The sequence below is a fragment of the Balaenoptera borealis genome, assembly GCF_965194805.1.
Source record: "Balaenoptera borealis genome assembly, chromosome: 14".
Classification (NCBI taxonomy): domain Eukaryota; kingdom Metazoa; phylum Chordata; class Mammalia; order Artiodactyla; family Balaenopteridae; genus Balaenoptera; species Balaenoptera borealis.
The window spans coordinates 89,684,040-89,744,987 of record NC_138875.1 but is presented as its reverse complement, the minus strand read 5'-3'; the positions used below and the strand labels follow the sequence as shown (position 1 = coordinate 89,744,987).

The 60,948-nt window shown below is 42.0% G+C and overlaps 1 long non-coding RNA gene across 2 annotated transcripts; it reads right to left on the bottom strand.

The window, feature by feature from the left end:
* Window positions 1-10,656: 10,656 nt before the first annotated feature.
* On the bottom strand, window positions 10,657-27,089 carry LOC309610414. 2 transcript variants are annotated; one of them, XR_014233920.1, is made up of 2 exons: window positions 23,902-27,089; window positions 10,657-10,856 (listed from the first exon to the last, which is right to left on the bottom strand). It is a non-coding gene; the product is annotated as an uncharacterized lncRNA (long non-coding RNA). The 2 variants fall into 2 exon arrangements; XR_014233921.1 differs by having other exon boundaries at window positions 24,251-27,089.
* Window positions 27,090-60,948: the final 33,859 nt, after the last annotated feature.

Here is a 60,948-nt window from a genome sequence, read left to right as displayed (position 1 = left end):
CCAGACAGGAGGCCTGGGTGATGCCACCTAGCGGATCAAGTAATATCCCTCCCCCCCCAAATTCGTATCCACACACAATCTCAGAATGTGACCTTATTTGGAAATAGAGTCTTTGCAGATCTACTCACTTGAGGATCTTGAGATGAAATCATCCTAGATTTGGGGGTGGTGGTGGAGCAAAATCCAATGACTGGTGTCCTTATCAGAGGAAGAGAGAACAGAGAGACACACAGAAAGAAAAGCCGTGGGAAGAGAGAGGCAGAGATTGGAGGGATACAGTCATGAGCCAAGGAACACAGGATGCTGGTGGCCACCAGCACCTGGAAAAGGCAAGGAAGGGTCCTCCCCTAGAGCCTCCGGAGGGACCCTGGTCCTGCCGACACCTTGATTTCAGACTTCTGGACTCCTGAACTGTGAGAGGATACATTCTGAAAGAGAATTGAAAATTTATGTTCACTTAAAAACTTGTACCAAATAGCCCAAAAGTGGAAACAACCCAAATGTTCATCAATGGACAAATGAATAAACAAAAGGTGGTATATCTATAAAATGGAGTATTACTCAGTCATAAACAGGAAAGGAGATCCACCAGAGGGCAGACAGCAGAAGCAAGAAGAACTACAATCCTGCAGCCTGTGGAACAAAAACCACATTCACAGAAAGATAGGCAAAATGAAAAGGCAGAGGACTAGGTACCAGATGAAGGAACAAGATAAAACCCCAGAAAAACAACTAAATGAAGTGGAGATAGACAACCTTCCAGAAAATGAATTCAGCATAATGGTAGTGAAGATGATCCAGGATCTTGGAAAAAGAATGGAGGCAAAGATCGAGAAGATGCAAGAAATGTTTAACAAAGACCTAGAAGAATTAAAGAACAAACACCTAGAAGAATTAAAGAACAAACAGAGATGAACAATACAGTAACTGAAATGAAAAATGCACTAGAAGGAATCAATAGCAGAATAACTGAGGCAGAAGAACAGATAAGTGACCTGGAAGACAGAATGGTGGAATTCACTGTCATGGAATAGAAAAAAGAAAAAAGAATGAAAAGAAATGGAGACAGCCTAAGAGACCTCTGGGACAACATTAAACACACCAACATTCACTTTATAGGGGTCCCAGAAGGAGAAGAGAGAGAGAAAGGACCCAAGAAAATATTTGAAGAGATTATAGTCAAAAAATTCCCTAACATGGGAAAGGAAATAGCCACCCAAGTCCAGGAAGCACAGAGAGTCCCAGGCAGGATAAACCCAAGGAGAAACACGCCGAGACACATAGTAATCAAACTGACAAAAATTAAAGACAAAGAAAAATTATTAAAAGCAACAAGGGAAAAATGAAAATAACATACAAGGGAACTCCCATAAGGTTAACAGCTGATTTCTCAGCAGAAATTCTACAAGCCAGAAGGGAGTGGCACGATATATTTAAAGTAATGAAAGGGAAGAACCTACCACCAAGATTACTCTACCCACCAAGGATCTCCTTCAGATTCGACAGAGAAATCAAAAGCTTTACAGATAAGCAAAAACTAAGAGAATTCAGCATCACCAAACCAGCTCTACAACAAATGTTAAAGGAACTTATCTAAGTGGGAAACACAAGAGAAGAAAAGGACCTACAAAAACAAACCCAAAACAATTAAGAAAATGGTAATAAGAACACACATATCAATAACTACCTTAAATGTAAATGGATTAAATGCTCCAACCAAAAGACACACGCTGGCTGAATGGATAAAAAAACAAGACCCATATATATGCTGTCTACAAGAGACTCATTTCAGACCTAGGGACACATACAGACTGAAAATGAGGGGATGGAAAAAGTTTTTCCATGCAAATGGAAATCAAAAGTAAGCTGGAGTAGCAAAACTCATATCAGATAAAATAGACTTTAAAATAAAGAATGTTACAAGAGACAAGGAAGGACACTACATAATGATCAAGGGATCAATCCAAGAAGAAGGTATAACAATTATAAATATATATGCACCCAACATAGGAGCACCTCAATACATAAGGCAAATGCTAACAGCTATAAAAGAGGAAATCGACAGTAACAAAATAATAGTGGGGGACTTTAACACCTCACTTACACCAATGGACAGATCATCCAGACAGAAAATGAATAAGGAAACACAAGCTTTAAATGACACAACAGACCAGATAGATTTAATTGATATTTATAGGACATTCCATCCGAAAACAGCAGATTACACTTTCTTCTCAAGTGGACACAGAACTTTCTCCAGGATAGATCACGTCTTGGGTCCCAAATCAAGCCTTGGTAAATTTAAGAAAATTGAAAGCATATCAAGCATCTTTTCCGACCACAACACTATGAGATTAGAAATCAGTTACAGGGAAAAAAACTGTAAAAAACACAAACACATGGAAGCTAAACAATACGTTACTAAATAACCAAGAGATCACTGAAGAAATCAAAGAGGAAATCATAAAATACCTAGAGACAAATGACAACGAAAACACGATGATCCAAAACCTATGCAATACAGCAAAAGCCATTCTAAGAGGTAAGTTTATAGCAATACAATCCTACCTGAAGAAACAAGAAAAATCTCAAACAATCTAACCTTACACCTAAAGGAGCTAGAGAAAGAACAAAGAAAACCCAAAGCTAGTAGAAGGAAAGAAATCATTAAGATCAGAGCAGAAATAAATGAAATAGAAACAAAGAAAACAATAGCAAAGATCAATAAAACTAAAAGCTGGTTCTTTGAGAAGATAAACAAAATTGACAAACCTTTAGCCAGACTCACCAAGAAAAAGAGGGAGAGAGGACTCAAATCAATAAAATTAGAAATGAAAAAGAAGTTACAATGGACACCACAGAAATACAAAGCATCATAAGAGACTACTACAAACAACTCTATGCCAATAAAATGGACAACCTGGAAGAAATGGACAAATTCTTAGAAAGGTATAACCTTCCAAGACTGAACCAGGAAGAAATAGAAGATATGAGCAGACGAATCACAAGTAATGAAATTGAAACTGATTAAAAATCTTCCAACAAACAAAAGTCCAGGACCAGATGGCTTCACAGGTGAATTCTATCAAACATTTACAGAAGAGCTAACACCTATCCTTCTCAAACTCTTCCAAAAAATTGCAGAGGAAGGAACACTCCCAAACTCATTCTATGAGGCCACTATCACCCCGATACCAAAACCAGACAAAGATACTACAAAAAAAGAAAATTACAGGCCAATATCACTGATGAATATAGATACAAAAACCCTCAACAGGGCTTCCCTGGTGGCGCAGTGGTTGAGAGTCTGCCTGCCAATGCAGGGGACACGGGTTCGAGCCCTGGTCTGGGAAGATCCCACATGCCGTGGAGCGGCTGGGCCCGTGAGCCACAATTACTGAGCCTGCGCGTCTGGAGCCCGTGCTCTGCAACAAGAGAGGCCGCGATAGCGAGAGGCCCGCGCACCGTGATGAAGAGTGGCCCCCACTTGCCGCAACTGGAGAGAGCCCTCTCGCAGAAATGAGGACTCAATGCAGCCAAAAATAAATAAATAAAACTATTAAAAAAAAAAAAAACCCTCAACAAAATACTAGCAAACAGAATCCAACAACACATTAAAAGGATCATGCACCATGATCAAGTGGGATTTATCCCAGGGAATGCAAGGTTTCTTCAATATATGCAAATCAATCAATGTGGTACACCATATTAACAAACTGAAGAATAAAAACCATATAATCATCTCAATAGATGCAGAAAAATCTTTTGACAAAATTCAACACCCATTTATTATAAAAGCTCTCCAGAAAGTGGGCATAGAGGGAAGCTACCTCACCATAATGGCATCACCAGAAAATCTATAAACAAAGGGAACCCTCTTGCACTGTGGGTGGGAATGTAAATTGATACAGCCACTATGGAGAACAGTATGGAGGTTCCTTAAAAAACTAAAAATAGAACTGCCATATGACCCAGCAATCCCACTACTGGGCATATACCCAGAGAAAACCATAATTGAAAAAGACACATGCACCCCAATGTTCATTGCAGCACTATTTACAATAGCCAGGTCATGGAAACAACCTAAATGCCCATCAACAGACGAATGGATAAAGAAGATGTGGCACATATATACAATGGAATATTACTCAGCCATAAAAAGGAACGAAACTGGGTCATTTGTAGAGATGTGGATGGACCTAGAGACTGTCCTACAGAGTGAAGTAACTCAGAAAGAGAAAAACAAATATCGTATATTAATGCATATATGTGGAATCTAGAAGAATGGTACAGATGAACCGGTTTGCAAGGCAGAAATAGAGACACAGATGTAGAGAACAAACATATGGACACCAAGGGGGGAAACCGGGGGTGGGGAGGGGAGATGAATTGGGAGATTGGGATTGACATGTATACACTAATATATATAAAATAGATAACTAGTAAGAACCTGCTGTATAAAAAATAAAATAAAATTCAAAAATATAATTAAATCAAAAAAAGAATATTCTTTAAAGTATTGTCTCTTTAAGTTTTGAAAGTTAAGACATGATATATAAGCAATAAACTACACAAAACAAAACAAAACAAAAAAAGAAGGAAGGGAATACTGATACCTGTTACAATATAGATGAACCTTGAAAATATTCGATGAAGTGAAAGAAGCCAGGAGTAAAAGACCACATAGTATATGATTCCACTTATATGAAATGTCTTGAATAGGCAAAACCATAAAGACAGAAAGTAGGTTAATGGATGCCTAGGCCTGGGGAGACATAGAAGGACGTGTGGCTGTTAATGGTTATATGAATTCTCGCGGTGCTGATGAAAATGTTCTGAAATTAGATAGTGGTGATGGTTGCACAACTCTGTGAATATACTAAACCCCACTGAATCGTAAACTTAAAAAGGCTGAATTTTATTGCCTGTGAGTGATAGCTCAATAAATTTATTTTTAAGATTCTAGATCCTTGAAAATAGTTTATTTTCTTCAGATCTTGCCAAGATCTTTGTAAAAAAAAAAATCTATATTTTAATAAAATCATTTGGCCATCTTGGAATTTCCCTTGAGAATCAACCCATTTTACTGTCACTTTTCCACACAATTTATATCTTTCTAAGTTGGGTCAGTTGTGTTTATTTTCCAGTGGGGTGTCCTCAGCAGGGGTGGGGGGGTCTCCTTTTTTTGCACAATGGTCAAATTTCTTTAAAAAATGTGACAAATTCTTTTTAAATGAATAATGCTGTCACCCTCATCTTCGTTTTCTCTCCTCTTTTAAACATGTGCTAGTATCTCAACTTTAAAAAAAATTACCTCTCAGCAATGAAATAAAGTATTTTTGTTTGTAAACATCAAAGGCTCTTTTTAAACAATTTTATGCTTCTCACATACTATAAATCTGTTTTAATACCTCTGGTTGAGAATTAATCAATCAGTGTAAAATGATCTATAACATCGTATCCTGTGAAAAGGATTTGATCTCTGAGGCTCTGGAGAAAGGGATAGAATATTTGTCAACATAGATAGCTATTTATCGAAGGAATATAAATTAAAAATAAAAACTCTGCATGCTCCATAAATGCGTGACTCATTTATGAGTGGAAAGAAATCCATGATAGGATATTTTTTCTTCAAGGCTAGACTATTTAAAGCTGCATTTCACAATGGAATTTCATTTACAAGGCTATTTAAATGTGAAAATATCTGTAGGTGGTTTTAGGCTAAAAAATGTCATCTGTTTTTAAAACCTTGACATTGGATTTCATTTGGCAGTCAAATTTACTGGTTGCGTGAATAACTGGGAATGTCTCCTTTGGGAGCCTGACTTTGATACTCTTGGTCCTGAAGCAGGCTCTCTATGGGATCCTCCTGTTGGGGTTTATTTTGTAGTTCATCTAAGCTGTGCTATCCCTGTGCTGCTAATGGGCCACATCATAGGTGGGGTGAACATATCATTTACAGGCCAAATGGGGATCTTTGGAGAATGAAGAGGGTACTGTTCCCAATGACACCAGGACCGCAGGTGTCAGCCAGGACCATTCCGGGCAAACTGGGATGAATAGCCACACTTGTCCTAGGGAACATCCCATCAGAAGAACCATCTCCATGTAAGATCATCTGATATGTGCCACACATGATCTTAACCCTTAGCGTATGTCATGTTTCATTTACTTCCCGAGACAACCTTAGGAAGTGGGCACTGTTCATCTCCACCTAAGATGAGGAAGCTTATGAAGCAGGTCTGCTGGTTCCCTCCCCCACTGGCCACGTCCTCCTTTATCCACCCTCCACTCTGATTCACCCCCCCGCCCTCCTTGGCCTCTCTCCCACTCTCCTTTGTAAGCTCATCCTTCTCTTCAAGGTCACTCACTGTTGCAGTTCTTCCAGGCTGGTCCTTGGCCACCTCACTACACTCTTTCCCATCTCATCCACCCAGCTGGCTTCACTTCACACCCACATGTAGGTAACGTAAGTAAATAGATGTGAATTCACATCTCTCCTCCAGACCGCTCCTCTGATTGTCCGGTCATTGAATATCTGTCTGCCTCCTTGCTGTCTCTTTTTGGATGACTCACAGGTATCTCAACTTCAACATGTTCAGAACTGAAGTCACGGTCTTACCCACCCAACCTGGGCCTCGTCCAGTGGTGCCACTGCAGAAAAAGGCCCTGCACCCTCCACCCCATGCATGGGGAGGAGCAGCTTTTCACTCTCACCTCATAGCCAAGTCCTAGCTACATAACCTCCTTAAATAGCTCTCAAATCCAACCATGTGGTTGCCAGAGGGCAGAGCAAATGCAAAACACTCCAGGCAGAAGTGGGTTTGGAGCCCCCCAGAAGGCACTGGGGGTGAGCGGAGGGGGCAGGGGAGTGTGGGTGCTGCCCTCACTAGGGGAAGACAGAGCCGGCAGGGCCTTGTGGCTGAGTGGGGACTTGGGCTTCGATGCTGAGTGAAAGCAAGAACACAGAGGCCCACTGTATTGAGAAGAGAGTGAGTGAGGGTGGGGGGGAGGGGCAGGGAGGCAGGGAGGCCAGTCAGGAGGGGAGGCCATTGTTATTACCCAGGTGGGGATTGCGGGTGGCTTGGACCAGTATCCGCTGAGTTCACAAAACCTCTCATGCTAACTCCAGGCCGTAGTCAGCCATCCTCGCAGAAGTCTTTTTTTTTTAATTAATACATTTTTTTAAGTTAACTTTTTTTGGAGTATCCATTCACATCAGTGATATTCGTGATGTAGCATTTAACACACACCGGTTACGCAACTCTTGGACAGTATTTCTTTTTTTTAATTTCTTTTTTTTTTTTCGAAAATTTTTTTTTTTTTTTTTTGATGTGGACCATTTTTAAAGCCTCTGTTGAATTTGTTACAATACTGCTTCTGTTTTCTGTTTCGGTTTTTTGGCCGCGAGGGATCTTAGTTCCCCGACCAGGGATCGAACCCGCAACCCCTGCACTGGAAGGCAAGGTCTTAACCACTGGACCACCAGGGAAGTCCCTATTATTTTTTACTGAAGTAGAGTTGATTTACAATGTTGTGTTAATTAGTGCTGTACGGCAAAGTGATTCAGTGATACATGTATATACATTCTTTTTTGTATATTCTTTTCCATTATGGTTTATCATAGCATATTGAATAGGATACAGACCTTCCTCCAAAAAATAAGAAAAATATCAAATAAACAACCTAAACTACCACTTAAAAGAATGAGAAAAAGAACAAACAAAACCTAAAGTCGGCAGAAGGAAGGAAATAATAAAAATCAGAGAGCAAGTTAGATGGTATTTCTTGAATGTTTTCTCTGTGCCAGATGCTCTGGAAGTCACCAGACTGAACGGTGTCTCAGGCTGTGCTGGCACTGGGGTAGGCGCTGGCTCAGTCTAGCTGCTGATTCTCTTGGGAGCAATGACCTGGGAATTGTCCCCTGTCCTCTGTCCTCCTCCTTCACCCAGACACGCAGTTTACAGTGGACAGGGACACACAGAACTTGCTCTAAGTGACCCAGAAAAAAGGGACCAAAGTCTCAGTCTGTTGATGTCCCCTGCCTCTTATGATAGGAAGATCAGCGAATGAAAGGGGCGTGGAGTGGAAGTCCCTGTGAAGGGACTTCCACGTGGGTCTCTCCTAATAAATGATGGAAAAAGTAGGCACCATCTCTGCTTTAACAGAGACTATTGTCTAAGTGGGGAGTATAGACATCCATGAAATAATCACACACACATGTATAAACACACACATGCGTGCACACAAGCACACACATACCTGCATTGGCACACACACACATGCATATACATACACGCATGCACACACACATGCATGCATAGACATACACACATGGACACACAGACATGCACAAGTACACACACACACACACACACACACACACACACATACGTACTCACATGTAACCAGGCCCTGTGACAGGCGATATAAAGGGAAACTTTCCAGAGGAATAAGAATCAACGTGACAGAAGCCCAGCCAAGCCTGAGGAACCGGGCAGGGCTTCGCTGGGAAGTGTCGCCTGGGCTGTGAGACACACCGTCTGCGGCTGCCCCTTGTGACTCACAGTGACTCAGGAAATGAATTTCGTGGGTTGCAACCCGCACTTTTTATCAAGATAAATAAAGCAGAATAAAAAATATCATAATATCAGAGGGCATGTCAGAGTGATATATGTATAGGTCAAATGCTCTACAGTTATGACATCAAGTGCTTTTCTGACCAAAACCTGTGGTCAGAAATGTTTGAAAAACACTGATCTCGAGGATGAATAAGCATGGCCCCAGGGGGAGGGGGAGAAGCAGCGCAGGTCCCCCGGCCGAGGGCACCGCACGTGCGGGAGAGGACGGGCCACGGTCCACGGAGGAGCTGGAGGGAGGCAGGTGGGCAGGGCCCAGCGCAGGGGCGCCAGGATACAGTGGGAGCGCTGGGCAGGGTCGCACTGCTCGTCCCACGCGGGTGTGGAGGGGTGGTGCTGGGAGCAGCCGACAGAGCCACGCGGGGTGTGTGATTCAGGGAAGACGACGTGGACAGCGGAAGACCTGGGCAGCAGCGCAAAGGCGGCGGGCAGGAGGCAAAGCCTGGACAGACAGTCAGGGTCTCAGCGGAGGGACCTCAGAGCTGGTCGCTGAGCACACGGGGGCAGAAGTGAACAAGAGATGAGTGACAAGGTCATAGGATGGAGATGCCTGTGGCCCTGTCCTCAAAACCAAATTCCGCAGAATCCATGTAACCAGCTGAAATGTTTTCTTCATGCGTTTAGTAATTTCAGTGATTGGTTTACCCATGGTTAGATTGTTTACCCTACTCAAATACCCACCCCAGCGCCCAATTTTGGGGGTATGAATGTTAATTAAAAACGAATTAGACCCACAGACATAGAAAACAAACTTATGAGGACCTACTGTAGAGCACAGGGAACTCTACTCAATACTCTGTAATAGCCTATATGGGAAAAGAATCTAAAAAAGAGTGGATATATGTGTATGTATAACTGATTCACTTTGCTGGACAGGAGAAACTAACACAACATTGTAAATCAACGGTACTCCAATAAAAAAATAATTTTATATAAAAAAGGAAAACAAACTTATGGTTACCAAAGGGGAAAGGGAGGGAGGGATAAATTAGGAGTTTGGGATCAACATACACACACTACTATCTATAAAATAGATAAATAACAAAGACCTACTGTATAGCACAGGGAACTCTACTCAATATTGTGTAATAACCTATAAGGGAAAAGAATCTGAAAAAGAATACATGTATAACTGATTCACTTTGCTGTACACCTGAAACTAACACAACGTTGTAAATCAACTATACTTCAGTTTTAAAAAATAATAAAGTACCTCTACAAAGAAAAAAACAAATTAATCTAAAAGTTAGATTTTTAAAGACTCACTCTTGGTTTTTCCTTTTCAAGCATATCTCAAATTCAGTCATGAAATAGTCACACAACTGCCCTCAGTGGTGGTAAAATAACAATTTCAATGATTACAGCAACCTTTATTAAGGACTTGGCCTGTATTTCATTGATTCTAAGACACATTTGTCATCCATGAAATCTACACTTGCTCTGTTCTCAAGGGTGTCTTGGAATTGAGGGGAGGGGAGAGGGGGCAGATGGCAGTTGTGACATAGTTGTCATGATTCCTGCCTGGGCTCAAACTTGGTTGCAGCTGTTCATCATTTTAGTACTTCATTGACTAACGCACGTTGCCAGCACTCTCCCTGTGCTGAGTTTAGTGGTGGTAGAAATGTTACCAGCAAAGCTACACTACGATTTGGTTTTGGAAAGTGAGACTAGATATGATATCGCAAATATTTGTCTTAGAGGAAGGGCTCCAGTTCCACATTTTTCTTCCCAAGCAACATCCAAGTGCTTTCAGGGATCCAAGTAAAGAAGACACCCACACAGAGATGAAGCGGAGATAAGAGCAAAAGGATTGGCTACCACATGCCAAGCAGTGCAGCTCACGGCAAAAGGGACTGCAAATCTGTCTGAAGAGATGACAGGAGTTTCACAGCCAAGAGAAGATGATACAACCATTTCATGTGTCACACGAGATTATCATTAAGACTTTGTGCCTTACTTTATCTGGCAGTACTTTTCTTTCTTAGTTGCTAACAAACCAGTTTCAAACTTTACTAAGTTAAAATATCAACAATCATTTATTTGGTCAGATAGCAAGAAGTCAAGAGAGAGGAAAGCTAAGTTGATGCTTCAACTCCATGATTATACTTGTTCCTGAGCCTTTGTTCATCTTCCTGCTCCTTCATCCTTAGAGAGTGACTTTCATCTCCATGGTTACCTCATGGTTGCAAGATGGCTGCCACTGGTCTGGACTTGCATCTGTACCAGGCAGGAGGGAAAAAGAAGATCCCAGATGAGAGGTAAATTAGAAACTGAGCGCTTATGGCAGTATCAGTCTCTATGACTTTTTGACATTAAAGAAAAATAATAACCCACACCTAGTGTTTAGCATCTTCAGGAGGGGCATAAAATGTAGGTGACTAGTATAATAATTGCTTAATGACAGGTTCTAAGAAACTCTTTAGAGTATCAGACAAGAGCGGGACTCAGTTAATTTACTTGGGGAATATAGAAGGAAATATGACTCTTTGCATTTCTAGCTGGCAAACGTAACCCATCTTATAAGGAAAATAGAGAAGTAACCCCTGGTCATGCCACACGAGCTGTTCCTTGAATGTACCAGGGGTACTCCCCTCTCTGGGTCTTACACTGTCTGAAATATTTTATCCCCAGGCATTAACATGGCCCATTCTCTCATTTCATCTAGATCTCTGCCCATGCTGGTTACGGAGCCATCCTCAATCAGCTGCAAACACTCCTTCCACGTTCTGCCCAGTGATGCCAGGGCTGGGACTCTGTCGAGCGTGTTTCTCCTTTGCCGGCTGGTTCAGCCAGTAAAGGGGAGGGGGTCAGCACTAGACAGAGGTGGCCAGGAGGAAGATGAGCCTTCCCCTCCCTGCTGGCTTGCTGTCATGGCCAGACTCCCCCAGCCATGGCACTTCATCCAGCTGGGGACCCTTCATCCCAACAGCAGCAGTCGGTTTACCCCAAATTCTTCAGTACTCCCAGAGGCAGCCCCACGTGTTCCAGCAGCAGAGTCCCTCCTGCAAGCTCCTGAGATACCTGCGCCAACTGGGCAGTGCCCCCTCTTCTGAGTTTCTGGGTGCTGATAACCCCAACCTTGCCCTCTTGGTCCCCAGTCCTAGAATGGCAGTGGCTTCTGCAGTTGCAACTGCTAGGTTACTCCATGTGCCTTTGAGTTTTGTCAGCCCCCAACACCTGCTATGTTACCCATTTCCTGTATCGAATCCCACCTGTGGAAGTGCCTGCTGCAGTTTCTGTGGCTTGACTGGACCTACACGGATATATCACTCGAGTGATGCTTCCATAGAGTGGCCTCCCTGACGGCCCAGTTAAAATAATGTCCTTCTGTCCTTCTCTTTCCCCTCGCAGCTTAATTTTTTCATAGCACGTATCTCGACTTTCCACTTGGGTTGGCCAAAAGGTTCACTCGGTTTTTTCCATAATATGGCTCTAATAGCACTTAGTTGTCTTTAACTTCATTGGAAACAATTTTTATTTATTTATTTATTTATTTTTGGCTGCGTTGGGTCTTCGTTGCTGCACGCAGGCTTTCCCTAGCTGCGGCCAAGTGGGGACTACTCTTTGTTGCGGAGCACGGGCTCTAGGCGCTCGGCTTCAGTAGTTGTGGCTCGCGGGCTCTAGAGCGCAGGCTCAGTAGTTGTGGCACACTGGCTTAGTTGCTCCGCAGCATGTGGGATCTTCCCAGACCAGGGATCGAACCCATGTCCCCTGCATTGGCAGGCAGATTCTTAACCACTGCGCCACCAGGGAAGTCCAATTCGAAACAATTTTTTTAGATTGTATGTGACAGCTGTCATGTCAGCGTGCATTTAATAAAAGACTTATCAAAATTGCTGAAATTTTGTGTAGCCATTTTAATATTGAAGATAGAAGAAAAAAAGCAACATTTTTGGCATATTATGCTTTGTTATTTCAAGAAAGGTAAAAACACAACCGAATTGCAAAAAAAGATTTGTGCAGTATATGGAGAAGGTGCTGTGACTGATTGAATGTGTCAAAAGTGGTTTGCGAAGTTTCAGGCTGGAGATTTCTCACTGGACGATGCTCCATGGTCGGGTAGACCAGTTGAAGTTGATAGCGATCAAATTGAGACATTAATTGAGAACAATCAACGTTATACCACGCGGGAGATAGCTGACATACTCAAAATATCCAAATCAAGCATCGAAAATCATTTGCATCAGCTTGGTTATGTTCATCGCTTTGATGTTTGGGTTCCACATAATTTAAGCGAAAAAAACCTTCTTGACCGTATTTCTGCATGTGATTATCTACTTAAATGTAATGAAAACATTCCATTTTAAAACAAATGGTGACGGGCAATGAAACATGGATACTGTACAATAATGTGGAACGGAAGAGATCGTGGGGCAAGTGAAACGAACCACCGCCAACCACACCAAAGGCTGGTCTTCATCCAAAGAAGGTCCTGTTGTGTATATGGTGGGATTGGAAGGGAGTCCTCTATTATGAGCTCCTTCCAGAAAACCAAACGATTAATTCCAACAAGTACTGCTTCCAATTAGACCAACTGAAAGCAGCACTCGACGGAAAGCGTCCGGAATTAATCAACAGAAAACGCATAATCTTCCATCAGGATAACACAAGACCGCATGTTTCTTTGATGACCAGGTAAAAACAGTTACAGCTTGGCTGGGAAGTTCTGATTCATCTGCTCTATTCACCAGCCATTGCACCTTCGGATTTCCATCTATGTAGGTCTTTATAAAATTCTCTTAATGGAAAAATTTTCAATTCACTGGAAGACTGTAAAAGGTACCTGGAACAGTTCTTTGCTCAAAAAGATAAAAAGTTTTGGGAAGATGGAGTTATGAAGTTGCCTGAAAAATGTCAGAAGGTAGTGGAACAAAAGGATGAATGTGTTTTTTAATACAGTTCTTGGTTAAAATGAAAAACGTGTCTTTTATTTTTACTTAAAAACCGAAGGCACTTTTTGGGCAACCCAAATACATATGTGCAAGCTTCCTGAGTAGGAACCTGCTTTGATTTGTTCGCTGCTACATCCCTAGCCCTTAGGGCAATACTTGGCACAACAAATGTATCTTGAATGGACAAATAATTTCCACCTATGAGAAAGATGCTACATGCTCAGGTGATCAGGAAGGAAAGAAATCCTCCAACAGCTACATTGTTCTGGAGACACTCCCTGGACAAAAGCTAGTCTGCATGTTGGGTTGACTCTCGTCCACGGCCACCAACTGTCCTGCCCAAGGTGTCAACAGACCAAGGTATAGAACTCCATCAATGTCATGCATGGCCCCCATGGTTAGGCTTCTGATTCATTATCAGAAAATATATATATAAATGTTCTTAGTCAGCTCAAGCTGCCATAACAAAATACAAGAGGCTGGGGGATGTAAACAATAGTTCTGGAAGCTGGAAGTCCAAGACCAAGGTGCCAGCATGGTCAGTTTCCGGTGAGAACTCTCTTCCTAGCTTGCAGATGGCCAGCTTCTTGCTGATTTTTCACATGGTGGAGAGAGAGAGTGAGCAAGTTCTCTGGTGTTTCTTCTTCTTCTAAGGGCATTAATCCCATCATGAGGGCCCCACCCTCATGACCTAATCCAACCCTAATTACTTCCCAAAGACCCCAACTCTAAATACCATCACGTTGGGAAGTAGGGCTTCAACATATGAATTTGGGGGGACATATTTCAATCTACAGCAGATTCTTTCTCTCTCCCTCTTTCTTCTTAGGGATTTCTGTTGAATGGCACATTCAGTATTCCTTCCCATTTTTTCTTTAGTTGTTGGATTGATTCTATTGGATGCTTGAACCTCTTTAAAAAAGAATGCATCTCAGATCAAATGACATTTCCCTGCAGATTCAATAGTTGTGAAGCCAGTGTGGAATCTGACAGCAATAGCTCAAATGAGGCAATACACCAGCTGTTCATACCCACATTGCTGATTATTCTGCCAAATAGGTTTATTTTGAAGTCCCTTAAAAGCATCAATACATCACAAGGACATACATTCTCCATTTCTCATGTATCATCTCTTCAGAAAACCAAATGCTTATTAATTGTTCACTTTGCCTTTCTTGATTAAAAAAAAAAAAAGGATTTTTCTTTTTAATCCTACAGGCAGAACATAAAAGCTATGTGTTCAGCATTGAAGTGGATTATTCAGCATCCTGTTTGAGCAGCCTCATTTTGAAATGATGGGCTTCTAATCATTTCAACTGTTCAGCTCAACAATTGTCTACCAGGCAGTGAGGAAACAAACAGGACAGGGATATAACCACTGCCCTCTGGGCACTGACAGTCAATACCACTCAAGTTCTTCACTCTAAGCACCAGAAGCCACTTGGGATAATTTAAGCAGAAAAGGGGTTTACTAAAAGGATATTGGCAAATCCACAGAGACAGAAAGGAGAATGGTGGTTGCCAGGGGCTGGAGGAGTGGAGAATGGAGAGTCATTGCTTAATAGGTATAGAGTTTTGCAAGATGAAAAGAGTTCTGGAGATGGATGGTGGTGATAGTTGCATGACAATGTGAATGTACTTAATGCCACTGAGTGGTTTAGATGGTATATGTTATTTGTATCTTACCCCAGTTTTTAAAAAAGGATATTGACAGCAACTAGAATTTCTAGGACAGCCAAAGCATGAGGCTTAGAGGTCCATGGGCAGGGGCACAGTGAAGTTTCCACTGCAGAGCTGAAGCCATCACTAGGCATGGATGCTGCAGTTTGTCCTGATGATATCATCACCAGTACTGCCTCTGGAGGCTGGATCCTACTGCTGCCCCGTCCCTATCTGTCAGTGTGGATTGCATGCGATCTCTCCTTCTCTGCAACACTAGCAGCAGATCCCAAATCTCTGGTGGATGTCCCTGATTGTCAGAGCCTGGGTCACCTGCCTGCAGGAGAGTCTGGGGACACGTGTATCTGCCATTGTTGGCATCCATGGTGGGGGGTGGGCTCTTGCTGCATCAAGTGGGGTATTCCTCAGACCTCAGCCAGGGGTTCTGATGATGCAGGGTAACTATGTGATAATCCGTGCTATTCACCCCATGCTTTCACGTTCCTTCTTCTGCATGTGGTAGGAGGTACTTCTTCACTCCTTAGAGATCGAGAGCAGCCATGTGACAGGCTTTCATCAATGAAGTGTGGAAGAGACATGTGAAACTTCCCGCAGAGAGCATTCAAATCAGGCTTGGTCCCCTGTGTTTTTCCTCTTTCTCTCTGCTTTAGAGACCCCTCTCCAACGCAGATGAGGGCTGCTCTACCAGGTTCTGGTATGGCTGTAGCCAACTCCCAATGGACTCGCAACAAGAATAAGACATAAACTCTTGTTCTTTTATGGCACTGAGAATTGGGGCCTATTTGTTACTGCAGCATAACCTAGACCATCCTGACTGATACAGGAGCCCAAGGGAATCACAAATGAATAGTGTAAGCTTCCAGTGGTACAGAAAACTGCTAAAAATAAGCTTTTCCTGGTAAAGAAATGTTAGTTGAGCAATGAGTCATTTCTACTTATTCCAAATGATTAATTCGGTGTCCAACATGAGTGTTAGCAGGAGCAGTAATAATAGCATTTTAATGACCCTCCTCCCCAATTTAGAATGCAGAAGATTTTGAAATTGTCAAACTGTTTTCAGTAAGAACTTGCTCCTAGTTCATGGAACGCAACTTGCCTGTCTGAACTGGGTGATAGTGTTGTCGGCTAGTCTGCTGGCAGTGACCTGGCTCTTACAGGTCAGGCCTTGTTTGCTCTTAGGGGAACCCTTTTACAAGCAGATTATTGGTTTTAGGATTCATCATTAGGGTCCTGGGAAGGTTTACAGCATTTCCTCATTTACCCTCGAATGTGGCATGTTTCCTATGCCCCCAGAGTCCTTATCTCAAGAGAGAAGGAGAAAAAGAAACAATGAGAGGATGGCAGGAGGGGTCCTTGACTGTCCGCTGGCTGTGGTCTGGCAGTGTGAGCTTGGAGGTGAAAGGGCAGCCTGCACCTGGACAGGAAACCTCTGTCTCACTTCCCATGGTCCTGCTTCCAGGGTTGAATAAACTGGACGAAGGCACATTCCCACGAAGCCAGGCATACCGCTGTAGTCAGTTCTCCAAAACTGGCTGAGGTGCAGACGTCAAAGCCATGGAGAAAACGCTGTGTGATTATTATAACAACGATCTAGATACATGTACTAGTCCAATTTCACAGATGAGAAAACTGAGGCATAGAAATACTGTATAGATAACTCAAGAACATGTGGGTTCACATTAGAGCAGAATTTGGACCCAGACTCTCTCTTTTAGGAATCTGCAGAAAATTGTGTGTGTGTGCACGTGTGTGTGTGTGTGTGTGTGTGTGTGTTACACAATACTTTTAGTTACCCAGACATGGTTGTCGCCCAGGCGTGTCTGTAACTCATCTACAACAACACTGCCATGAATATACTTTTGAATTCAAGGGACAAATTGATTGATGTTCAGACACATTGAGGTGAGAGATTCTAAAGTCTAATATGTCATTTTGTCATCCAATTTTTCTTTCCACTATATTCACATTACATGACATTTACATTCATATATGTCTGGGTGAATGTAACAGCTTGACAAAAACAGCACAGAACAATGTAATGTGAAGCTCATTAAAATAACGACCTGAAGACGCAGGGTTTTTTTTGTTGCTGTTGTGCTTTTGTTATGTTTTTTTTAATTGAAGTATAGTTGATTTACAATGTTGTGTATATATATATTTTTTCATATTCTTTTCCATTGTGGTTTATCACAGGATATTGAATATAGTTCCCTGTGCTATACGGTAGGACCTTGTTGTTTATCCATCCTAAATGTAATAGTTTGCATCTGCTAATCCCAAACTCCCACTCCATCCCTCCCCAAACCCCCTCCGCCTTGGCAACCACCAGTCTGTTCTCTATGTCTGTGAGTCTGTTTCTCTTTCATAGATAGGTTCGTTTGTGTCATATTTTAGATTCTACATATAAGTGATATCATATGATATTTGTCTTTCTCTGTCTTAGTATGACAATCTCTAGTTGCATCTATGTTGCTGCAAATAGCATTATTTCATTCTTTTTTATGGCTGAGTAGTATTCCATTGTATATATGTACCACATCTTCTTTATCCATTCATCTGTCGATGGACATTTCGGTTGTTTCCATGTCTTGGCCATTGTCAATAGTGCTGCTATGGACATAGGGGTGCATGTATCTTCTTGAATTATAGTTTTGTCCAGATATATGCCCAGGAGTGGGATTGCTGGGTCATATGGTAATTCTATGTTTTTTGTGCTTTTTGTTTTTTTGGTTTTTTTACAGATAACAATATATGTAAAGTGCTGGGCAGTGTGGTATAGTGGTTAAGACCATGTAGCCTGGAACTGGCCGCCTGGGTTCACACCCCAGCCTTACCACTCATCAGCCGTGTGTCCTCAGGCAAATAACTTACCCTCTCACTGCCTCAATTTCTTTATCCACTGAGTGGAAATGGTATCTACTGCAGAGGGCTGTTCTAAGAGTTAAATGAGTTAATCCAAACCCACAATTCTTTCTTTGCCTAAATCCAAATAGAAACCCTACGTTTGGCAACAAGGACTGAGGCTCTCTATAGCCTTATTGATATTACACAGTGTGAACACACACAATGCCACAGTAGAGATGTTACTGTTATTGCAATATGCTACCCCAGTTTCAAAACACATCTAAGGAGTTTGGATAAGGGTCAAGGTACCATCAATGTCAAGCACAACCACATAGTGAATGCCACAGAAATGCTAGCTAGAGTGGGCTAGTGCAAAAATACAGAAATATAGGGAGCATCAAACTAGGTAGATTTTTTTTTATAAAACGTAACGCATGCATGTCAGCGTTCACCTTCCTGGCAGTGTGCTTCCTACCTCAGCCAAACACCGTGCAAGAATCAAAGCTATTCCGTTTCAGTTTTCTCCAGGACAACGGAAAGGATAACAGGTGATGCTGGCTTTCACACTACTGCTAATCTGAGCGTTTGATTCTCTGACAGAGAATTTCCGGAAATGAAGTCCGAGCTCCCATGACTGACATACTGGGGTGGAGGCTTTGGACGCTGGGCGGAAATTCAAGGCACGGGGTCGAGCATAAGTCTCTGTTCCAATTATTCTAGGAAAATGGGCAGCCACGCTGGGTGGTGGTGTTTGGGAAACACTAGTGACCGAGTTACACCAAGTCCTGCAAGCTGACATCTTGCTGATGCAAAAAGTTTATCACTGGAAGAATATTATTTGGGCTTTTTTCAAAATAAAACTTTTAGACCATCTCATTGCCAAAAACGATGGCCTTACCTTGGTGGCTATAAACATCGGTAATTAGAAATCCTAAGTCTGAATATTTTAGGTTATTTTTTGGCTTGATAATGTTAGTAACATCACAAATCATCTTTATTGTTACCTTGGAATTCTTAAAGAATACAGCCAAAATTCAACCAGAAAATTATAGACACACACATACACATAGATAGCATATGTTATTGACCTATACTATATATAATAATAGATTATTTAATAATATAATAATACTCTATTATATATAGTATAGATTAATGTTACATACTATACCATGTAAAATCTATATTATATAGACTGTATAAACTGTACATATGATTTAAAATATTATAAATGAAAATAAGATTTAAATATACTTAAATTATGAAAAATTTAACTGATTAACAAAATGTAAGCGAGTAAAGACCAGTTAAATTGAAAACCTATCAGGCATCATCTCTACCCCTTTGTAAGACTCAGGACCCTGAGGATGAATCATGAACAAGAGGTATTTTTCATGCCAAAACCTAATTTAAATGCTTTCCATTACATTGAGACTTCGCTGGTGGTGCAGTGGTTAAGAATCTGCCAGCCAATGCAGGGGACACAGACAGGTTTGAGCCCTGGTCCAGGAAGATTCCACATGCCACGGAGCAACTAAGCCCATGTGCCGCAACTACTGAGCCCGAGTGCCACAACTACTGAAGCCTGCGCACCTAGAGCCTGTGCTCTGCAACGAGAGAAGCCACCACAAGGAGAAGCCTGCGCACCTCAACGAAGAGTAGCCCCCGCTCGCTGCAACTAGAGAAAAGCCCGCACGCAGCAACGAAGACCCAAAGCAGCCAAAAATAAATAAAATTTTAAAAATGCTTTCCATTACACTAGCCCTATAAACATTTCTTTTAAAATAGTCATATGCACATGCATAAAATCCAATTTAGCTAATTTCTCTTCCTGCACATCCTAAAATATTCACACCCAACCGCTATCTCCAGAGAAAGAGACAGAAAGGAGAAAAGATCAGGAGTGGGGGAAATCTTACTTTTTACCTTAAAAATGTTTGATTTGATTTCTTTTAATAGAGATGTGTGTACTGCTTTACACGCCACACACACCCATTGAAAAAGAAACAAACCTGTTTTATAATTTACCTTCTCTGTCACCTTCCAGAGGTGTGTGAGTTTAAGCAGATGCAACATCCTTTTATAATAAAGATGCTGTGCGCCGGCTTGGGATAAGGCGGAAGTAAGACGTGTCACATTTTAGAAGAGAATGCACGCAAGTAGGGCATTAGTAAAAATCTTTTGTACTGAGCATTTCAAAGTTGAGACCCCAGTGGGTGGGGCAAAAATAAATCAAGCCCTCCTACGGTGGGAATGTACTGGGATTCTCGTCTCTCAAATCTGACCCTATTTTTTTCTCTCTGAATTGTCAGCTGCTTCAGGGGTCGTCTGATAGATGCCTCCTTTTCTTACTTCTAAGAATTTTGAGCTGGGAATGTGTTTGAAAACACTTCAGAAAAAGAGTGGAAAACACAGTGTCTCCTTTGAAATGTATTCCTTTGTTAAATCCCCCTCCCAAGAGGACAGAGTCCCCCAACACCTGAGGGCAGCCAGATTCTTTTCACTCTCACCAATGACCTCACAGGCTCCCAGCGGCTACAGCAAAGGGGTCTCATCCCTACTCAGCTATTTATAACAAAGTTGTGCGAGGAAAGAAAACAGCAATTCATTTCATCCTTAATTGGGCATCTTTAGGAAGGAGACGCTGGGCATTTTTTTCTAGACAACTGAATTTCAAAGAATTATATATATTGCCCCCAAGTAGATAGAAAATGTCTTTTCTTGAGAAAGCATCTCCACATGAAAAAAAATGTATTTCCAGAAATGTATCTGGATATTTTGTTTTAGATTACGTCCCTAAATAACCTCATTGCTAATGATTTTAACAATGGTTTAAAAACAATAATGGAGCCTTAAAATGATATTTGCTCCATTATATAAGCTCTCAGGCTGTTTTAGCTTGGCAGAAACAGAAAGACAAGGGGCCTGATTTTTTTCCCCCAAGATTTCGTTATGAAATGTTTCAAACAGGTAGAATAATGGGAAGAATTGTAGAGCGGACACCCAGTGCCTACATCCTAGATGCTACAATTAACATTAAGGCTCGATGTGCAAAATCCACAATCTCCCTGTCTTTCCATGTCTCTATTTATCCATCGATCCATCTCTATTTTTTGATGCCAAGAACCTAATCTGAGCTGTCAGCTGCTCTCTGCCAGGGAGAGGATTTGAGGACATATCTCCTTCGAGCCTGTTTGGGGCAAGACATCCCAGTGGCTGGAAGAGTGCGTTGCATTTCCCCAGCAGAAGTCCAGCCGCCCTCATGGGTTGGATAGTGTTCCCTGTCTTGACACTTGCCTTTTCATCGTAAGGTTCCTCCACCAAGCTCTGCACCCAGCTAACAACCGTATGGCATAGCTCTTTTCATCCAGCCAGAAATAAACCAGGCATCCCCTGGGTCAGACTGGGAAATACCTTGAGGAGCTCTAAGCTCAGTAAAAAGGAGGTCTTCTATGTACATATAACATACATCACGGGCACAAATCTCAAGGATTCAACTCAGTGAATTTTACATCTGTATGCTTTCATATAACCTCCACCCAGTTCCAGACAGCAAATACTTCCAGCACCCAGAAGACACCCTTGGGCCCCATCCCAGGCAGTAACCCCAACCCAACAAGGGGAATCACAAATCTGACTTCAAAAACCCTAGATTGCTTTTGCCTGTTCTCCAACTTCACATACGTGGATTCAAACATGATTTACTTCTGTGTCTGGCCTCAACATTGTTGAATGTACCCATGTTGTTGCGTGTAGCTCATTCTTTCAAATAAGGAAATATTAAAGCATAAAATCAGTATAAGGAAGACTAGCAGAATTCTGATTCTCCCCATGTTGTCTACTTGGGTGCATTTTTTCCTTTTTCAATGTCAATTTTTTTTCTTTAAAAAATTTTTGCTTTTGCTGATGCCCTAAGCATGTGTTTCATCTGCCTTCAGAGAGGGGGACTTACTCCCAAAGCTCACTGCTTTCCAGAACAATTAACCACAAATATTTATTGAACATCAGTCAGATAATGGGTGTATCTTTGACTTTCCTGGCTCTTCATCTTTGTTCATGCCAGTCTCAACTGGTGTCTATCTCCCCACCAGGGGACTTTTGGCAATGTCTGGAGACATTTCTAGTTATTTCTGGACTAGAGGGGACGTTCTACTAGCATCTAGTAGGTAGAGGTCAGGGATGCTGAGAACATCCTACCATACAAAGATAGCCCCCAAAGCAAAGCATCATGTGGTCCAAAATGTTAATAATGCATAAGTTGCGAAACCTGGGTTATACATTTTATCCATTTCAAATGCACATCTTTGAACATGATACCTGTCATGGTCTAGCTCAAGCTAGACTTCTGGTCCACCACTGAAAGCCTTCTCTGGAGGCCAGTCGGTGGCTCTTAGCCCTTCCAATGGCAGAGACAATACAACCCTCACCCTTAGCCCAGCTGGGATGCTCATTACAGTCACCTGTGGGTTGTGAAAGCTCTCTCTCCAGGTGGAAGACCAAGGCTCTGGTCCTTGCTACTCTGAGTGTGGTTGGAGGGGTAACATCACATCACTTTGTCAGAAATGCAGAATCTCACCCTCCCTGAAACACACGTCTCCTGAATCAGGATCCGCATTTTGCCAAGATCTCCAAGCGATTCATATGCACACCAAAGCATGCAGAACTCATCCCGAGATGATCCAGCCCCTGCCTCTCTCCAACCTCCTTGCCTCTTCTTTTCTTCTAGCTTGTTCCCAGCTTTACCTTCCTCACCTGGCTGGCTGACTTTCCTACCTTGCTGGCTCTACTTCCTCATCTGGCTGACCCCAGCTTCAGTGTTACCTTCCCGGAAGTGGTGGCAGTATCACCTACCACCCCCCAGCGCATTACACCGCTCTATTTCTTTCATCACTTGTATCCTTATCTGAAATTATTGTTTTATTTATTTACATGTTTACTGTCTATCCTCACTCTCCTTCCCAGTTAGTGTGTAGCTTGCATGACACCAGAAATGTTGCATGTCTTATTTATTGTTATATTCCCAGAACCAAGAATAACATTGTGCATTATTTTCCGAATAAATGCTCCTGAACCTCTTTTTGACATTGATCAAATAATATCCTGAATTAGGGCTTGTACTTTTTCTTTTTACAGACCTCCTCTCTCCAACTAGATTTGGAGTCTTTTTTCATTGAAGTATAGTTGATTTACAACGTTTTAGGTGTACAGCAAAGTGATTCAGTTATATATGCATTCTTTTTCAGATTCTTTTCCATTATAGGTGATTACAAGATATTGAATATAGTTCCCTGTGCTTTACAGTAGGTCCTTGTTGTTAGATTTGGAGTCTTCAGAAACCATCTCTCTCTTGATTTGCATTTCTCCTGAGTGCCTAGCCTAGAGGTTTCTTGTATATAGTAGGTGCACAATAAATAGCTATTTATGGTGAGCAAGGTTTTTTGACTCAGTTCATTTTCTAAATAGTGTATAAATTTAACATCCGACATCCTATGATGAAGCAAAGTAAGTGCTATGAGCGGAAGCCACACGTTACTACCAGTCGCGTTCAAATACTGGTCATCAGAGCTGCTCACCTAGCAGAACTAATAATTTTAGATTTCATTTCTATTTTTGACCCTTTCCACCAAGATAAGGATGGAAAGACCCTGACATTGTACGGGAGGAGGAAAACATCAAGTGCCATAGAATTTCTCTAAATGGGACCAACATCTCCTGCCTTACGTGGTTAAGGAGCCAGGAAACTTCCAAGTCAATGCTGTGGACGTGAATATTGCGACGCGATCCAGGGCTTCCAGGACGGAGGTGTTTGGGCTTGCTAAGTGGGTGGGCAAGAAGGACTCAATTACCTCTTATTTCCTCTTGTTTTATCTTCAGCCTCTCAACAGAGCACGCAGGAAAACATTCTGGCTGTTCAGGAATCCCTTGCTTTGGATGATAAGACAGTTATGAGACTGTTGGATGTATTATAATGTCATTAGCCTCACTTGACAGGGAGGAAACCCGAGAATTTCACTGTGCCTCTTGCAGAGAGTCATCAAACTGAAGCCGAGAAGTGGGTCAGCCACAGAACAGACACCTATAGGATGCCCCATCTCTTCTTTAATTGCCTGACTCATGTCCTGTCCTATTTCCCACCGGGCACTCCAACCTCTCCTTGAATCACTGCTTAGAGGAAGCAAGGAAAAGAATTGGTACCTGAAGTCCAGAGGAGGAATCTCAAGGTTTTGGATCCAACTCTCTGCTCCATCGCTGATTATGTCTGAGCCTTAAACCCCAGTTTAAAAGCAGAAAGCCATATGGCCAATAAACCCCTGTCTATTATGTGCTATTCAAAACAAAAATGCTGGGGGTGGGAGGCTGAGGTATTAAACAGTGACCCAGCGTCCTGTCCATTCAAGGAACCCCTCCGGAGGGAGGGAAAGGGTGAGAAACTTTGTAAAAAACGGTTTTGGGTGGACGAAGGGAGGAATAAAGAGGCTTATAAAGGGAAGCTGAACTTTGGCGGCTAAGCGCTGGCGTGAGAAGCGCTCCCCCCTGCCGGGGAGTTGATGAATAAGCCTGGGTCTGGCTGGGGGACCGAGCCAACAGCCATCAAGGCGGGACTCAGCCATTCTAAACGCAAATGAGGGGGCCCTTTCCACCCAGGCCTAAAGGGGAAGGTTTAGAAGAGGGAGTTCAAAGCTCTAAAATGGCTCGTTCGTGCTTTCTTTTTTTCCTGCCCCCCCTCCAGCCCTTTATTTTGTAAAAGGACCAGAAATATGGTTGGTTATTTTCTCAAGTTATTGCTACAAAGAATTTCAAAATTAAAAGATAAGCACACTGAGGAAGCTTAGTAATTTTCATAAAAGAGGACTTAAAACAGATGTGCCCTCTTTCACGGAAGCACGCTTGAAAAAATAGAAAAGCATTTTTAACATAGCAGGGGGAAATCACATGGCTTCGCGTCTGTCTCCAGAGTGTCACTGTGTGAATATCGGGCGGGTATGGAGAGATAGGAGTAATGTGCTAACTCCACTGCAAATGGCTGGGAAAAGCGCTTTCATCTTCCTAGCCCTGGGGTAGATTGACCCGTGTCTGTACACCAGACCTTTTGCTAACTAGATAATTTAATATTTTTTTGAAATTGTTGAATAATCTGCCATTCAGAAGGTGTTGATGTCATACAAACCGCAGTCCAATCTGGAAGGAAAGCCAAGATCTTGTCAACAGCTTAACCCTTTCCCTCCCCTTATCGTGAGATAGATGTTTCCGTGTTTGCTCTTGGGCTGTTGGCACACAAGTTTGCTTCTAAAGGATCTCAGACTGTTGAAATGTGAATCATTTGGTGTTCGCCCCGATTCCTTCATTCACCAGCACCACTGTAGTTTTGTGTCAATTCTTACCAAACCATAGTTTTTCTTCTCCTTGTCTCTTACATAGCTGCTCTCAGTAATGCTGAAGGGAAACGGGAGGATTCATCTGTGATTTCATAAGAGAAACCAAATGCAAGTAGACCGACGGTAGTGCTTCTAACCAGTCAAAGAGGAAAACATTTAAACATATTCAGAAATTACAAGCCCACCAAGTGATAGCGATTACTAGATCCTCTGCTGTCCTTTTGTAGGCAAAGAGTTGTATCCTGAACAACACAAACTGTTTCCCAAGTTAAGGAAACCATTGGTGTTTTTGTTGTCACTGTTGTTACTTGAAGTGTTTTCTTTCTATTTTCGACCAAAATAACTTAGTGTTATATCTTTCCCCTTGGAAAGCAAGCAAATGCCTAACTCAGCGCCATAGCTCAATAAATATCTACTGATCTTTGTTGATTGGATGCTTTTCGAATTAGTCCATTTCCTCTTTTAATTTAGGAATTGAGCTATCCAAATCAATTTCTACCATGCCTTAAAATGAGAGATTATAGAATCTCTTAGGTTCATGGAAACTTTCCCCAACTACCTATTCTATTGACCTTTTCACTCAGACTTCACCTAAAACCAATCTGAAGAAATGATAGTGACCACAGGAACTTAACCTGTCTTGGGATGGTTTCATTTTTGTTTTATGTGTGTTAATTTATTACTTGGGCGTATACATTTTTCTATCTTTTATTTTAACATTTAAGTAATTAACTTTAAATAGCTAATATGTGCACATTCAAATGGTACAAAGTATAAGGAAGTTTTCATTTCACCCCAGACCTGTAACTTTCCGCTTCCCCTGCCTTGAGGCTGCCCTCTTACCAGTTTCTTCTGGGCTTTTCCAGAGATCATCTCTGTCCACATACCTGTCTGTCTCTGCAGATGTGTCCTTTAAAAAAGTACTCCAATAGCATCATAGTATAAAGCTCGTCTTCACCCTAGTATTGCTCTCGATTTTTTTATTATGCATACTCTGAAATTTTAATTTCTGGAAATTGTCTCAAACATTTTAAAACATTACGTAGGTAGTAGAGGAATTAATGTTTGTAGCAAAAAATGTGAGCAAAATATACCCTGTAAAAACTCTAAGTCCTTCATCTCCCTCCCTCCTCCCACACCCACTTCCAAGTTTTCTTCCCAAGGGTAATGGCAGTTATCGCTCTGTTATCTGCCTCCATATTTGTTTCTATCTATTTGCCTAGATCTGTGTAAACACATCCATATAGAGGTGCTGTCTGGGACTTTTGTTTTCTCATGTAACAATCTGCCCTGCGGGTCTTTCCTTAGGGGCCCGGGTGGACCTAGCTCCATCTCGGAATCCTACTCAATGCCTCCCCCATACAACCCACATCCAACCATCAGAAAATTCTCTCAGTTTTGTCTTCAAAATATCTCTAGAGGGAATTCCCTGGTGGTCCAGTGGTTAAGACTCCACGCTTCCACTGCAGGGGGCGCGGGTTCCATCCCTGGTCGGGGAACTAAGATCCCACATGCTGTGCGGTATGGTCAAAAAAAAAATTTCTAGAATTTGACTACTTCTTCACTGCTCCCACTCTGGCCTGAGCACCAACGATCTTTCACCTAAACTGTTGCTATAGGCTGCTGGTCATGACAACCAGACGCCATGCTTTCCCCCGGACCCCTTGATCTGCTTTTGGATCTCTGGCAGCCATCTTGGGACCCCGATGAGAGTCAGTTTAAAAGGATAAACCAACATATAAAGGATGGCAGAGGGAGAGGTGGGAAAAATTGGGGTTCCAATAGATATCTGATACCATTTTTTCCTTCAAATGTCTTGTTAAGTCTTCTTGAATAGTCTTCTGTTACTTGTAGCTGAAGGCATCCTAATTGATACAAATTTTAAAAGTCATTATAAATTGTTGTATATTCCATATGCTAGAAAACTTGAATCTACACCCTCATAAGGAAATATGTGAAAGGAACTAAAAATCTGACCTAAAAATGTTTGACCTAAAAATCCCGCTCTGTGGAATATAACCCAGGAAACCACTCATCTTAAAATATTTTATCCAGCGTATTTATAGCCTGAGTATTTATAATGGTGATAAATTGGAAAAGAACTGGGGAAAGTTCAGGGAAATTATGGCTTATCAATATGATTGAATATGAACAACAAGGTCTTACTGTATAGCACAGGGAACTATATTCAATATCCTGTGATAAACCGTAATGGAAAGGAACATGAAAAAGAATATATATGTATAACTGAATCACTTTGCTGTACAGCAGTAATTAACACATTGTAAATAAACTATACTTCAAAAAAATATTTTAAAAAGATTGAATATGATATAAATATTCAAATTTTCTTGTAGAGCAGCTATATTATTATAGGAGAACACTGCATAAAAATAACATTCAGGAGTAAAAAGCAGGAAAAATTATGTCTATATTGCTATAAGTCTAACAAGATAGTACAAAAAGAGAACACACATAAAGTTGGTATTTATTAAAATAATATTTTCTACAAAATCTTCTGCATATAATTATATTTTAAAATTCTCATTAAAGTGAAAAATTCTTGATCATAACCCAATGACTGAAGTATTTTCCTTGTTTATTTTTGCATGCAATCTCTTTCTGTTAAATATTCACACTTTACAGTAGGAAGATATTAATAATAAGTCTACTTTGGCTGCTTCTACCAAGTAGTATGCGTGTGAGAGGTGGTGTGGCAGAGGGGTTCAAAGTGTGAACTCTGCAGTCACGTGGCCTGTGCTTAAACCCCCTCACTGCCACTGATTAGTGTGTGACCCTGGACAAGTCACTCTACCTCCCTGTAAAATGGAGGTGACGATAGAAATGAAGATGATGGTGATGGTGATGATGATGATGATGGTGGTGATGATGGTGATGATGGTGATGGTGGTGATGCTGATGGTGATGATGGTGATGGTGGTGATGCTGATGGTGAAGATGATGATGGTGGTGATGATGATGGTGATGATGATGATAATGATGATGATGGTGGAGATGGTGACGATCGCCGAGGTGGTGATGGTGATGGTGGAGATGGTGGCAGTGGTGATGCTGGTGGTGGTGATGGCGATCATGATGCCGATGGCAACCACCTCATAACGAAGCTCCAACCGTTAAAAGACTTTGCAAATATAAAAGCACTTGGAAAAATGCCTGGCACCGAGTAAGCTCTAGAAAAGCATTTATTTTATTACATGTGGGTAATGAATACCTCAGGTCTTTAACTATTAAACATTCTAATTCTGGAGGGCTATTACTTTCAGTGACAATGTTTACTGTCTAATATTTAAGGGCCAGATACAGAGTGGACTGAGCCATTATGTACAGTAGGCACAAGACCCCTGACTCCTTTAGGAGCCCACAGAAATATTTTAATTTCTTTTAAAATCAGAAGAAAAAAATGAATATAATCTGACCTGGATTACATTAGTCTTTGAAGCAATACAATCATAAATATTATCAGTTTTTTAATGGAAGAAAGAGGCCATGAAGGCAAAGTGCCTAGCACCCATGAGTCATAATGCAGCTCTGACCAAATGTAGGACACTGGGCTGGATATGTTGTAAACCATATATATTAGTCAGGTTTTTCCAGAGAAACAGAACTAATAGGAGGTATATATAAAATAAGAAATGGCTTATGTGGTTATGGAGCCTGAGAAGTCCCACAGTTAGCTGTCTGCAAGCTGGAGACCCAGGAGATCTGGTGGTATTATTCAGCCTGAGTCCAAAGACCTGGAAATAAGAGGAGCCTATGGTGTCTCTTCCAGTCTGAGAATGAAGACCTGAGAACCCGGTTGGGGGCGGGTGGAGGGATGCTGGTTTAAGTCCTAGAGTCCAAGGCCCAAGACCCAGGAACTCCAAAGTTCAAGGGCAGGAGAAGATGGACATCCCAGCTCAAGAAGTGAGAGCAAGAATTCATCTTTCCTTTGCTTTTTTGGGGGGGTTCTATTCAAGCCCCCAAAGAATTGGATGCTACCTGCCCATGTGGGTGAGGGATCTCTTTACTCAGTCTACCATTCAACTGCTAATGTCTTCCAAAATCACTTCTCAGACACATTCAGAAATAACGTTTTACCAGCTCTCTGGGCATCCTTTAGCCCAGTCAACTGGCTGGTAACATTAGCCATCACACCATAGAAGATATTTCAAAAGATCTTTTAAACTGTTTCCTCTTGACTGTATAGTATTAGGGACAAATTTGATTGTTGGGAGTACCTACTTAATCAACTTTGTATTACAAAAAGAAATCAAATAAAGAAGATGTTTTCCTGTCATCCTTAGAGATGGTAGAGAACTTTATAATGTAGCCAGGTATAGTAATTTTTATGTACTAAGCGGCTTATTGATACCTTCAATTTCATAGTTTATATTTCATGGAAAGCAGTACTTTTTAACATTTTTAAACCGATGGCCTCCTGGCTTGGAAATGATTTCATGCCCAAGTCCCATGTTACAGCCTCATCCACCTTCCAGTGGAGACGATGGAGGTGGGTCATAGACGAGGGGACTTAGCATGTGGGCCAGACAGCAACCTTTATAGTCAGGGTGGGGAGAGGGAATCAGAAAATAACACCAAGGATGTGATTCTCTCCCGTGCCTCAAATTCGCCAAGTTCAGAACCATTGCCCTGAATTCACTCTTGTTCAAATCGAGCCCTGCGTGGATTAAATGCACAGAAGGGTGAAAGGGACCAGGTATAGGTGTCCTGGCACTAACTGTACACGAAGTGAGCTTCTACCCAAATCCACATATGTGAGGCAGACATTAACCTCTTGACTTCTCTTTTAGGGAATGCATGTGCCCCGGGACCTTTGATTCTTACGGAAAAAAATGAGCATATTTCCAATTCCTTCTGCCATCTCTGCTGGGTGTGAGGTCACCAGGCTCCTGATGACCAGTACAGGGTCTGGTACACAGGAAGGGGCTCAAGAGAACTTGCCCAGATAAGTGAATGTGAACTTCCTACTGGGGAATAGCTTTCCTTTCTGACATCATAGGTTGTCTATGGTCCCGACCGACATCGCGACTGGAGTGGACTGCTTATATCTTTCGCTGTGAACAAAGCTGATCTTTATTTAGAGGACGGATGAGGACACTGCCTGCTGCTGAAATGTGGGTCCCTAAATGATGATGCGATTTCCTCGGATTTCCAAGGACCGATGTGCAAGTTGGTGTTGGTGCTTTGAACACGCCCCTGAAGTGACTCATGATCTCTTGGTGAACTTTGGCAAGCTGGGAGGCATAATAGTAACAGCCAGCCTGGTTCCTCTGTGCCTGGCATGTCCACCTCCCCCACTTAATCCACACAACGAGATATTATCACCCCCACTCTGCAAACAAGCAAACTGACGCACGGAAGAGTTAAGTAGTCTGGCCAGGAGGCTGGGGGGAATTGAACCCAGAGGTCTGGCACCATTGCCCCCACCCCTAACCACTGGACAGTACGGCCACTCTGCAGCAGAGACACGTGGCAGGGTTGTCTCTCCTGCTGAGAGTTGTATTGTAAATTTCGATAAGCCCAGTACAGCCTTTGGAACCAGCCAGATCTGACCTGAAATAAGGCTCTACCTGTCACTTTCCCTTCATGTGTCTTTGATGAAAAGAAAGAGGAGAGGAATAATACTATTATCTTGCCTTTTTGTTGTATGTTCTCGAGATAACATGCGTGGGATTCTGAGTACGGTGGCTGGCATTCTTCAGGAGTCAGTCAATATCTACGATTATTGGTGTCACAACTACACCCTGGGGCATTCACGGTTTCAACCACGGTTTTGAACTATCCCAGCAATGATCTGCTTTTACCTTCCTACCTGCCCCAAAGCTAAATTGTTTGATAAACGGTTTTGCTAAAAATACTGTCATAGCTGAGCAGTTTGACCAATTACAGGGCTCTGACCTACGTGTTTCCAAAGGAAAAAATTCTCAGAAAGAGTCTCCACTCATGTTTTTACCACCTTAGCTGTATGAATAATTCTGACCATTATGTTAGACCATTATTTTACTTTAAATATCTATCCCTTGTTCTCTGGTCCACCTAACATCATGACAGGAATATGAAGGTTTAACTACACCACAGTCACTAGAATTATGCAAATGTTAGCCACGCACTAATTAAGACTGATATGGTCCTAAATAGTACAAGATCTGTAAACAAAATTTCAAGATACATCACTTCAATAGCTGGGGTTACTTATTTTCTCTGTGTACGCATTTTACCAAACTTTGTAGTCTTCATATTATGTGAATGAGTAGAACATTAAAAATGAGAATGATTTCTGTAGCTTAGATTACTAGAATTTTATGGTCAGTGTCACATCAAGCTATGTTATGCAGAGGATTAAATGTCTTTTGATACTGTTTATCTGAATCTTTGATTGCCTTATAATAACTATTTCTAAAGAACAATAGACTTCCTAAATCAAGGTGAGCAAATATTATACCAAATATCAAAGGAGAAGAGAAATAAGAAAACCAGCATTCGGTTCTAGCTCTTAGTAGCTGTCTGACCTCTAGCAAGAAAATGAATATTTTTGAACCTCAGTTTTCTTATCTGTAAATAATCATAGTCTCTGGCTAATTTCCAAGACTCTGAAGATGAAATGAGATAGTATCAAACTCTCAACAGCTATGAAGCATCCTACTACAGGTAAAGTATTACCATAATTGATGCAGAAAAGTCTCTTAAGTTTGCTTGCCAAACCAATTCATTTTCTTGCTGGGCCCACTTACATCTGAGTGATACCTTGCTACCCTTTCTGACCCATGGAAGGTAGGCAAAGTAAAACCACCACTTCTTGGCGTGCCTCCTATAGCCCACAGGACGTCTTCAAACTGGCCCCTCCTCTGTTGCCAGCCAGTACAAAGATCCAGCATCGCACTCTGCCCTCTGAGAAGATGGGAACATTACTGGATGGGAGGAGCTGGTCCTGGGGACAACGGCCCAGGAGCACTGCCCAGCCAGGCCCAACCACATGGACTTCCACAAACAAGAAACGAGCATCTTTGTACATATACACAATGGAAGATTACTGAGCCATAAAAAAAGAACAAAATAATGCCATTTGCAGCAACATGGATGGTTGTCATACTAGAGATTGTCATACTAAGTCAGTCAGACAGAGAAGGACAAATATCGTATGATATCGCTTATATGTGGAATCTAAAAAGAGGGTACAAATGAATTATTTACAAAACAGAGAGTCACAGACGTAGAAAACAATCTATGGTTACCGGGGGGAAAGAGGAGGAGGGATAAATTGGGAGATTGGGATTGACATATACACACTACTACATATAAAATAGATAATTAATAAGGACCTAATGTATAACACAGAGAACTCTATTCAGTCCTCTGGAATGACCTATATGGGAAAAGAATTTCAAAAAGAGTGGATAGGGGCTTCCTTGGTGGTTGAGAATCTGCCTGCCAATGCAGGGGACACGGGTTCGAGCCCTGGTCTGGGAAGATCCCACATGCCGCGGAGCAACTAGGCCCGTGAGCCACAATTACTGAGCCTGTGCGTCTGGAGCCTGTGCTCCGCAACAAGAGAGGCCGCGGTAGTGAGAGGCCCGCGCACCGCGATGAAGAGTGGCCCCCGCTTGCCACAACTAGAGAAAGCCCTCGCACAGAAACGAAGACCCAACACAGCCATAAATAAAATAAATAAATAAATTTTAAAAGAGTGGATATATGTATATGTACAACTGATTCACTTTGCTGTACACCTGAAACTAACACAACATTGTAAATCAACTATATTCCAATAAAAAATTTTAAATTACAAACTCCAGAAAAAAAGAGAAACAAACATCTATTGTGTTCAGCCCCTGAGGTTCTGCACTGTTCGTTTCAACACTTGGTCTATCCTGACTAATACAAACAAGATGAATACTGTATTCCACATAAATTACACAATCAGAACATTTTAAACTTCTCTTTCTTGAGAAGAAAATAAACTGCAAGTATCTGGTCTTTACATTTCACATATATGATAGTTTTAAAGGCCAAAGTAAGTCGTATTGATAAAAATAGGAATTCTAACGGATATTGTTCATTTTGATTCTGAGAGGTGTTGGACCAAAAGAAGGTCCAATTTACTTTTATTATTTGTAAATCTCTTTTCATTTGTGGGCTTTTCCCAATGTAGGAGCTGAGGATGCATGTTTACCTTTATGGTTCAAAATCTTAGAAGTTTAAACCACTTGGTAGATTCAGTCAGTGCTTGTGATTCTGACACTCAATCTTACTTTACAATTTAGAAATGACTTGAGTGATCAGAGATTAGTTATTTGACGATCTGAGTAGTTGATTAATAAGCTGGTTAGTTGGATTCAGATTGGGTTAGTGATTATCCCCAAGTCAGATTAATTCTCTGCTCTAGTTTTTATGGCTAAAAATAAAGCAAGCTTTATTTGTCGAGTACTATGGCCATTCAGAGGGATGCGTGTGTGTGTGTGTGTGTGTGTGTGTGTCTTGTGAAACTGAGAATTAATGGAATCCATTTCCATCAGGATAAGAGCATGTGACCTTGGTGTGACACACACTTGATCCCAAATGACACCATTAAAAATGTCAATTATCAACTGTCTGCAGTAACAAAGGGAACATTGTTAGAAATGTGTTGAAAGAGCTTACAGTGACAAATACATGTCTACAAAAGTGTATGAAAATAAGGTTTTTGAAAAAATTTCAAGCATGACTTTGAAAAGAAAGGAAAACGTACGTACTAGAAGTCTCCCAATTCAATTAAACATTTTGTTATTAATGGAAAGCCCATGCTGGTAGAATGAGAATGGGTATCATTTGAGTAGGAAAGTTCACAGATATTTCGAATGTCCAATTTCCCTTTCGGGATAAAGGCAGGCATTAAGATCCTGGATCCTTACTGAGCATCCTGGTTGAAGAGGGGAACCTGCACCAGGTTATGCCAATAATTGCCAGCCCCCCAGGATCCTAGCTCAGAAATTTTTGTGTGCTCTCAGGAGACAAAAACGAGTGATCATCAAAGGCAGTGGAGCACAGCAGGACTGTCATAAGCCTGAAGTTACAACTTAGACATGCAATAGAAAATATCATCGGTACCTCTCCAGTGCATTGCCTGTAGTAATTAAAAACTTGATCCCTGCTGTTTTATCATCTCATTAGCAATGGGGGCACAAGACTTTTATCCTTGTTTGTCAGGAATCAAACATACCAGAGGAACTCTGATTATAAATTGATGAAAGTAAAGTTAAACTTTTAAATAGGAGAAGTGACTGTTCACAATGTTTTTTTAAAGCTGATTAAAGAGATCCTTCTTTTTTTCTATAAAAATAATATTTCCGTCCAGCCTCGAATGATAGAGGTCATCTCTAGGATGGCTCCATCCAACGCATTTTGTAAAGGAGGTTCGCTTTGTAAGTGGTTCTGATTTAAAATAAATACCAGCCCTGAAAAACTTTCGAAAGCACAGATATAAAAGATGTCCTCCTTTTCAAGGCTTTTGATGAAGTTGGAACACCTTCTACCTTCTCAGTGATGTATGTTCTAACGTTTTTTATGGAGGGTGGCTGGCCTCATCATTTAAAAAGCCAGGCAAGCTTTCTGTTTATTTTAATAAACAGAAAGCTTTGTAAGTGAGGACAGGTGAAGGAACGGGGGCTTTGATGAGGCAGCTAATTTCTCCAAACTTTGTTTCCAAAATAGAAATTTTCCTTTGGAACCCACATTGTTTTCTCAGGGTCCAAAGAATTCTAGACCTGTAACCTCCTCTGTGGCACTTCAGTCAAATTCTAATCAATGCTCCGGAGCAAGTGGGTACTTCAGATTTGAAGAAAGCGCAGCTTACGGGATATTTTATTTTATTTTATTTCAAACGTCTCCACACACAACGAATTAATCATCTATGCATTCAAAGTATACTCACTGACAGCCATGCTCTCTGCCAGATGCTGGGTATCCAAAAACAAAATTAAGCTTCTCTTCTCCAGCGACTTTAAAACTTTCTTCTCTCCACACTCCAAGGAAACCTGTGGCTAAATTGCTGGAGGAACAATAGTCAAAATAGCTTGGGAAATAAAAATAATAATAATAATAATAATAAAAACTGGATATTCTTTTTTTTTTAAACATCTTTATTGGAGTATAATTGCTTTACAATGGTGTGTTAGTTTCTGCTTTATAACAAAGTGAATCAGTTATACATATACATATATCCCCATATATCCTCCCTCTTCCGTCTCCCTCCCACCCTCCCTTATCCCACCTCTCTAGGTGGTCACGAAGCACCGAGCTGATCTCCCTGTGCTATGTGGCTGTTTCCCACTAGCTATGTATTTTACGTTTGGTAGTGTATATATGTCCACGCCACTCTCTCACTTTGTCCCAGCTTACCCTTCACCCTCCCCGTATCCTCAAGTCCATTCTCTAGTAGGTCTGTATCTTTATTCCCATCTTGCCTCTAGGTTCTTCTGACCATTTTTTTTTCTTTTTTTTTTTTTTAGATTCCATATATATGTGTTAGCATACAGTATTTGTTTTTCTCTTTCTGACTTACTTCACTCTGTATGACAGTCTCTAGGTCCATCCACCTCACTACAAATAACTCAGTTTCATTCCTTTTGATGGCTGAGTAATATTACATAGTATATATGTGCCACATCTTCTTTATCCATTCATCTGTTGATGGACACTTAGGTTGCTTCCATGTCCTGGCTATTGTAAATAGAGCTGCAATGAACATTTTGGTACGTGACTCTTTTTGAATTATGGTTTTCTCAGGGTATATGCCCAGTAGTGGGATTGCTGGGTCGTATGGTAGTTCTATTTGTAGTTTTTTAAGGAACCTCCATACTGTTCTCCGTAGTGGCTGTATCAATTTACATTCCCACCAACAGTGCAAGAGGGTTCCCTTTTCTCCACACCCTCTCCAGCATTTATTGTTTGTAGATTTTTTGATGATGGCCATTCTGACCGGTGTGAGAAAAGCTGGATATTCTTAACCTCAGCACTTCTGCCATGTTGGGTCAGACCATTCTTTGTTGGGGGACGTCCTGTGCATTGTGGGTGCTGAACGTCATCCCGGGTCTCTTACCCATCAGATGCCAATGACAGCCCACTTACTGTTGTGACGGTGAACAATGTCTCCATGCATTATCAAATGTCACTGAGAGGCAGAGCCACCCCAGGTGAGACCACTGGCACATGTATATATAGTATATTGCATATCTCTCTCTCTCTAACACACACACACACACACACACACACACACACACAACTGTGAATGCAGGAACCATCCTGAAAGGAACACAAAATTCTCATCTGGTAAAAAGTATGACGGGGAAACAGGGGAGAAAAGCTGATCTATTTTGCCCTGTGCACCCTTTAATACCTTTTAAATCATATGCCTTGTGTGTACACTACCTCTTGTAAGCAAACAAACGAATGAATGAATGGATAATTCACGCCAGGAGCTTTCCCAGAGATAAGTGAAGAACTAAATTAATGAATCAGTAAACAAGTACATGAATGGATAAGCTAAGATATTATGCTAAGGCCCCCTACAAGTTCTATTAATAGATTTATAAACAGATTAATCAATTAACTAACTCTGATGGTATAAACATAGCATTAATCTGAATTATTCCAGTAAAAACAAGAGTATGCTTATAGAAAGTGACTGAGGTCGTTGTGCCTGATTTTATTCTACCATTTTATAAGCAACACCAATACAGCATGCGTACTCTTTTTTTTCCAGCTGACAAATGAAAGGTAATCTATTTTTCCTTGTATGTGCTTTAATACCTTTAAAATCTGTGCCTTGTGCAGGCATTACCTCTTCTAAGGAAACAAACAAGCGAATGAATGAACAATTCAAGCCAATGATTCAAAAAGGACGAACCCATTTTACAGGGGAAGAAATTGAGAAGGAGATTTACTTGGAGGAGCTGGGTTTGTCCTCATTTTATAGGTTTGAGGTTCTAATGCCAGCATTTGCTCCGTCTTGGGGCGACTGCCCCACCCCCGGCAGATGGCACGGGCAGGGATGTGGCTGCCCGGTTAGCAGAATCAGGATGTCTGTCCTCTTTTGAAGGCTGTCACCACTCCTGCTCCCCATACAGTCTGAGAAGCTGCCTACTGTACAAAACCATCCTTGCGGTAATGGGTAGGTCTGGTTTGGGATAAGCTGTCGTGTTATTACAAGGATATAAAGTTGTACAACATGTAACTGGGAGTCAGCCTGGGATTGTAAGAACAGCCGTGAAACTTGGCTCCATCCCTCCCAGTAAAGTTGGGCGAACTTGGCAAGGCGTACGTTTCCCAGAGCCACGCTGACTCACCTCGAGCAAAGAGATTTGGACTAGATGTTTCCTCCTGAGCCATCCAGAGTCCACGGCCCCACAGAGCTCGAGGATTTCAGATTTTCCTTCTTAAAGCTAAATTGGAGAATAGCTTATGTGATTGATAACATTCTTTAAGCTTCATTATTATCCTGAAAATACTTTCTCCTGCAGGAAATACCTTTTTCATTTTTTTTGTCAGACTCTCCCCTAGAATATAGCCTCTCCCTTCGATGACTTACAGATATTTGGTGTTATATTCACATCAAATTCATGCATAACACGAAGATTGGAAATAGCAAATGTCATGAATAACAGAATCAGGATCTAAAAAGATTTTGAGAGTTTGCAAAACTTAGCAGAGAGAATTATAGGCAGTTCTGCTGTAATGTGTCATATGCCTGGCAAGAAATCACGGTGCTATGAAAAATCACACGGTTTACTAGAAAAATGGGGTTGGGACACAACACTCAAAAACTTTGTCAGTGACACTTAAAAAAAATAAGAACAGAGTAAAAATGCCAGCATGGTTTTATGCATGTTAAATGGTTAAAAAATACATCAATACTACAATGACTGTGGCACTTTACCTGGTAAAAGAACTGACGTTTGCCTGTAGCCTCAGAAGCTTGGTAACTGGTGAGTTATCATGAAATGGTGGAAAGGGTTCCCTGAAATCGAAGGAAAAGATGTCAGCTGCTAGGTCAGGAGTGCCTCACGAAACCTCAGAGCTGGGGTCGCCGGTGGGTGTTTGATGTGTGTGTGTGTGTGTGTGTGTGTGTGTGCATTGTGTGTCTTCTCCATGCCTGATTCAGCTGCCTGCGGTTTTCTGTATTCCCCTAGCATTTCTCAAAGATGAGATCGCCCCTGAGCAAATATGAGTTCTGTGTTATGTTCAGGTTGTTTCCCTAATACACCAATTGCGTGGGAACAAATTTGTATTTTTGAAACACGCATTAGGGTAGAATTCTGTAACATCCTACACATGGGATAGAAAACCTAATTTAAAGGGCAACAATAATAGCTAACATTTGTGCTGGGCTTACTGTTTGCTGGGCACACTGAACTGGCACGTACTAGCCCTTCTCAACCTCAACGGCCTCTGTGACGTCAGTGTAATTATCATCATGCCATTTAAAAAAAGTTTTATTGAAGTAGAGTTGATTTACAATGCCGTGCCAGTTTCAGGTGTACAGCACGTATATATTTATATACATAAATTCTTTTTCAGATTCTTTTCCCTTATAGGTTATTACAACATATTGAGTAGAGTTCCCTGTGCTATCGAGTAGGTGCTTGTTGTTTACCTGTCTTATAGATAGTAGTATGTATCTGCTAATCTGAAACTCCTAATTTATCTCCCCACCCTCCTTTAGTAACCATAGTTTGTTTTCTGTGTCTGTGAGTCTCATTCTGTTTCGTAAAGAAGTTCATTTGTATCGTATTTTAGATTCCACATATAAGTGATATCATATGGTATTTGTCTTTCTCTTTCTGACTTACTTCACTTAGTATGATCATCTCTGGGTCCATCCCTGTTGCTGCAAATGGCATTATTTTTATTTCATTCTTTTTTATGGCTGAGTAATATTCCGTTGTATATATAAATGTACCACATCTTTATTCATTCGTCTGTCGATGGACATTTAGGTTGCTTTCATGTCCTGGCTATTGTAAATAGTGCTGCAATGAACATTGGGGTGCATGCATCGTTTCGAATTATAGTTTTCTCTGGATATATGCCCAGGAGTGGCATTGCATCATCATAGACTTACCATATGATCTTGAAATCCCACTCCTGGGCATATATACGGAGAAAACTATCATTATACCATTTTATACATGATGAAATTAAGGCACAGAAAGAGTGCTCACCATCACACAGCTGGTAGGATGGAGCTAGGATTTGGCTCAGTTTGCTCTTCACTCCACCTGGAACAGGCACAGCACGTGTACAAATGCTTGGGGATTACAGTGTACTCGGTACCGAGTCCCACAGGCATCAGCTGTGTGCCGTGACCATAACAACAACGAAAGCTAACGGCACCTCGGGTGCCCTTCATAGTACTTCAGCATAAAGAAAAAAGGAAGTGATAAGCCCTCTCCATTTTGCTCAGGACATACCATCCTGGAGTATTTGATCCTGTTCCAGGCCCTTGCTCTCTCTGAGGGGAGGGGTATAAATAAACTGGATTTAGGGGATATAAATAAACCCGTGTCCGGAGGAAAGGCAGCAGGATGGTGAAGGCATGTCAAGCTGTGTCAGATGAGAAGATGTGAAGAAACTCACGGAATTTAAAAGTGAAACATGCAGAGTTGACATAAGTCTCCTTGAAATATTTCAAAGGTTAGGGCATGTCAAGATTATTTGATTTAAAAAAAATTTTAATTAACATTTAAACTAAATGTTAAATGGTTAACATTTATTGAGCTCAGGTCCAGACTCTTTGCGTGAACCACCTGGATTCCTCTGAGCAAAAGCCCTGTGACGCTGGTTCTGACGTTCCTGCCCATTCTACAGATGAATGGACTGAGGCAGCTGATGTCAAGTTTCTTGCCCAAGTCACATGACTCATTACTGGCAGAGCAGGAATTGGAACCTATTAAGTTTGACTTCAAAATTTCTGCTCATCATTCCCAAGCAGAAGAAACTTATCAGGAGACCAGTTTGGACTCCATGTAATGGAGAACTTTCTGGAAGTCATAAGTCCTCCAAGACAGACCAGGCTGCTTCTGGAAATTGTGACTAACTAGTCCCTGGAGATTTTCAGGCTGAGGTTGGGGGGCTCCTTGATGGGGTTACATGAAGGATATACAGGTCGGAGAAGATTAACTTTCAAGATTTCTTACAAAACTTGTTTTCTATGGTTCTAATGAGGAGTCGACAAAGTTCATTGGGGGGCTCTGTAGAGTAACTATGATCTAAAATGCAGTGAACAGGAAATGCATGTGTAAAATACCTTCGCCTGTGGAATCTCACAGATGTGAGTTGAAAGACTTAGAGTCCCTCCCGTCTTAAAACACAATGAAACAAAGCAATAAAAAACAAAACACTCCTGCGATACTGTTTCCCTTTTGCACAGTCTCTTCTCCCCACAGAGCAAACGCCTCGAGAAGCTGGGTAGACCTTCCTCCTCCTCCTTTTTCATCCCACCTGCTTTCCTTCCTGCCTGCTGTCCTCTCCCTGTTCTTCCTGACCGCTCCCTAGTGTCGGATCCATCCCTTCTTTCTAGGTGCTGCTTCCTAGATTTTGGTTACCTTCCAAGTCTCTTTTGCTGACTCATTTTTCTTTGCGCATCTGCTAGAGGTTGTCTATCTTCACGGTTCCATCACTTTCGTCTTGTCTCATTTTACAGTCTCCCATCTCAGAATCTTTTGAGCCTTTAAATGATGAGATGACAAAGAATCCTCTTGGGTTCTCTGGTTAGCAAAGGAAGCAAGCTTGTCTCTCATCACATCAGACACCATCCATCTGGTGATGACACTCAATTCACTGACTTTGAGGTCTCTGAGCTATAGAGTCATGTGTCCAATTGGGAACTGTATATCTTCTCTTAGAGATCTCCAGACACCTTAACTCAACAAATCCAAAATGGAACTCATTTTCTCCCTACCAGCCCTCCCTCCGCTGTGTTCCCTATCTCTGGCCATCCAGAAATCTGTGAGTCATTCTGCGTTCTTCCCCTAACCCCCCATCTGTCTAACCAAGCATCTAGTTCTATCTATCCCACCACCCAAATACCTCTCACAGCAGTCCGCTTCTCCATCCTCATGAGCATGCTCAGTTTTTTGTCACCTGTCCCCTGCTTGTTTCTCTAACATCATCCCTAGCTACCGTAGGCTCACGGTCTACACTTCAGCCACACGGAAATTTTTTCAGTCCCTGGAAATTGCTCTTCTCTCTTGCTTCTCATGCTATTTCCTCTGCTCAGTGTGGTGAAAGCAACTTCTACTTTTAGTTTGGAAAATTCATATGTATTCTTCAGGAATCTGTTTAGATGTCATTTCTGTGGTAAATCTTCCCAACATCACAATCAAGTTACCCTTTTATACAGTCCCATGATGCCCTGTGCTTTCTCCAATAAAAAGGATCTAGTGCAGGACCGTCAAATCTCTTATAACTGGGACTTCCCTGGTGGCACAGTGGTTAAGAATCCGCCTGCCAATGCAGGGGACACGGGTTCGAGCCCTGGTCCGGGAAGATCCCACATGCCATGGAGCAACTAAGCCCGCGAACCACAACTGCTGAGCCCGCATGCCACAACTACTGAAGCCTGCGCGCCTAGAGCCTGTGTTCCGCAACAAGAGAAGCCACCGCAATGAAAAGCCCACGCACCACAATGAAGAGTAGCCCCCGCTCATCACAACTAGAGAAAGCTCGCACGCAGCCAAAAATAAATTAAAAAATAAATTTATAAAAAAAAAAAATCTCTTATACCTGTTTATTCATTGTCGGTCTCATTTGATTGTTAATTTCATGAGAACAGAGACACTGTTATTGCCAACACACAGCAGATTCTCAATGAGCATATGTTGAATGAATATGAAAAGACTGAGATTCCACACCATGTTGTTATAGCCAGCTCTCAAAAGCTGTTGCATGTTACTTCCTGTATTGATATAATTGAATACTACCACAGCCATGATCATCAGACTGTGGGCATAAAGCTAGTCGTTTATAAAGATAAGTTTGTCATGTGTCTTACAAACTTGGTCTTAGATTTGCAAAAATTTTTTGGTTCATTAACTTTAGATTTGTTTTTATGGAGCAGATAGTGAGCCTTTATGACAGTCTGCTCATTGATAAATTATTCAAAAGTAATTACATCCCAGAAAGTTTACTTTCTAAAACCATTAATCATTTAAATTTCTTCAAAGCTTAACAAAGAGAGGGGGGAAAACTATTTATAATTACAAAGGACTTACTTTTTAATTTTAGAGAAAACACTTACTTTGCAGCTTTAAGTTTTGACCAAAAAATATTTTGCAGATATTAAAACTCATAAAAAATATGCAACTCACATATGACAGGTGGATTATTTGGGTAATTTAGCCAATGAACAGTTTCCTTTTTAAAAAAGGATAAGGTGTATTGCCTATTCACCTGTGGGGAATACTGGGGAGATAACTTCTTCAGTAGTGGGATAGCTTTCCAGTTTAGAGTGGTTTTAGTTGAAAAAGAAAATTGAGATATGACTTCCGTGTCACAGACAGTGGCTGTATTAAAGAGCTCCTTTGTATATGTAATAAAATAGAAGACATTTCAAGCACTTACAGAGTTCCACGTCTAAGATAGCAGCCTCTGTAAGACTAGATCTAACTTACCCTATTGTAATGGAGCAGAAATACACGAGACATGATTTTGTTTGAAATATTGGATCATTTTCCTTTGATTCTGTGATTTTCAAGACACCCCACTCTCCTGTGCTACTTTAATGCAATATCACTTCTGTACCCTAATGCCTTTCCCAGCCCGGTAGGTATGAGCACAGTTCTTCATGTGTAAGCCAACTCTCCAAGGAGACAGTTTCAAAGAAATGCTTTTTCGATAACGGGGAAGATAATATTCTAGAATATAGTGACCAGACCAGGAAACAAAGATATGTAGGATTTTCAATTTTCAGATCTATGAAATTTTGAAATGGACAAACACCTGAAGTTAATAACATGGGCTATGGGGTAAAGGGGAAAATGTATAAATATATAAATATGTAAATGCACAGGTTAAAGGCATACAGTTCCTTTGTTCTGCCTTCCAAAGGCCTTTCTCATGTAAAACCTGAGGCCAGTCAAGAAAACTAGGTGAAGGAAAGCTTGTGCTAAAACTCTTATAAGGCTATCTTCCCCCAAATTTCAATGTATTGCCTCTTCTTATTTTCTGCTGACATAAAGACCATGGTCTCTTAATTGTTCTGAAAATATGTGTGCTTGATAAAATATCTCTCAGCACACTTTAGGGGACAATGTCCACTTTCCTAGGCCATGATTTCCCCCTTGGTGACCCTCATTCTTTATCTGCCGCTGTCATTAAAAGGCCAACCCTGGCCCTATCCCTAGCTCTGTATTAATACAGTTAAGGGTATAGGTTTAACTGCAATCACAAAGGGACCGCAAGATAGACCGGTTCAAACGAGAGACAAGAACAAAGCTTATTTCTCTCACCATTCAGTGCAGAGAGGCAGTCTGGGGTGGAAGGGGCTCTGCTGACCTGGACATGTGCCTTCTATCGCCGGGCCAAGCTGGTTGCACTGGCTTCCCGTCCGCCAGCTTTCCTTGGAAGGTTAGAACCCGGAAATTGCCTGCACCACTTCTGCTCACATTCATCGATCTGAATTTAGCTTTTGGCCACACGAAGCTGCAGGAAGAGCCACAAGGTAGCGCCTCTAGGTGGGTGGTCACGTGCCCACGTAAAACTGGGGAATAAAACCGTTTAGCAGTCTGTGCACAGCCCCTGAGCCGCCTGTGCTCCGTACTGTGTGTCAAGCTCACTCATCTCCTCTCCATCAGAGTTTGCCCTCATGTGGTACAATCGCTTGTCCCCCTTCTAGGGGATGGTGGCGAATGCATACTGCTTCTCGAAAGATTTAGTAGTTGTAACCCTGACTCTTAAATTGCACCTTCTATGGCCCAGGCTTCAACTACCAGTGAATATAAACCTTCACTCATTCATTCATTCTTGGATTCATCAAATGTTTACTGACCATCTGATCTAGGTGAGGACACAGCACTCAGACACAGCTGAAGGAGGAAGACACCAGGCAAAGGAAACAGGACACGCAGAGCCTCTGGGTGGCCGAGTGCCTGCTGGGTGTAAAGAAGAGTCTGGCTGCAGAGGAGTGAGTGGTGGGGGACAGAGCACATAATGTCATGAAGGTAACAGGCGACCAGAACATGGAGGGCCTCGAAGGTCATTGTCAACACAAAATCCTTCTCTCTGATTTTTCATGGGAAGCCTTTGGCAGGCTTGAGCAGAGGTGTTGGACTGACTTATCTTTTAAAGGGACCATCTTGTTGCCATGTCAGGAATTAGACTGAAGATTTGCAAGGATGGAGACAGAGAGATTGGTTTGGAGGCTATTGCAATAATCTGGGCAAGAGAGATGGTGTCTCAGAGCAGGACAGGGGCAGTGGAAGGCCAGGTCCTCGGTATTTTGAGGAGAGAGCTTACAGGATTTGCTGATCGTTTAGATGGGGGTTTTGAGAGAAAGGGATGTGTCAAGGATGAGTTGAAGAGTTTTGGTCTGAACAACTAACTAGAAGAATCGAATTACCATCTGCTGAATTGGGGAACATTGTGGGAGGAGCATGGTTGGAGAGAAATACCAGAGGTTTGGGTTTTGGAATGTTACCTTTGAGATCTTTTTTAGATATCCAGATGGAGGCGTTAAGAAGGTAGTTGGATATGTGAGTCTGGAGTTCGGGGAAGAGGTTCAGCCTGGAGAAATGACTTTGGATGAGTTTAGGAGTGCTGGTGGTGTTTGGGTATTGGTAGTATTCTGAATCTTGAGGCTGGTACACCAGATGCTACATACGGGTATGACTGCACTTCCTGACCCCCCGGCAGCTGGGTGGGACCGTGTCTAGTTCTGACCTTTGAGTGTTGAATAGAAACAGTGTGGGTCATTCCCAGGCCCCAGGTCACCTTCAAGTCCTATCACATCGCTTTTTCCTGTGTGATGGATGCTTCAGCTGTTCTGCTAACCTGCACCCCGACTGGGGACAAGACAGGCAGGACCCCCAGAGATCCATGATGGGCTTGGAGCCTGAGCAAGACAGAGCCCTGGTTTCTTTCATCACTTTGGTCTTGCAGTTGTTTATTAGTGCAATTGACCTAGCCTATCCCGACAGACACACAGATGTGAATATAGATCTAGATGCTCATGGTTGAATTATAGTGTCCGGGATTGGGGTGGGGAATTAGGTATTTCGGTGATTATTTTACAGACACTATGGGCTGGGAAATACTTCCGTTCTCCAAACTGAAACGAAGAGAAGTTAACTGGCAGTTAAGAAAGTTGGTCTTTTAAAAATGCCTATTTTATTAGCAGCCTTGGAATCGCTTATTTATAAAATTCTCAAAAGCTCAGTGCCTTCCAAATGCCTTTCTCATCAGCATCCCCCCAGCTTTGGAATGCTATTGACTCTCCACCAGTGGCCTGTTTTGAAAAAAACATGCTATATCTACATCTGTATCTATATCTCCATCCATATATCTGTATCTGTACCTACGCCTATATCTATATATCTGTTTCGACATCCATACTCATACACGTACCCAATACACATACCCTTATCAATACACATATCCATATCTGTAGACAGACCCATATCTACACCCATAACCATATCCGTATCAATACCCATACTCATATCTATACCCGTATCTATACTCATGCCAATGCCCATACCCACACCCATATCCATGTGTCTACCCACCTGCCTATCGGTGTTGGTTGTTTCCATTCTGCCCCAGGTAGACTGTCCTGCTGAAGCCCGATGCCTCCTGGGACAGCTGGAATGCCTTTAAAGGTCAACCAGGGCTCAACCCGGTGCAGAAAGTTAGCAGCAGGTCAGAATTCACCGGGGCAGAGAGACCCCATTCAGCTTCTGATTCTGCCTTGAAAATCCCAACGGCAAAGCCGTACATGTTAGGATACGCTAGTCGGAGATTCCAGGGGGAAAAAAGGGACCTAGCAGATCAGGACTCCTCACGCTGCTGTTAATAATCCCTCCAATAAAAATTTTACAATTAAAAAAAATTTTTTTTAATTAAAAAAAAATTACAATTAAAAAAGTTTAAAAATTTAAAAAAATGATAATAATCCAGACCTCCCGTATAACTCCAAATTAGGAGCTCTTTGCTCCAAAGGGCCTGAGTTGGGTCAGCTCTCTTATTAAAAGTGCTGATGACGTGAACTGCCCACCCTGAGCAGGTGCTGGGTGCAGGCGCCCCGTCCTCTGTTTACACGTTCACAAAAGCCCTGTGAGGAACCTGCCACATGTGGTTCCCAAGTGGCCGAGGGCTCCGATGCTGCATCCCTGGCCCACAAGGTGGAATCTACCTTTGTTCCACCCCTCCCTTCCCCCGTGACTTATTTCTGCCTCCCCGCGGTGCCCTCTTCGGTTCTCTATGCAGAGGGAAGCTCTTATGAAATCCTATTTAAGCCTCTATGTGCGGTATTTTTAAAAAACACACCATACCCTCCCTCCCTTTTCTAAAGTCAATATTTTGGGGCAGAGCTCACATGGGCTGTGCCCTTTCGCATGGGCGTTCAGCAGATGCAGTCGATGTTTGTGATGATGGCGGGAACCAGCCCACAGTCACTGAACCCCGTGCAGGTGCCGGATGTTTTCATGCACTCTGTCCCCATCCGTCCTCACGGTCACCCTGGGAGACAGTTATTGCCCCTTTACCAAGTGGAGAACAGGGCTGGAGTGTGGGAATCCTGCTCAGTATCTCACAAGGGGTAAGGACAGAGCCAGGATCCAATCCGGCTTAATCTGACTCCAAGAGATCCATTGCCTGGGGGGAAGGTGCTTCAAAAAGCAAAAGTCGAGGATTGCAGAGACTGTTAATTCTGTGTATTCCAGGCAGTTCTGGGAAAACTGGGACCACTGGTCACCTCTCCCTCTCTGAGTCTGAAAGACTTCACACCTACCCATGATGGCACCCAACAAACATTGCACTTAGCGAATCAAATTTGCAGAATCTTTCTTAAAAGACAGCAACTGGTTTCCTTCGTGCCCTCCCTGCCTTTCTCATGAAAACAAAAAGAAAAGGGCATGGAAACAACTTTCTCACATAGCAGGAGCCCTCTGGTGGGCTTCCAGCAATGGTGTCTTCAAGCAGGTCATCAGACCCTCCCAGACACCCCCTCCTCATTCTCTTGCTGCCCCAGGGCATTTGCACTCGCCAGGTAGGACAGCTTGCCCTAAACACTCAGCAACTGCCAACACAGAGCCAGGGCCTAACCGCAAAACCCTGCCACTCACCGCCAATTAGCTTTGTTTTCAGTATAAACAGCGCTACCTTGAAGAAAAATACAGCCTCCCAAAGCAGCAAAGATCCCTCCCCGCAGCCCCCGAACAGGTGAGAGATGCTGGGCTGAAAAGCAGTGGGGCTTTTTTGCTTGCTTTCTTGCAAATTGCATCTCCATCCAGGCCACCAGGAGCCCAGATGCCGAGTTGGGGAACAGGCCTGACTCTCCAGAGGCAGAAAGTAGAGCGTGAACGAAGACAATGATCTTATTCTCTGTGCTCTTTCTGGCAGTCCTTTGTGTGTATGTGTGTGGTGGTTTTTCGGGTCTGTGACAGACAGTGTGCAAACAGCACGTGTCGGCAGAGCCAACCTCGGAAGGCCTCTGCACACAGCACAAAGGCATCTTTTACGTGGTGGGCCTCCTCCCATCAGAGTGCCCGACCCTGACGCTTTCTTTGTTGAAAAGGAAAAAAAAAAAAAAAAAAGATCATACTTAAGCAAAAGTAAACCACGGCCTGATACTGTGCCAACAACATTAACCAACTTCTCGTCAGGGCCTTTGAAGTCAGCAGGGGGCAACATGCTTGTGGTGCAAGGGAAGAATGATACTTTAAAGCAGTTCCTTTTCATCCCTTTAACTTAATGAAAGATTAATGGCCTTGTTATTTTTGTTTCTGCTTCTTCTCCCACCCCCCTCACCGACCTTTAATTCCACCCCCCCCCCTTGTTGAAACTGAAAATCCTGCCTCACAATGGTTTTCTGGATCGCTGGGTTTTGTGAATACAACTCCTACCCCTTCTCCACCATCTGCAAACTGGACCACCTACTCCAAGACCAAAGCATCCAGGTGTCCACGGAGGCGGAGCTCCTGGGGAACAGACAGATGGTGGCAACCCAGGAGGACGGGGTTTTATTCAAACAAACCTCACCTCCTCTGAAATGGCCTGGAATTCCTTGACAGGGAACTTCTCGCTTTCCTTGAAGATTCAGTGTTGTGTTTCCGGGCACCATCTTGGGAGGCCGGTCACAGGCTGATGGGGTGGTTACACGTCCCGGGCCCAGGGAATCATGCTGGTCAGGGGCAGAAAAGTACAAGCACAGAATCATTCCATAGGCAGGGGATTCCTCCGTCCTTATCCACCCCTTCCCGAACCTTGCTCTTTTCTCTGTCTTCCTCATGCGATGTCATGGCAAATCCATCCACCAGTGTTATGTCCCAAAAAATGTAGGGGTCATTCTTGACACTAACTCGTCCCCATGCTCTCACCCATATCCAGCCAGTCAGGAAGACGTGTTGTTTCAACCTCCAAAATATGTCCCAAGGACACCACTTCTATTCCTGTCCACTCCTGCTCAAGTTCAAGCCGGCCCATCTCTTGCCTGGAGGACAATCTGAGTCTCAGGGTCTCCTGCCTTCCCTTTCCTATCCTCTGGCCCTCCTAACTCTGCCACCGGTGGGATCCTTCTAAAATTAAGCTCACGTCACTGTCTTGCTTAAACCCTCAGTGGCTCCTTAGTTCTCTTAGAAGGAAATCCAAACTCCTTACTGGGTGGCTGCAGAGCCCTGCACGGCCTGGCCCTGCCCAACTCTCCTGCCCTCTGCTCGGCCTTCACGCTCCCCTGGGCGCCACGTTGGTTGCTGTCTCTACCCCTCTTCAAAGACCGGCCCTTCTGGTCAGCTGGGCCTCGGCCAAGCGCACCCCTCAAGAATCCATGTACACACCTCCTCACTCACCCAGTCATCTGGCATCATGTTCCTCTCTATCTCTTCATCCCCATTTTATTTTTTTCAAAGCATTTATCTTTACCTGAATTAATTTATTTGTGGATGATCCAACTCCTTCTGCTGAATGCACGTTGCAGGAAACTGGGCACCCAGATGGTCTTGTTCACTCAGTGTTTACTTCTTTTTTTTTTTTGACTGTGTTGGGTCTTCGTTGCTGCGCGTGGGCTTTCTCTAGTTTCGGCGAGCGGGGGCTACTCTTCGTTGCGGTGCGCGGGCTTCTCTTGTTGCGGAGCACGGGCTCTAGGCACGCGGGTTTCAGTAGTTGTGACACGCGGTCTCAGTAGTTGTGGCTCGCGGGCTCTAGAGCGCAGGCTCAGTAGTTGTGGCTCGCGGGCTTAGTTGCTCCGCGGCATGTGGGATCCTCCCAGACCAGGGCTCGAACCCGTGTGCCCTGCATTGGCAGGCGGATTCTCAACCACGGCGCCACCAGGGAAGCCCAGTGTTTACTTCTTGAATGTTCCCTGTGTGACAGGCATGCTTCTAGGTGGTGAGTGATCCACAGTGATCGAGACAGAGTCCCCCTATTCACAGAGAATGAGTGGTATTTGTCTTCAGTGTGGCCCTTGTAATAAAAAGCATCATTTGGTTCCATCCATGTTGCTACAAATTTCATTCTTTTTTATGGCTGAGTAGTATTCCATTGTGTGTGTGTGTGTGTGTGTGTGTGTGTGTGTGTGTATACCACGTCTTCTTTATCATATAACTGAATCACTTTATTATACAGCAGAAATTAACACAACATTGTAAATCAACTATACTTCAATTTTTAAAAAAGCATCATGTTTAAAGTTTGTTTCAAGAGCAGAGCACCATAGAGGATGCCAGGAATGGTCTCTACCATTTGGCCAACTAAATCAGGGAAAGGTGACTATTCATGGGCATACCCAAAGGAAATATTTAGAATGTGGTTAAAAGTCCCAAGTTCATTCAGTTGGATACAATCATACACTTAGTTTATACCTGACCAGTTTCTGCAAATTTAGAGGTGGATTACAAAATGAGCCCTGGTAGAACAATCTGGAAATTATACTATCTGGAATAGGATAGCACCCTTTTACTCGATCATTCTGCCAGTTCAGTAAAATATAGTTATATCTCATTGTAAAAGGCAATAAGCTACCAGATTTATTTATAATTTCCATTTCAGGTAAATTCCACCAAATCCATAAAGACAGCTGAGATGCACCTGGCGAGTGAGAACCAGCAGACCCTCCCAGGGGGTGTGGGTCACTGATATTCCTCCGCGCCTCCCCACACCTGCCCTGTACAGCTCGTATGTCATCTGGACCTCCTGTACACAGCTGTCTTCCCCAGGATACTTCAAAACCTCCTGGTGGGCTGGAGCATTCCTTAGTAAGAGCCTGGTACATGCTGTTTTATATAAGATCTGTGAGTGGAAGGAAGAAAATTCAGTTTGAGACCATCTCATCAGCAGAGGCGATGTATACACGGAAACAGAATAACTTTTGATTCCCATGGTTTCACACATTGCTCACATAATTATAATTTTATGCATGTGTTTGAAAGTTTTCTGAAACATCCTACATTTACCCAAATTCTAGCTACATGATTCTAACGTTTTCGTCAATCGCTTGTCATCAAAAACAATTCTAATTCCAGTGAAAATGAGAATTCTTTGGCTCCTAGGACTCTTTGGCTTGGGATTTCCAGACACACTTTTAGTATTTTATAGGTGCTCTACCTGCCAGTCACTGTAAGAGCAGACTCTTGCGGTGCTCACACCTGATAGAGACTGTCCCAAGAACACAGCTGATGCCTTGCGTCCAGCCAAACAATGACCATGTTACATAAATGCTTAAACCCTTAAACTTGGAAGAATTTAGTAAAGACAAACCCTAACGCGTGATGTTAAATACATTCCCTTATTTTAATAACTCAAGTTGATTTTAGATCAGGAATCACAGTAGTCTAATACTCTGAAAATTAAACAGAAATTTTCTGCCTTACCACCAAGCAGCCTGCTTAATAAATCAGTAATGAAAAAGAATAATTTATTATGGCTTGTGAATTCTGACAGCTCTAAAAAGATGTCCTTTCTCTTTCCCCAAAGGGAGAACAGAATTTTCTTTTTACCTTCAAGACACTGGCATTAAGCATAATTTCTCTGTCTGTAGAACTTTACTACTGAAGAGGAGACGGGATTAGATTTTTACATCACAACCTATTTTAAGCAATTATAATCCACAAGTAATCTTTCCCATTCATCCCCCCCGGGGGCGAGGAAGATGTAAGAGACCATTCTTGGGCCTCAGTTTAGATCAATGTTTGCATTCCTATTAGCTGAATTAGCTGGGATTCTGGAGCACGGAACCCATTTATTTCAGATTCTGCAAGAATGTGGCTCACGAAAGGAGGTTTTGCTGATTGGGTTCCATTAGTACAATCAAATGGCATATTGCACCCCTCCTCTGTACTAAAATGTGTCTTTGCCCTTCATTGTGTCAGTGAATGAAGATGCTTCGTGTGGCTTGATATTAAGCCATACGAGGATTAACAACCTGGCTTCTTCTCTTCAACTCTCTTAAATTTCTGGTAATTCTCAGCATTAGGCAGTGGCGTGATGGAGTCAGTTCATGCTGGCTCATGAGAACTGATTGTTACTTTTCAGGAATTTTGTAAGCCAGTTGTTAAATGTAGCCGTTATTAAAAATTTAATTTTATATTTACAATTAAATAAAGTGTATTAGAAACAAAGGTGATAAATCCTCAACGTTTATCAGTTCCTAATTATTTTGCTCTATTTTACTATGACCTATGTTCTTGAGGTTAATTACATCTGGTTTATCCGTAGGGAGGGAGAGCTACCTGATGCAAGGCTGCAGCGTATCTCTTTCTAACTCTAGCTGGTGATGTCCTGTTGGTATCTTGAAATTGACCAAGGTGGGAGTGTCTACACCATGGAAATTGGCAAACGTTGTAAATCAAGGTTATTTTAAAATTTACTTATTTTTGCTGTTGCTTTGTTTTTCTGAAGAGTTGGTTGTTAAACATTTACCAGCACCACACTGGCCATGTTGGGGGCCGGTGGTGGGAGATAGATGACTCAAGAGATGCTTGGGCTAAAATGTAGCTACATGAAGCCAGCACTTGCATCTGAGAGCCACTGAAAGTCATTTACTGGTTTGAAAGTTCCTTTGTTGGACCAGCACATAGTGCATTCTTAGTACTGGGGATACAGCCATGGGCAGAGTGGTGGGGTCTCTGCTCTCAGGCAGCTGAATTTTCAGGTATTAAGATATTATTCAATAGGTGTAGTAAATTGGCTAATGTTTTAGAGAGTAGTGGGGCCACATTAGATCAGATGGGCAAGGAAAGCCTCCCTGAATAGGCCGTGTTTTATTTGCTTCATTCACTCAACACAAATTAAACTGTACTTCTTAATTTACATCCTATGTATTATCTGCTCCCCACCCCACCTCCAAATCTTCAATGCAAGCTTCATGAAAACAAGGACTCTCTCTGGATCTGTATCCATAGTGCCTGGACCACAGTAGGTACACAGCAGATATTTTTTGGATGAATTAAGTGGTATTTGAGCTGACGCCTGTAAAATGGAAATGATTCCTGTGAAGAGTCAGGAGAAGAGAGACCCAGGCACAGGGAACAGCACATAGAAAGCTATGAGGTGCAAAGAGGTTGGAATGAGAAAAAGGGCAGATGGGAGATCAGAGCAATATAAAAGAAGGGAAAGTCACATCAGACTAAGCACCAGACCTGTATATGTGCCTGCAGATCCTACAACTCTACTTCTCTCTTACATTTCCCATCCCTTTATCTCCATGGTGTATTGTGGGTATGTCCCCAGCTTTATCTTCCAATTCCATAATTTCTTCTTCAGCTGGATCTGATCTGCTCTTCAGTCCATCCACGAAGTGTTTTGGTTCAATCCCTGTATTTTTTCACCTTAGAATCTCTATGGGCTTCTTTTGCAAATCTATACTTTTCTAAAATAAAAAAAAACAGAGTGTCCTATTCATTTCTGGTTTTCCAGTTCCTTCTTTTATTTCTTTCATCATTTTAAAGACTTCTGGGATAAACTCAACTTTGGCATGATGTGTTACCCTTTTAATGTGTTGCTGACCCAGGATGCTAATATTTATCTAGAAAATCTGTATTTATATTCCCATGCAAGATTGGCCCGTAACTTTTGGGGCTTAAGATTTTGTGGTTGTCACATTTTCTTAATAATTATAGCTTTGATAATCTAACGATACCATTTTCTTCTCTGAACTCTCCCTGAGAATTTACTTGTCTAATATTAATATTACACTCTTATTATATTCTTTTATTTTCACACTTTTTATATCTATAATGTGTCACTTGTAAATGGCATAGAGCTGGGTATCTCTTTTCATCCAAGTTGATATAACTTTTCTTTTAGGGGGAATTGACTAAACAGTACTTCTGTCATGAATTTTCTACATGCATAGTCTTATTTCTGTTTCGTTTATGTGGTCCCTTTGCCATGCTTTCTTCCTTTTTAAAAAAATTGAGTCAAGCAGTCTTTTTTATTTCATTTACTTTTTGTTTTAGCAACTGCTATACCAGCCATGCATACTGGTTATATTTCTCTAGAGGTAATTTAAAATTTTAATCATCACATTCAATTTTATATTTTTATTTATATCTAATATCAATCAACAGCTTCACCCACCAAGCAAATCAGGAACGCTGACCCCACTCTTTGCCTCCTACCCATACTGAGGTTCTCTGGGAGGCATCTAGCCTCTACCGCCCCTCACAAACCAGTATCTCCTGGCGGCATGTGGGATGCTGACCAGCCACTAACCTGACTCACCCATCTGAGTTCTCATTTTCAGGTACTTCTGGAATTTTCGCTTCTACTGATGGTGCCATTCTTGTAGGCCACAGATCTGAAGATTTAAATATAATTATATAGATATAAAATAGATAATCAACAAGGACCTACTGTCTAGCACAGGGAACTCTACTCAGTACTCTGTGATCACCTATATGGGAAAGGAATCTGAAAAAGAATGGAAAAAAAAAAATGTAAGTTTATTTTTAAAATAAATAAATAAATGAAATTATAAATCTAACTATATATAATTCTATTTTCCCATAACCTCTGGAAATTTGGAGCAAGAAGGAGAGGCCATAGTTACCATGCTATTCTGATCAAATATCCTTTTTAAAGACATTTTTCCAGTTTTTAAACATTTAAATAATGAATACCTTATTTCTTATCAGAAGTCTTGAAAAATAGGTATTGTACTCCCTATGTGGAAGGTGAGGAAACTAAGGCCCAGACACATTCATTTGTATAAAGTTACCACTCTTGGTAAGGAGAAAAACAGTATTGGAAACTGGGTTTGTCTGATGCTGAAACTCATGTTCTTTCTGCTCAGATAACACAGCAGCGGCTCCTTTTTCTCCTTCCCCTTCTCCTCCTGTCCTGTCTCCTTCTTTTCTCCTCCTCCTCCTCCTCCTATTGTCAAGATTATTGTTCACTTCTTTACCCATGAGGAATCCCTGAGTCCCTTGGGGAGCAGTGACTAGATGTCTCCCCAGGCGTCTCCTGTGCCTCCTGCCTGGCCTGATGCCCACATTTGCCAATGCTTATCCAATGTCTGTTTCCTCCTCTTGACTTTAAGCTTCCTGTGAGCAGGTTCACCTTGTTTTACTAAGGTTTCCCACAGAGTCCAGTACATGCCTGAGGCAGAGTGGGCGTTCAGTAAGCATTAACTCAATAAATAAGTGAGTCAGCGCTTAGGAGGTGTTTACAAATGAATGCTGCAGAGGACCACAATCTAAGCTTGAGAAGGTAACTTGAAGATAGAAGGCGAGAAGAAACTGGGTTGGAAACTAGACTTTCAAAACACTTAAAGTATGGAGACTTAATTCTACTAGTGAAATACCCAGACAGGATGACTCAGTGTCCTCCAAAACATCTTTTGGTTTCATAGAACACAGTTGAAAAGCATCTTGCTCTATTTTAACTATCTAGTATAAGGAAGCCTCTTTCTGTGTATTTTTAAATAAAAATCGATTACTTGGATTCAACTTTACTGCATCATTTTATTATCCTAAATAATGGCTGATATCTACATTCCCACCACAACAAGAGTGGTTATTAAGAAGCTGAGATTCAAATTAAGGGAACACTTATGATTTTATCAATCAATTCATTCAAAAATATTCAGAGAGTCTATAGTACACCAAATACCATGTGTAGTTTTGTCAAGACACAGAGATAATTAAAATGTAGTCCTTGTTATTAATCTTTACATTTTATAGGTGGGAGAAATACGGAATTCTTTGTGAATGTGTGCATCCTGTGGAAGGACAGTTCTTGGCGTAATGGAGAAGCTTTGTTTGCTTAACTCTTCACAGAAAAAGGACTTGACATAAACATGACTTCACTGGATTTTCTCTCCAGGTTATGACTTGTGCCTGGTGGGAGTAGAGACATACAACACGTTCATTATACAAACTCATCCTATAAGCATTGGCCCCCACCCTTCACACTTACTCTTTTAATCTTTTCAACAAGTAATAAAAGTTGCCTTGACCTCAAACATCCTTTACAGCAGAAGAAATGTAGAGATGATTGATTGTTACTCTCAGTGACTTCTGAGTCAAGGATAGTGGTTTATTCAGCTTTACATCCTCTGAGGCAGGGAGTAAATGCTGGATGAATGAATAATGCAACTCTAAGATGGGGTCGACCAGATTTCTCTCCTCTAAAGTTACTATTTTTCCCTTTGTAAGTAATAAGTATCTTATGAGGAGGATACTTTGAAACTACATGAATAATGCTGTTTCTCATCAAACTTTCACCCACTAACTAATTTTAGCATCCGTTGACGATTCTTGTCTGAAACGATTATTACTGCGGTGTTTGCCAAATGGTGATTTTGCCAGTTTCTTTTAAAATATGACTATGCATTAAAAAAAACACACACACCTCAATGTCTCCAGTACTTTTTAGCATATGACCTTGTGCATGTTACTTACACTCCCTGAACTTTATTGTCTTTATCTGTAGGTTGGGAATAATAATAGTAATTGACTCTCAGGGATTGTTTGAAAATTTCCCAGGAAGAGGAAAGAGCACAAAGAGAAGGAAGAGAAAACCTGGGTCATTACTCCATGACCACATCAGTCTGCAGAGTGAGAAATGTAGGATTCTGCTCAAAGGTACCCATACTATGCCCCGGCTAAGAATAGCTCTAAGTCAAGATGGAGGAAGACATCTCCCACCTTCAAGACTAGAGAGGGCTGACTCTAAAATTAATTTAGCCAAGAAGTGGGAGTGAATCTCAAAATCCTTTAGATGCTGTTTCCTTCCAAATGGACAAAACCTGATCCTTGGGTGAACCCACTGAAGTCTGCAGAATACACCTCCGTGAGCATCCACATAGAGATCTAGGCTTTTAAAACAGAAATTTAGGTGGAGGAGCCTTTGCTTTCTAATCAGGTACATCAAGCACAGTCAAAATCCCACCTAAAGTTCTTCCTGAAAAATCAATGAATGGGTCATGATCAAAGTGTTTGAATTTTCCAGCTTCCCCAAATAACAGTATTCTTGATGATATTTTAAAAGAAGGCAGTACGTAAAGGAATAAGACATTTCTTTATTTGGTTTTTCAGCACACTGGGGTGCTAAGCTCACAAAAGTCCATTGAATGCACTATCTTTTTTTTAATCCTAAAAAAAGAAACTTCTAGGGGCTTCCCTGGTGGCGCAGTGGTTGAGACTCTGCCTGCCGATGCAGGGGACACGGGTTCGAGCCCTGGTCTGGGAAGATCCCACATGCCACGGAGCAACTAAGCCCGTGCACCACAACTACTGAGCCTGCGCGTCTGGAGCCTGTGCTCCGCAACAAGAGAGGCCGCGATAGTGAGAGGTCCGTGCACCGCGATGAAGAGTGGCCCCCGCTCGCCACAACTGGAGAAAGCCCTCACACAGAAACGAAGACCCAACACAGCCAAAAATAAATAAATAAATATTTTTTAAAAAGAGTATTAAAAAAAAAAGAAACTTCTAATCTATTATCATGACCTCACTTTGTTTATAAACCCAATTTATAAATTATCATTTCATCCATTCATTTCATTCAATAAATATTTACTGTGCACCTACTATGTGCCAACACTGTTGCCAATGCTGAGGACACAGAGGTGAACAAGACACACCAAAAAGGGCTGCCTTCCTGAGCTAACCTTCTAGTGGGTGGACACAGGGGTTAAATAAGATCAATAGTTAACATATACAGCATGTTAGATGGTGACAAGGGTATGGAAAGAGTAAAGCAATGAAGGAAGATAGGGAGTGTTGGTGTTACAGGCTCGAACTTTGGACAGTGATTCCAGAAGAGACCTAGTGGATTTGAGCAGAGAGTTTAGGAGGAAAGGGAAGAAGCTAAGTGGCTATCAGAAGGAAGAGCATCCCAGGCGGAGGGAAGAGCAAGTGCAAAGGCCCCAAGGTAGGGCAAATATGGCCTGTTGAGGATGTGTGGAGACTGGAGCAGGAGATGGAGTTGAAGAGGTAAGAGGAGCAGGACCACAAAAGGCCTCGGAGAAGTCTTCAGGACTTCAGCTTTTACTCCCAGTGAGGAAGAAAATTCCTAGAAGGGTCAGAGGAGAGGAGTGATGACTTTGGTTTTTATGGGGTCACTCTGGCTGCTGTATGGGCAATAAACTGAGGGAGTTAGTAAGAGCAGAAGCAGCGAAACCAGTTAGAGAGTTTCTGTAATAATTCAGGTGAGAGATAAAGGCAGTCTGGATCAGTGGGTGGCAGTGGAAGTGAGCACTGTTGAATTCTATGTCATTTCAATTATATAGATAGGTGAGTGATTGATGGATGGATGGATGGATGGACAGATAGATGATTGATAGATGTGTCGATGGATGGATGGACGAATAGATAGATGACTGACTGATAGATGGATAGATGGATGGATGGATGGATGGATGGTTGGGTGGATGGATGGGTGGACAGATAGATAATTGATAGATGGGTGGATGGATAGAAAGATAGATAGAGAGATAGAGAGATAGAGTTAGGATATGGCTGAGTCCTCTGTAACTGACAAAAATTATCTACGTACCTATATTATAGCTATAGCAATATCTACATATATATTTTTTTACCAGCTGCAGAGGACTCAGTCATGCTCCTCATTCATGGCACATTGATATCTTGGGTATTAGTTTCCCATTGCTGCTATAACAAATTTCCACAAGCTTAGTGGTAATCAAAACAACACAGATTTACTCCTTTTTTTTTTAACATCTTTATTGGAGTATAATTGCTTTACAATGGGTGTGTTAGTTTCTGCTGTATAACAAAGTAAATCAGCTATACATATATCCCCATATCTCCTCCCTCTTGTGTCTCCCTCCCACCCTCCCTATCCCACCCCTCTAGGTGGTCACAAAGCACCGAGCTGATCTCCCTGTGCTATACTCTTTTATATTCTGGAGGCCAGAAGTCAGAAATGATTTTACTGGGCTACTTGCAACCTCACCAGCCCCCGCCAGGATGCTCTGGGACGCTCCTGACAAGGTCCTTAGGGACCTCCACACACTAAATCAATGGCTGAGTCTTCACTCTTCTTGATCTCTCAGCCGTGTGTGACCCAGGTCAGAACCTACTTCTCCTTAAACATGATTTGCCCTCGGCCTCCAGGAAACCACACTGCTTTTCCTCCCATCTCATCAGCTGCTCTCTCAGTATACTTGGCCGTGTTCCTCTTCCCCTGGACGGTAAACATGGGAGTACCCAGAGCCTAGACCCTGCTGTCTGGGTGGCCCCATCTGTTCTCATGGTGCTCATGGCCACCTCTTTGATACTAACTCCCAAGTGGATCTCGTCAGCCTCTAACTTAACCCCCAGACTTGTATATCCAACTAGCTCCTTGACATCTTCACATGGATGTCTAATAGGCACAAAGGGTGAAGGCTTCAAGAGCGAATAAAAGCAGGAAATCAGAGACAGCCAGTGGGGACAGTAATTTCTAGAAGCTTTGATGAAAGGGGGATACAAGAAATGGGGCCGTAGCTGGAGGGGAGTATGGGGTCCATGGAGGTTTATTTTGGGTTTTTTTTTTAATATTGGATAAGAGCACATCTGCAGGCTGTGGTAAAAATTGGGAAGAACAGGAAAGATGGATGAAACAGGAGAGGGAGTGGAGAATGACAGGAGGGGAGTTCATGAATGGGTGAGAGAGGTTAGTATCCAGAGTGTAAGCAGAAACGTTGCCTCTTTCTTGGGTGTGAACTAGTCAAGCTTAGTAATAGGGAAAAAGACACAATATATAGCACATATGTAGGTAAAACTTTTTAATTTAAAGTAATATATTATTTTCTTTTTCTTCTGGACTCTATATCTAGCCCCAAATCAGCTCTTTTGCAGTGTTTGATAAGATTACTTCCTAAAGAATGGGAACATTTGAAATGATTAAAATTTTTTTAAATATAAGAAGTTCAAAACAATGTGATGCCGTTTTCTTAACCTCTGAGTCTTGCAAAACTTAAAAAGACCGGTAATACACTGGTGCAGTTGATAATGTGGGGAAAAGGCTCTATTATACAAGTTGGTGGGACAGTGTCTGAATGCAGTCTTTTTGTGCAGTAATTTGATGATAGCCACCAAAATTTTTAATGCAAGTATCTTTTGATCTAACCCTAGCATTTCCAAGGTTAGGATTTATGTTTGGATAAGCTTGCCCAGGTTTACAAAGATATGAGGACAAAAATGTTTATTTGTAAGTGCACGTATCTGGAAACACCTTAAATGTCCACTAGTTTAGGACTGGGTAATTTGTTTGGGTACTGAGGTCCTTGCTTTGTGAATATCTGAGTCCCCAGAGTTCCGAGGCGAACACCCTCATAAGAAGAAAATATTCACTGGTGAACCAACTGTTTACGAAAGGAATTTCTCCTCCAGCACCCCACCCTGTGTGATACTAAAGTCCACCCTTACTCATGACATCAAGTCTCTATCTTTGTTTAAAATATGTATGATACAATGTAAATGCCATGCAAGTTCATTAAAAGTGAAGGAAAAAACCATGTAAAAGGCACAGGGTTTCATGAAGTCAGCATAAGTGATGTGCAGTGCCATTTGATTCCTACAGAGCGCCTTGGTGAGCTTAGAGCATGTACCACTGAAGAAGGGAGAAAGGCCCCAGAGGATGGCATGATGAGTGCCTCAAAAAATAATGACTTCAACCACAAAGGATCCTGAGAAGCCCTTGGGGAGAGAGATGAGACTCTAAATATTTTTGTAAAAAAGATCCTTTTAAAGATCACTTTGGACAAGTCAACACCAAGTGAAGCATTTCAACTCGTGCTCATGTATAATTCCGTGAGAAAACTTCCACCAAACGATTGACCCTTAATTCATTTTTTGTTTCCTGTAA